The sequence below is a fragment of the Hemiscyllium ocellatum genome, chromosome 16 (assembly GCF_020745735.1).
Source record: "Hemiscyllium ocellatum isolate sHemOce1 chromosome 16, sHemOce1.pat.X.cur, whole genome shotgun sequence".
NCBI classification, from domain to species: Eukaryota; Metazoa; Chordata; class Chondrichthyes; order Orectolobiformes; family Hemiscylliidae; genus Hemiscyllium; species Hemiscyllium ocellatum.
This window is the reverse complement of record NC_083416.1, coordinates 29,292,608-29,364,696: the sequence shown is the minus strand read 5'-3', so window position 1 is coordinate 29,364,696 and position 72,089 is coordinate 29,292,608. Positions and strand designations below refer to the sequence as shown.

The following is a 72,089-nucleotide window of genomic DNA, read 5'->3' as shown; positions in this document are numbered from 1 at the left end:
CATCTTGGACATAGGGTTTGCTTCTGCGATGGTTGGTCTCTAGAGTTTTCACTCCCTGCATGCATATCCTTTTCCCATTTCTCTTTCGAGTCTGGAGTCTTTTTCCCATTGGCTCAGGCTCATCTGCTTATTGCATGTCTTTACCCTATTAGCTCTGAACCAGGGACCTAGGTAGTATTACCTCATTGCCCCTCATCCAAATAAGGCTTCTGCATTCACCTTTCTTGTTCTGCAGAATATCATTGGTACCATGCGGTACCTGGACTCTGGTCATTCTCAGTTCATGAGCAATTTTTTTTTCACTGAGCATTCCTAGCCTTTGTCAGCGACTGGCAACTCTGTCTCTCTGCAAACTCCTGGCTAGCATCTCCCCCCTCTAGACCCAAAGATACTTGGGATCATTCTCTGTCTCTTTCTGTGAACCACTTCTAGGACTGTCAGTGTTCCCAGTTGGGTGTATCGCATCTCCAGTGTTAAATTGATATAATAGAATATGCATTAAAACCTACATGTGAATAAAAAGTATATATAATATGTAAAAATATGTGTATATAAAAAGTGTATATCCAAAACACGTACACATCTAAATTTACACAGTGTTTCCTTAACATTCCTTCTGTTTCATTGCAGCTTCTCCTTCCAATCTGCGTACAATTTCATTTTTCCACCTTCTAAGGTGACACACATTGAGTGTGGAAATTAGTAATGTACATAAAAATCATTACCGCAGCAGCATGTCACAGAATTCTGACCCATGGATGTGTTTGAACATTGGTTCCCCAATTCCAAAACCTATCCCACAATCCGGGGTCCTGCAGCAACTCCTTTGCTTTGTTTACATGAGTTGTAATTATTTTAGTGTGTTTAGTCCAATGACAGATTATCTCTTTTACCTCTCCCACTATACTGTCAATCTGCTGTCAGGTGTGGAATGGGTGGTAATTCAGTGACAACATACTTCGGTACCTCTGGGTCGGTATTGGTATGTTGGAGTCTGATGTTTTCTATTACCACCATCCTGGTTACTGGCTGAGGCTGAATTTGCTCACTAATAACTAGATCAGAGGTTACATTGAATAATAGCTACATTATGTCCCTTCAGAAGGCACTGGCTCCATCCCTTGATGCAGTTCATAGCTGCCGTGGCTATGCAATGCATTTGCCCCCAAGGACATATTGCAGAAAAAGCTAGTTGTTAACAGGCAGACTGGGTAATGAACAGTTTTCTTTGGTACTGAAACCACAATCTGTATGTCTCTGCCTTGTAATCTCTTCAGGACAGGCCTTTGGTGGCATTTAGACAAATCTACCCCTTTCTCAGCATTATCCATTACAATAGCATGAGATAGCAGGTTGCTTAAAGATAGCCAAAAACCCTCATGATATTTGCCACATTATGGACTCTTTTTTTAAAGAATAGGTCAGATTGTTCTCATGGCAGGGAATATGAAGCACTGCCCCAACATAGTGTCTCCCTTTATCCTTGACACAGGTACCTAACACCCTATTAGTTACAATCAAATTTCTGAAGGTGACATAGGGGTTGCACTTCTTCTACCTCTTTTGCTAACTGTTCATCCGACACCCAGTCTGAAACTTGGTGTGCATGAAACTGTAACAAAATAATACCAATTACAGTCAACACCCAGCTGGAATATATAGCACACTCCTCGGTCTTATGGGCCTTTTCAGAAGTATTGGTCATAGGATCAATGATCAAATTTGTTGTATTCTGTAAAGGCTTTAGAAATTTTACTGTGTCCAGGGTCACTTGTGACGTATCCTGGCCTATCTGATTGGTCCGGATTTGATCTAAGCAGCCTTCCCCAGCAATAACCTGCATTTTCTGCTGGAGGGATCATAGCTGACTTTCTAACTTTGCAATGTCCAAGGTAGTGACAATTGCTATTCCTGATGCTTATCTTGCCCTTGCTAACTCTAATAGTCCTCTTTTCTTCCTACCTCTGTTGGACTTAAGCTCAACTGTTCTTCAACGAGGTGGACAAATAATTGTTTCATGGTGAGTGGACACCATTCTGAAGCAGCCATTTCAGTCAAATTAAAACTACCTGCATGTGCTGATATGCTGGTATCAAAGTGATAGATTCTTCTGCCTCTTCTAGCACCAAACCTATACCTTTTGTTTTGTACTGCGATTTGTTACATCTAGGTTCTGGTGTGTTTGTAATCACGGGGGAGCATGTGGTGTAGGCTTCCTCTGGGTCCTAATAATAAGGGTCCCCCGCTCCTGATAAAAAAAACTCCAGCTGCAATTCTCAAGGCCCTTTTTTTCTCTACCCCTTCCTGAGCCGTATCATCCTTTGTACAATTGATGATGATCCAACCAATTTTCCTGAATTGTCTTGAATAGCTGCCCCAGTCAATATATCTTTTGTATGTATTACTACCCCAGTCTACGTTCACATAGGTGTGGTCCCAGTGAACCATAATTTTACCTTCACTACCACTTCTTGATGGTTGCTCAATTAATGGACTCTTACATTTACTAGTGATTTGCCCCTCTGGGATTGCCACCAAGGTCACCTCCAGAATGCTTTTGCATGAAAATTGTAACCTGTTCCTTCTGGTATAACCAACGTCTTTCCTGCACATGCCAACCCATCCACTCCTGTATAACACAAATTCAAGTTCTCTTTATGTCCTTTGTTAGATTGTGTTATATTGAGCTGTTTGAGGTGCATTCATCTGTCATGGTGGTTCCAAAGCCGGTTCAACCACAATCCAAAACATGGCTAATCCAAAAGCAATAAAATGCATTAATCCTTTCATTCTAGGCTGGATCCATAACAGACAAGTGTAATTTCTGCTCTTATTTACTGTCTTATTCCTGTTTTACTTTAAGTTCAGATTCTCCTGAGCCAAATCATCTTTCCCCATTCCCAATTTGTTTCAGATTCTAATTGTCTGTTCTGTCTAGCCCATTTGCTTTCTTCACGCTTTTCCTTTTTCTTCCTTTGTTTTTGTTGGCTACATTCTATACGTGGATGGCCAATATCAGGTTGTATTTTAGTTATCTCCTTGGAAATCTATAGCTGTCCTGCTCATGATTCCCTTGTTAGCATTAAGTATCACATGCCAATGGTAGTTGCCCTGTTTCTCTCTGACTAACTTTAACTGATTAATTTGATACCAACCGCTCTTATCTGGTGCTGTCAATGCCTTGTATACAAATGGACTAGCTCTATCTGCTGTGTCATAGAGATCTGCAAACATTGGACTCAAGAATGAGGTGGGTTAGTATAGTTTGATCAGTACTCTTTGTCCAGAACTCAACTCTATCGGGCTGGCTCTTGCATCAAAATAGGCTTTGCTTTGCAGTTTCTTTTCCCACTGTTAGTAGGTTGCTACGTAATTTGCCTCCTTTACTGTTCCCACCAACTGTTGTATCCATTTTTCCAATATAATACTGACTATCTTGGGTTTAGGCAAGTCCAAACTTATCAACCCCTCCATTCCACTCATGTCCCTTCCTGTCTTGAACTTATAAGGGGTGGATGAATCAATGGTATTCTTAATTATCATCAGTTTCAACTCATTTAGGAAAGGTATCCACTATTACCAGAATGTACTTGTATCCTCCTGGAATGGGGTAAGGGTCCTACATAGTCCCTTCCTGTCTTGAACTTATAAGGGGTGGATGAATCAATGGTATTCTTAATTATCATCAGTTTCAACTCATTTAGGAAAGGTATCCACTATTACCAGAATGTACTTGTATCCTCCTGGAATGGGGTAAGGGTCCTACATAGTCCATTTGTAAATTAATCCAAGGCCCTTCTATTGGTCTAGTATGTTGGAGGGGCCCTCTTCATAGCATTGCCATTGGGGTGATGCTGTGAACAGATCAAACAATTCTTAACAGAGTGTTCCATGTTACCTTTCATTCTGGGCCACCAACACATATGTCATCCAGGGTATTCTCCACCCCAAAATTCCCAGTATCAGTAGATTGTTTGATTTCATCCTTTTTCTGGCACCGTGAATTTTCCTTCACATAAACCTGACCTATCCACATGAATTGAAAATGTGTTGCTGGAAAAGCGCAGTAGGTCAGGTAGCATCCAAAGAGCAGGAGATTGTAGAGGGATGCTGCCTTTGGATGCTGCCTGACCTGCTGCGCTTTTCCAGCAATACATTTTCAGCTCTGATCTCCAGCATCTGCAGTCCTCACTTTCTCCTGTCCACATAAATTCCTTTGTGTGGTTTATATATGTCTGATTCTGCTCCTTCTACTAGTTTTTTCAGTTCTCTGTCTTTCCTTTGCTCATCTGCTAAATCCATCACCTTGACTTATTTCTCTTTCTGAACGCCCCCCCCCCCCACTCCATTTCCTTAATTGGTGGCCACCATTCCTGCCCTTTTACAGCACCTTGTTTGGCTAGCTCATCAACCTTCTTGTTTCCTTCAGGAAACAGTTTTGAACGAGCTCTTATCTTTGTGACCCCATATCCTTTCCCCTGTGCTTCTTCAAAGATATATTGTTGCAGTGGAGCCAATGGAAGGGGCTTTCCATCTGCTGTGACAAAACCTCTTGCCTTCCATAGGGGTAAATAGACCATGAGGCTATTACAGACAGAGTATATAACTGATCCGGATAGAAAGAGTTCCAGGTGGCCAACCACATATGTGACGGCTGCCAGCTCTGCTGCTGCCTGTGCAGTCATGGTTATCGGTAACTTTAGAGCCACACTATATCTTTCCTGTCCATTCTCATCCTCCAGTTTTTCTATCTCATTCTTGTACTGGTGAGGAACCATCCAGAAAAATGTTCGCTTTGCCTCCCTGCTTTTGAGCCCCATCTTACCCTTTCCCATTTGTTTGATACAAATGGACAGTTGGCACCATTTCCTATAATCAATTGACATGCGTGTTTTACTCCCGGATATACAGTACTAAGTTGACTGCTGACATGGTGGTGGCTTTTACTCCCTTTACAGCGATATCCCTTCGCTGTAACAGTGTCCATTTAGCGATTCTATTTTGACTAACTGAGCCATTTTTAATCCTTCTGTGCAATAGGAGCTGTACGGGGGTATGTTCTGTTAATACTGGAAGTGAGTTCAATCCCAATATGTAGGTAAAGTGCTGCACTGCCCAAAAGACAACTAGCAGATGTTTTTTGCATACTGTGTACCCCTGCTCTACTGGTGAGAGCATGTGTAAAGTATATGCTACTGGTCTTAATTTCCCGTGCATCTCCTGTAACATAACTGTTGAGAGGGTTGTGTCTGTGGTGGCTATCTCCAATGAAAAGGGTTCAGTTGGATGTCAGATCTTCAGAGAAGGTGCAGCATCTAGTGATTGCTTTCGAACTTTCGAATTTTACTGTGTCCAGGGTCACTTGTGACGTATCCTGGCCTATCTGATTGGTCCGGATCTGATCTAAGCAGCCTTCCCCAGCAATAACCTGCATTTTCTGCTGGAGGGATCATAGCTGACTTTCTAACTTTGCAATGTCCAAGGTAGTGACAATTGCTATTCCTGATGCTTATCTTGCCCTTGCTAACTCTAATAGTCCTCTTTTCTTCCTACCTCTGTTGGACTTAAGCTCAACTGTTCTTCAACGAGGTGGACAAATAATTGTTTCATGGTGAGTGGACACCATTCTGAAGCAGCCATTTCAGTCAAATTAAAACTACCTGCATGTGCTGATATGCTGGTATCAAAGTGATAGATTCTTCTGCCTCTTCTAGCACCAAACCTATACCTTTTGTTTTGTACTGCGATTTGTTACATCTAGGTTCTGGTGTGTTTGTAATCACGGGGGAGCATGTGGTGTAGGCTTCCTCTGGGTCCTAATAATAAGGGTCCCCCGCTCCTGATAAAAAAAACTCCAGCTGCAATTCTCAAGGCCCTTTTTTTCTCTACCCCTTCCTGAGCCGTATCATCCTTTGTACAATTGATGATGATCCAACCAATTTTCCTGAATTGTCTTGAATAGCTGCCCCAGTCAATATATCTTTTGTATGTATTACTACCCCAGTCTACGTTCACATAGGTGTGGTCCCAGTGAACCATAATTTTACCTTCACTACCACTTCTTGATGGTTGCTCAATTAATGGACTCTTACATTTACTAGTGATTTGCCCCTCTGGGATTGCCACCAAGGTCACCTCCAGAATGCTTTTGCATGAAAATTGTAACCTGTTCCTTCTGGTATAACCAACGTCTTTCCTGCACATGCCAACCCATCCACTCCTGTATAACACAAATTCAAGTTCTCTTTATGTCCTTTGTTAGATTGTGTTATATTGAGCTGTTTGAGGTGCATTCATCTGTCATGGTGGTTCCAAAGCCGGTTCAACCACAATCCAAAACATGGCTAATCCAAAAGCAATAAAATGCATTAATCCTTTCATTCTAGGCTGGATCCATAACAGACAAGTGTAATTTCTGCTCTTATTTACTGTCTTATTCCTGTTTTACTTTAAGTTCAGATTCTCCTGAGCCAAATCATCTTTCCCCATTCCCAATTTGTTTCAGATTCTAATTGTCTGTTCTGTCTAGCCCATTTGCTTTCTTCACGCTTTTCCTTTTTCTTCCTTTGTTTTTGTTGGCTACATTCTATACGTGGATGGCCAATATCAGGTTGTATTTTAGTTATCTCCTTGGAAATCTATAGCTGTCCTGCTCATGATTCCCTTGTTAGCATTAAGTATCACATGCCAATGGTAGTTGCCCTGTTTCTCTCTGACTAACTTTAACTGATTAATTTGATACCAACCGCTCTTATCTGGTGCTGTCAATGCCTTGTATACAAATGGACTAGCTCTATCTGCTGTGTCATAGAGATCTGCAAACATTGGACTCAAGAATGAGGTGGGTTAGTATAGTTTGATCAGTACTCTTTGTCCAGAACTCAACTCTATCGGGCTGGCTCTTGCATCAAAATAGGCTTTGCTTTGCAGTTTCTTTTCCCACTGTTAGTAGGTTGCTACGTAATTTGCCTCCTTTACTGTTCCCACCAACTGTTGTATCCATTTTTCCAATATAATACTGACTATCTTGGGTTTAGGCAAGTCCAAACTTATCAACCCCTCCATTCCACTCATGTCCCTTCCTGTCTTGAACTTATAAGGGGTGGATGAATCAATGGTATTCTTAATTATCATCAGTTTCAACTCATTTAGGAAAGGTATCCACTATTACCAGAATGTACTTGTATCCTCCTGGAATGGGGTAAGGGTCCTACATAGTCCCTTCCTGTCTTGAACTTATAAGGGGTGGATGAATCAATGGTATTCTTAATTATCATCAGTTTCAACTCATTTAGGAAAGGTATCCACTATTACCAGAATGTACTTGTATCCTCCTGGAATGGGGTAAGGGTCCTACATAGTCCATTTGTAAATTAATCCAAGGCCCTTCTATTGGTCTAGTATGTTGGAGGGGCCCTCTTCATAGCGTTGCCATTGGGGTGATGCTGTGAACAGATCAAACAATTCTTAACAGAGTGTTCCATGTTACCTTTCATTCTGGGCCACCAACACCTATGTCATCCAGGGTATTCTCCACCCCCGAAATTCCCAGTATCAGTAGATTGTTTGATTTCATCCTTTTTCTGGCACCGTGAATTTTCCTTCACATAAACCTGACCTATCCACATGAATTGAAAATGTGTTGCTGGAAAAGCGCAGTAGGTCAGGTAGCATCCAAAGAGCAGGAGATTGTAGAGGGATGCTGCCTGACCTGCTGCGCTTTTCCAGCAATACATTTTCAGCTCTGATCTCCAGCATCTGCAGTCCTCACTTTCTCCTGTCCACATAAATTCCTTTGTGTGGTTTATATATGTCTGATTCTGCTCCTTCTACTAGTTTTTTCAGTTCTCTGTCTTTCCTTTGCTCATCTGCTAAATCCATCACCTTGACTTATTTCTCTTTCTGAACGCCCCCCACCCCCCACTCCATTTCCTTAATTGGTGGCCACCATTCCTGCCCTTTTACAGCACCTTGTTTGGCTAGCTCATCAACCTTCCTGTTTCCTTCAGGAAATAGTTTTGAACGAGCTCTTATCTTTGTGACCCCATATCCTTTCCCCTGTGCTTCTTTAAAGATATATTGTTGCAGTGGAGCCAATGGAAGGGGCTTTCCATCTGCTGTGACAAAACCTCTTGCCTTCCATAGGGGTAAATAGACCATGAGGCTATTACAGACAGAGTATATAACTGATCCGGATAGAAAGAGTTCCAGGTGGCCAACCACATATGTGACGGCTGCCAGCTCTGCTGCTGCCTGTGCAGTCATGGTTATCGGTAACTTTAGAGCCACACTATATCTTTCCTGTCCATTCTCATCCTCCAGTTTTTCTATCTCATTCTTGTACTGGTGAGGAACCATCCAGAAAAATGTTCGCTTTGCCTCCCTGCTTTTGAGCCCCATCTTACCCTTTCCCATTTGTTTGATACAAATGGACAGTTGGCACCATTTCCTATAATCAATTGACATGCGTGTTTTACTCCCGGATATACAGTACTAAGTTGACTGCTGACATGGTGGTGGCTTTTACTCCCTTTACAGCGATATCCCTTCGCTGTAACAGTGTCCATTTAGCGATTCTATTTTGACTAACTGAGCCATTTTTAATCCTTCTGTGCAATAGGAGCTGTACGGGGGTATGTTCTGTTAATACTGGAAGTGAGTTCAATCCCAATATGTAGGTAAAGTGCTGCACTGCCCAAAAGACAACTAGCAGATGTTTTTTGCATACTGTGTACCCCTGCTCTCCTGGTGAGAGCATGTGTAAAGTATATGCTACTGGTCTTAATTTCCCGTGCATCTCCTGTAACATAACTGTTGAGAGGGTTGTGTCTGTGGTGGCTATCTCCAATGAAAAGGGTTCAGTTGGATGTCAGATCTTCAGAGAAGGTGCAGCATCTAGTGATTGCTTTCGAACTGCTATGGCTTGTGTGTCTTCCATTTTCCCCTTCTCGGCTGCATTCTTTTCTCATTACTCCCATTATCGCGGCTGCTTTTGTAACAAATCCATCAACGTGGTCTCTGCAATATCCCAGGAAGGATCTTAATCTTTTGACATCCTGCGGATCAGGGAGTCTGCAGACTCTTCTTTGGCAATTTCTCTTTTCCTCGGTGACAGAATCATTCCCAGGGTTTACTTTCAGATCCAATTTGTGCAACAGCTAGAGCAACTCACTCAGCAGCTGACAATGCTCCTCTTTACTTTCAGTTTGTAGAAGCAGGTTGTCTACATATTGCATTAGATATTCAGGTTTTGAGAACCCTTTTAACCCTTCTCAGAGACATTGGTGAAATATGCATGGGGAATTATGAAATCCCTGAGGATTTACAATCCATGTATTGCTGGCCTTGCAAAGTAAATGCAAATTGAGACTGGTACTCTCTCCTGAGTGGGGTTGACAAAAATTCATTACTTATGTTCAAAGCTGTGAACCACTGCACATTCTCATTTTGCTTAACTACTGTCTCTGAGCTAGTTGCTATGGTAGGGGCTGTTATTGGGGTAGATTTGTTCAATGATGTGTGATGTATTGTTAGTTGCCAGCTACTGTCTGGTTTCTTCACTGGCCAAATAGGTGAATTGTTACTGGAAGCTACTGGTCTCAGTATTGCAGCAAACTCTGTATTACCTTCCCTACCTCTTCTCCTGCCTGTTTCAGAGAACCATACTGCTGATGTGGTTTGGGGTCTGGAGCCTGCATACACACTCCCAGCCATTTGTCTAAATATAGATGGATGCTGTATAATGATTTGTTGCACTTCAGGGTCATCACTCATCTCCCCTGGTTTTACCCATATTACCCTAATCCTGCAGAGCCAATCCTGTTACTCACCCACTGGGACTAGTGTTCCGTTTTCTCTACTTATGCCTACAGGCATTTGCTGAATCATGCAATTAACGGGGTCAAAACAGAGTCCTGCTTTTGTCATACAGTTACTCCCTAGGACATGGTTTTATTCTCTATGTAATTTAATAAAGAATGCTGTAAGTTCGCGGACACCTCCTCTTAGCGCCCCCTCGACCACGACCCCACATCCCACCACCAAACCATCATCTCCCAGACCATCCATAACCTCATCACCTCAGGGGATCTCCCATCCACCACCTCCAACCTCATAGTCCCACAACCCCACACCGCCCGTTTCTACCTCCTGCACAAAATCCACAAACCTGAATGCCCCGGCCGACCCATTGTCTCAGCCTGCTCCTGCCCCACCGAACTCATCTCCACATACCTTGACACGGTTCTGTCCCCTTTAGTCCAAGAACTCCCCACCTACGTTCGGGACACCACCCACGCCCTCCACCCCCTCCAGGATTTTCGCTTCCCCGGTCCCCAACGCCTTATTTTCACGATGGACATCCAGTCCCTGTACACCTCCATCCCCCATCACGAAGGACTCAAAGCCCTCCGCTTCTTCCTTTCCCGCCGCACCAACCAGTACCCTTCCACTGACACCCTCCTTCGACTGACTGAACTGGTCCTCACCCTGAATAACTTCTCTTTTCAATCCTCCCACTTCCTCCAAACTAAAGGAGTTGCCATGGGCACCCGCATGGGCCCCAGCTATGCCTGTCTCTTCGTAGTCCATCTTCCGCAACTACACTGGCACCACCCCCCACCTTTTCCTCCGCTACGTCGATGGCTGTATCGGCGCTGCCTCGTGCTCCCACAAGGAGGTTGAACAGTTCATCAACTTTACTAACACCTTCCATCCTGACCTCAAATTCACCTGGACTGTCTCAGACTCCTCCCTCCCCTTCCTAGACCTTTCCATTTCTATCTCAGGTGACCGACTCAACACAGACATCTACTATAAACCGACTGACTCCCACAGCTATCTGGACTACACCTCCTCCCACCCTGCCCCCTGTAAAAACTCCATCCCATATTCCCAATTCCTTCTTCTCCGCTGCATCTGCTCCCAGGAGGACCAGTTCCAACACCGTACAGCCCAGATGGCCTCCTTCTTCAAGGACCGCAGATTCCCCCCAAACGTGATCGACGATGCCCTCCACCGCATCTCCTCCACTTCCCGCTCCTCCGCCCTTGAGCCCCGCTCCTCCAACCGCTACCAAGACAGAACCCCACTGGTTCTCACCTACCACCCCACCAACCTCCGTATACAACGTATCATCCGCCGTCATTTCCGCCACCTCCAAACGGACCCCACCACCAGGGATATATTTCCCTCCCCTCCCCTATCAGCGTTCCGCAAAGACCACACCCTTCGTGACTCCCTCGTCAGGTCCACACCCCCCACCAACCCAACCTCCACTCCCGGCACCTTCCCCTGCAATCGCAGGAAATGTAAAACTTGCGCCCACACCTCCTCCCTCACTTCCCTCCAAGGCCCCAAGGGATCCTTCCATATCCGCCACAAGTTCACCTGTACTTCCACACACATCATCTATTGCATCCGCTGCACCCGATGTGGCCTCCTCTACATTGGGGAGATGGGCCGGTTACTTGCGGAACGCTTCAAAGAACACCTCAGGGACGCCCGGACCAACCAACCCAACCACCCCGTGGCTCAACACTTTAACTCTCCCTCCCACTCCACCGAGGACATGCAGGTCCTTGGACTCCTCCACCGGCAAAACATAACAACACGACGGTTGGAGGAAGAGCGCCTCATCTTCCGCCTGGGAACCCTCCAACCACAAGGGATGAACTCAGATTTCTCCAGTTTCCTCATTTCCCCTCCCCCCACCTTGTCTCAGTCGGTTCCCTCAACTCAGCACCGCCCTCCTAACCTGCAATCTTCTTCCTAACCTCTCCGCCCCCACCCCACTCCGGCCTATCACCCTCACCTTGATCTCCTTCCACCTATCACATCTCCATCGCCCCTCCCCCAAGTCCCTCCTCCCTACCTTTTATCTTAGCCTGCCTGGCACCCTCTCCTCATTCCTGATGAAGGGCTTATGCCCGAAACGTCGAATTTCCTATTCCTTGGATGCTGCCTGACCTGCTGTGCTTTAACCAGCAACACATTTTCAACTGTTTTAAAACCATGCCTCCCACACTGACCTCCAATGGTACACTTGTGAATGCCCCAAAAATCCACTTAAAATAATTTTACTTTGAATTTTCCAATTTGTGTCTTTGACAAGGGTAGTATTGACAGTGGTTTGGGGTCCTCCAGTGTTCCAAAGAAACATAACAGAATGTCTTGGATTTTAGCATTCTCTTGCAAAATGTCCCTCCTAGCCATGATTATAGCATTTGTACACCCTGCCCTGAGTTCTCTCTGTTCCTGAGACACTTCCTCTACCTCTGTCTTGACCTCTACCTGTCACTAATGTCAGGTAGGCTGGAGGAGGTGCCCTCTGAGATTGATCCCACCCCCACCCCAGTTCATTTCTCCACTTTACATCTAATATTTGATGGGCATCCTCCTTACCCCAGAGGCCCTGATTAATTTTGTTGATTCTTTTTCTCATATCCTAGTCATCTTCTAAATTACCCAGACCTATGCGTGCACATTATCAGTGGGATCAAACTGTTCTAATGCCCTCCATGACTCTTCAGTGCCATGTGACACCAGCATTCTCAGCCATTTGCCCTCAGCCCCTTCCTCAAAATTGTTCATGTCCAAGGCCATTTTTTTAGTGTAGCTCAGCTCCGGTCTTCCTCCTTTGAGGTCAGTTTACTGCCAATTGCTTTGTCTTATTCTGATTGACCATTATCTTTCTCACCATAATCCTAAACTTTATGATACAATGATTACTGTCTCCTATATGTTCCCCCAGTGATACTTGATCTACTTGCCCACCTCATTTCCAAAAAGCGGGTCCAATAATGCTTCCTTTCTTGTTGGACTGGACACACTGCTGTAGGAAACTCTCCTGAATGCAACCTAAGAATACTTGTCTTCCCCTTACACCATCAATAACCCAGTTTATACTTGAGTAATTTGCATCCCCCATTATAACTCTATAATGTTGGCACCTGACTGTAACCTCTCTGCAGATTTGTTCCAATCTTCTCACAGCTGGAAGACTATATACTACATTTGAGCATTGCAAATGCTCCCTTTTATTCCTTAGCTACAGCCAAATTTATTCTGCCCTTGAATCTTCTGAGATATCCTCTTTTTCCAGAACTGCAATGCTCTCCTTATTCAATAGTCCCACTCCTTATCCTTTCCTGCCTCTTCTATTTATTACGAACACCTTGCATCCAGAATTATTAACACCATTTAACACATTCTGCCTTTCCCTGAGTCAGGTCTGTTATTGCCACATCACATTTCCACATTGCAATCCGCACCTATTACTTCACAATACTTTTTACACTACTTTGTGCATTCACACATATGGGCAGAAACATTGATTTTGATTTTATCACTTTCTCCCTTCCTCCAAGTTCACCCAATAACTTACTATTTTCTATGCTTGTGCTATCTGTATCTTCAAGTATTTTGTGAAGTCTAGTATTCTCATTCAATATTCTCCCTTGGTTCCAACACCCTGCCAAAACTAAACTTAACAAATAGCACAAAATAATACACCATGCATGGAAATTAGTCCCAGCTCAGTGCAACCCATCTGGCTTATATGGGTGCCAGCACCCACCCCACCACCCCACACTCCCACCTCCCACCCTCCCCATCACACACACAATTCACATAATTAATTTGTCCCTCTTTGATTCACTAATTCTCAAGAGAATTATGTTATCACTTTGAATGGGAAACAAAGCTGAAATTCAAGACACTGTGTAAGAAAATTGGACAAATCATCACATCTTGGAAGATTGTTTTCAATATGAATTTGGATCAATCTGGAACTTATGTTACCCTATTTCAGATCAAAAATCATTCATGCAAGTAATTGCAATGGGGTGTTTTCTTTGTTTTTGATGCTGATCTACTAGGAAATTGCTATCACAACCACCTGACAAAGGAGCAGCGCTCCGGGAGCTCGTGCTTCCAAATAAACCTGTTGGACTATAAGCTGGTGTTGTGTGATTTTTAACTTACTAGGAAGGTGCATTTTCCAAAGCTTCTTTTAATCAGAAAGTTATTCAAAACAAGGGATCTTTGAAGTTCTACAACATTTTATTCATTCAGCGGATATGGACTTGGTTGGCTGGGCCATCATTTATTGGTTCATTTGTAATTGCCTTTGAGAAGATGACAGTGAGCTGCCTTCTTGAACTGATTTAGTACACTTGGCATAGACACACCACAACACTTAAGGAGGGAAGTTGACAATTTTGAGCCAGTGGTAATGAAAGAACAGGAACATTGTTCGAAGTCAGGATGGTAATAGTGGCTTGGAGAGGAGCTTCCAGGCAGTATATCGATGTACCTGCTGCCTTTATTCTTCCAGATGATTGTGGTTGAGAGTTTTGGAATGTGCAATCAAAGATGGTTTGGTGAATGCCTATGGTGCAACTTGTAGATGGCATGCAATACTGCTACTAGGCACTGGCGGTGAAGAGATTAGATGTTTGTGGAATGTGGTGCCAATCAAATAGAGTACACGTTTGTGGGGCTGCATTAATCCAGGCAAGTGGGGACTTTTTCACCAAACTCCAGATTTGTGTCGTGTCGTTGGTGGGCATTCTTTGGGGAGTTAGGTGAGTCACTTGCTGCAGGATTCCAAGCCTCTGATCTACTCTTTATTGCTACTATATTTGTATGGTTAGTCCAGTTCATTTTCTCGTCAATAAAAATCCCACAATGTTTATTCTGGGGCATTTGGCTAATATATCAACAATAATTGTCTCTCAGCGTGCTTGTGAACAATGTAAAATAGGGGATTGAACTCTAAAGAGGGTGTGGGAGCAGAGGGCTCTGGGAATATAATTACAATGATCATTGAAAGTGGCAGGACAGGTAGAAAGAGCAGGGAATAAAGCATAGTGTTCTCAGCTTGATTAAAAGGACAGAGTACAAGAGCAAGAAGGTGACGTTGAACTTGTAGCCCAGATTTAAAACAACACTTCTACAGCTCATCTGAGTTCAGTTGTCATCTAACAATTTATGTTAAAGGACAATGATTAAAAATGCCATTACAAGCTGCCTTCCCACAATTCGTGTCTTTGGACATCAAAAGGAATACATATTAACAAATAGAATAGAAAGAGCATTTTTATTGTCATCTCAGTTAATGGGGACAGGAAAAAAGGAGCAGAGAAGGATGGAAGTGAAACATACAGGATGTCAGAGTATGAGGATTATCAGGTGGGAGGAGGTTACAGAGATTGAGAGAAGGGGAACATGCAACAACATAAATGCAATGTTAACAAATGTGAATGAGGCTTAGGGGCTGGAGGTCAATGCGTGCCAGAAAGCACAGATGGATGGAATACAAGTTGCTGTGGGTTAGGATGGGGTATTTAATAAACTTGAAGTGATGGATGATTGGAGGCAGGCCAGGACAGCAATTGAGTAATTGACTTTGGAGTTGACAAAAACACAGATGAGGGTTTCAGTGGTAAATTCTTTCGGGCAGTTTTTTAATTGTCTTTGGACTCAATCTGAGTCCATGAAGAAAATATGGGATTTCCATGTCACTTGTCACACAGAACACCTTTATTATCTTGCAGCTCAGACAGCATTGGATAATATTGAAGCTCCTGATTATACTCCAGGGAATTACCTTCTGTTAGTGTTTATTATTACTTTACTAACTTTACTAGAAATCTTTGGCCCCAACAAATTTAAGATGTAATCAGCTAAGAAGTTAAATTATTCTAACTTTAGAGTATTTATTACCATGATGGATAGGTGGATGGTTAACCTTTGTTTAAACATCTTTAATGTTGGGACAGCATGGTGGCTCAGAGGATAGCACTGCCTCACAGCACCATGGTCCTAGGTTCAATTCCAGCCTTGGGTGACTTTCTCCCAGATTTTGCGTGGGTTTCCTTCCACAGTCCAAAGATGTGCAGGCCAGGTGAATTGGCTATGCTAAATTGACTAATGCACCTAGCACTATAGGCAGAGGGAAATGGGTCTGGGTGGGTTACTCTTTGGAGGGTGTGGATTGGTTGGGCCGAAGGGCCTGTTTCCACACTGTAGGGAATCTAATCTAAAAGAAAATCAGAGTGAAAATGGGAAGCTTATTGGCTGGAGATGCAGGTGATGAATGAGGTGTACAAATTTAAAAAAAATCACACCACCAGCTTATAGTCCAACAGGTTTATTTGGAAGCACTAGCTTTCGGAGTGCTGCCCCTTCATCAAGTGATTATGACAACCACCTGATGAAGAAGCAGCACTCGAAAGCTTGTGCTTTCAAATAAACCGGTTGAATTATAACCTGGTGTTGTGTGATTTTTTTTAACTGTCTTACGCATCTACTTAAGGTGAATTTTAACTCTGTGCTTGCCATCTCACCAATGAAGATGTTGTTTGCTATACATTTTCTCTTAAAGATTTTCATAGAGATCAGCACAGTATTCTCTTTCTTTTGCAAAATCTACTTTCAGTGACTACAATGGAGCATGTGTGTATCACTTCAATTGTGTTACTTTCTAGTACTCAAGCAAATACTTACAAAGGAAATTAACAATGTGAATTGGTTACTTAACAGCATTGAATTAAATTCTAAGCACAAACAGTTTTTGATGACAGGCAACAGCAGTAATTTAATTTCATGGAAAATAAATGACATACACCGTTTTACATATATCTTCAATTCAATACTTCCTTCTTTGTAAAAAGATGAAAGCTCTATTATTCTTTGAGTAAGGTTATATTTCAGTAATTACTAGAATATCCAAAATACAAAAAAAGCTTTCTTGAAATTTGACTTTATTTAGATGGTATTTTCCAGTTTCAAAATAATACACGTCCACTGATTGAAAGACTTGCAAGACAATACATCAATAGTTTCCTATTAAAACTGAATTCCTCTATTCATGACAAGTTCAAAAGTCCTAAAGGCATTAGATACCAAGGAATGCAAATTATTTTTAAGAATGTCATTACAGAGCAACATTGAAGTTTTATTGCACAATTGTCAAGGAGATATTAAATTTTAAAACCATAACATCTGATCACAGTTATCAATACTGTAATATTTCAAGTATTTCATAGCTCACATCCTCAATTTGTTAAGTTGTACTCTCAATCTGGAGTCTAAACATTATTCAGTTGCACAAGATATACAATTTACCTAACAGAATTACCTTCTGATGTTTTCACTCATTACTTCAACATATAATTTGAACTTAAACACAAAGCTGTCTAATAGAAATATGTTTATATGATACATAACACAGTCACAAAATTTATTTTCTGTTCTGTTCCATTCTAATCAGCAAATAACTAAACACAGTACAAAAAAATTAAGGTGGAATGTGGTAAACACATACTTGAATTGTAGTAATGGTTTGTGCTGCGTCAGTTAACTGACAAGGTTCACATTAGTACGGTATAAGTTATTTTAGAAACAGACTATATAACAGAACATAAGCTGTTGCCTTTTTATGCAACAAATGAAACTAATATCATTTAGAATTAGTTTAGATTAATATTTTTTAATCATTAAATATGCTGTTTGAAAAACTATGCAAAAATACAAATGAGTTAAGACAAAGTAAAACAGTTCTTTAATTTTGGCACACTGAACGCACTACAAATTAGATTGCTTGGTGTTTGTTTTCACTTGTTTTGTGCTTTCACAATCCTTTGTTAAAGTAAACATATTCCACACCAGGACTGGCCTCTCGAACTTTGGCCTGAATGTCATGCTCAAGACGGTTCACAGACATTGAACTGTAAAAAAAATCAAAATTCAAACATATAGTTATAACTTAGCCAAGTGTAGATGGAAGTCTAGATATACTAATAACTCAGGAAGCTCAACTGGAAAGGAACATCATTTATTTTGAACACAAAATAAAGCCACTATGCGTGGCCTGTGACACAGTTCTGGAGAACATCCCTGGATCTGCTTTACTTTTTTTCTTTATCTGGAAGAGTTATCTCACACAACCCAAATACCTTTCCCATCACTAAATTATTGTGACTTTTGTTTTTAAACTATTAACTGCCACCATTGAATCACCCATGTAACCAGAAATTTACATGCAAAACTCATTTTAAGCAATGCAAACCATTCAAGTGAGGGAGGGATAAAGGTGAGCAAGAAAGGACTGGGCCTGCTTTATTTATTTTTCTCTATTTTAATTTTTTGAAGCTGTTTTCAATTCAACCTGTTATCACACACACCTGATGACCTTCCCACCACTAAAACCACTGACTTCTTTGTTTTGCTTTTGAGGGCCCCTGGTAAGTCTGCTTTATTTCTTTCTTCCCTGCTCCCACCCCCTCCAGAGGTGTTATCACCCACAACTGAGTGACATTCCCACTCCCAAAATCACTGGCTTTTTCTTCGCTTTTCTTTTAGACCTACTGTCTACCACCTGTAAAAACCTGGGTCTTTTTCTTTTATTTTAACCCATTTTCCTAAACAACCTGTTCAAAGAGATTATTACACACCTCTGGAACAAGTGGGACTTGAACCATGGCTTCCTGGTCTGGGGTGGGGATATTACAGTACTACAACAGACCCCAATTCTGCTTTTTAAACTTTTTCATTCAACTTGTTTTCCTAATCAGCCTGTTCAGAGATGTTATTACACACCTCTGGAACAAGTGGGACTTGAACTCAGTCTCTGGGCCCAGGGATACAGGTACTACCACTGTGTGTCACAATAAATTCTCTGGGTCTGCTTTATTTTTTCTTTCCTACCCAGAAGTGCTATTACACACAACTGAGTGACCTTGCCAGCACCAAAATCATCATTTGTTTTTTTTAAAAAGAAAACTAGTAACTAGCATCAATAAAACATCTGTGCAGCCAATTAAATATATATAAGCAAAGCCCATTACAGGTAATGTGAACCATCAAAGGTGAGTTGGTGGGGGAGGGAGGGGGCGCTGTAGTTTAGGGAGAGCTGGACTGGGTTTCTTTTTTAAAAGTAAACTAATTTTCTAAATCAATCTGTTCAGAGGTGTTATCACATCCCTTTTCCTGAGTGTGAGGATTCCTCCTTGCTCCCATGATGATAAGGCCTCTTGCATTCCAATCCTATTGTTTTCTGAATCTGGTTGAGGTCATATAAATGAATGTCTCTTCAATGAAGAGAGCTGAAGCGCCAGTGTGAGGGGCTCATGCTCAGTAGCATGTCCGAAGCCATTACTTCGTGAAGGGTTACTGCTGGAGGTGGTCGATGTATTTTCTTCAATTTTGTGACCTCCTCCCTGGTCTTGACCATTTATGATACTGGTCTTGTTTTTTTTTAAATGGATAATTCTAGGGATTCCTGGAGAGCCATCCCTGAAGTTCTTTACGTGGACTGTATTTTCTCCTCGTAAAACTTCAACTCCATTGTGTTCCTTAAAGTTGGAGTCCTGTTTTATGACTTCCACTTTCTCTTTGACAAGGTGTAATCCATCCTTGGTGGTGGCTCTATACCCTAGACATGTTACCTTGTTTACTTGGAACATACATGTTTTTCTGAGGCTAGCATTCAGTTAAAAAGGGAAAAATGTAAGGCCTCCTCACAATTCTCCAGATGTTTCTTTGCAGTGGTTCCTGAGATTAAAATGTCATCCAGATAGACCATCACTCTGGGCACCACTTGGAGGATGTTCTCCATTTCCCATTGAAAGATGACACAAACTGAAGATATTCCAAAGAGCGAGTGAGTGTAATCAGAGTTCTATCAATATACCTTCTGGATGACCTCTCAAGCTCCAGGTGGAGATAGGCATAGCTCATATTCAATTAAGAAAATATACATGACACCCAGTCAGCCTTTAATACAAGTTTTCCATGCGTGGTCTAAACTCACTCAATTCCCAAACAGATGGACTGAGTTGTCAGGTTTTACAACTGGAACTACTGGCGCAGCCAAATCAGCAAATTGTAATGGGCGTGTGATGCAGAATTCCTCTCGATGTTTCAATTCAGCCTCTACTTTGCTACACAAGGCATAAGAGACCTGTGCTTTGAACTATTTTGGACGGGCCTTTGGGTCTAAATAGATCTTAGCTCTGGTGCCTTTCGTCTTCCCAAAGCCCTCTCACACAACAGGATACTTCTCTATGACTTCTTTGAAATTGCTAGTACCCGTTTTAATGATTTGTTGCTAAACCAGGTGGATTTTGTATAGCCAGTCCCTTTTCACGTGATTGGGATCTGGCCCTTGCACTACCATTCAGAGGAGTCAGAATGCCTCTTACCCATCCCTAACTGGGGTTACAGTAGTCCCATCATACATAAGGGCTCCCCAGTTCACATACCCAGATTGAGCACAGGTGTCTCGCAGATTTAAAGACAAAATAACCCATTGGAGTTTCTTAAAGGTTTGCTCCCTGTTAACAGATAGAGCAGTACCTGTGTCTACCTCCATATCTAGGGGATGGCCATTTATCTGGAGTTTTATTGGGGTAATTTTAGGGACAGGGATGCAATATAGCTGTATCAACTCTTAATTCTCTGGCTGAATTATATGCAAAGCCTTTTATCAAGATAGCCACACTATGTGGCGAACTCTCTGACCACATGAACACTATGGAAGTTCTTGGTCCTCACTGTTTTGGGCAGAAGGTTCCTGTCCAGTTCTGGAATGTTGTGGCCTCTGACTCCAATCGCCTTTCTTTGGACAACAAACAGGAGCGCAAATAGTATCCACTAGGGACTTGGCTCTATGGTATGGAAGTTGCCCAAGTTTGAGAACATTATGGTTTATGGACCCATAAAGCTCCTGAGACCCCTATCCTGCATTTTCACAGGAAAGGGCCAGATCTATGACTTTCTTGAGGTTCAGATCTGGTTTGGTCAGTGGCTTCTTTTGGGTTGCAATATTATTAAATCCACAAACTAAGCAATCCCATAATATTTCCTGAAGTGTTAACCGATACAATGTTCCACGAGCTTCTGCAGTCTCAACAAATTCAGTAACTGGTTCGCCAGGAAGTCTATTTGCCATGTTAAATCTGTAGTGCCGCAATTTTACAGATGGTTTTGGGTCATAATGATCCGTAACCATAAATATCAGTTTGTCAAAAGATTGTGACCCGGGAGCTGCCAGGTAGGTGAAAGAACAAAGAACAAGGAACAGCACAGTGCAGGAACACGCCCTTTGGCCCACCAGGCCTGCGTCAACACATGACACCTGTCTAAACTAAAAGCCTTTTGCCTCTTCGCAGTCCATATCACTCTATTCCCTGCCTATTCATGTATCTATCAAGATGCCTTTAAAACATTGCAATTGTATTTGCTTTGACCACCTCTTCAGGCCACACATCCCAGGCACTTATCACTCTGTAAAAAAAACTTGCTCTCACATCTCTTTTAAACTTTTCCTCTTTTACCTTAAACCTATGTCTGTGAACATTTTGGTAGAAGAAACACAGACAGACAATGCAAGCTTAATGATACAACTTTAAAGAGCTGAGGGACCTCAGGGGTTCAATTGCATAATTCTCTGAAGGTGGCCAAGCAAGTTAAAACAGTTGGTAAGATGGCTTGTAGGATCCTTAGGTTTATAAGGAGTGGCATAGAATACAAAGCAAGGAAGTGCATGATATACCTCATTGGTCAGATCCTATTTGGAGTACTGAATTCAGTTCTAGGCACCCTATTTAAGGAAGGATGGGAAAAAGACTCCAACTATCCATACCCCTCATAATTTTGTAAACTTCACCAGGTCACTCCTCAGCATGTAACATTCAAGTGAAAACAAACCAAGATTCTCCAATTTCTCCTCACAGCAACACAAGTAGATAAGGTGGTCAAGAAGGCATATAACATGCTTGCCTTCATCAGTTGGGGCATAGAGTATAAAAATTGGAAGTCATGTTGTAGCTGTATAGAACTTTAGTTAGGCCACATTTGCAATATTGTTTACAGTTCTGGTGGCCATATTAGCAGACAGACGTGGAGGCTTTCGAGAGGATACAAAAGCAGTTTACCAGGATGTTGCCTGGTTTCAAAGGTATTAGCTCTGAGGAGGGACTAGACAAACTTGGTTTGCTTTCACTTGAAGTTGAAGGATAAGGGGGTGACCTGATAGAAGTTTACAAAATAATAATTTACAAATTATTAGACTGGATAATCAGTCTTTTTTCCAGAATTAAAGTAAAACTGGGCAAATTTAAAGGAGAAGCGAGAGGTTTTTTCTCCACACACAGAATGTGCTAAGTGCCGGAACGTTCTGCCAGAGGGGATGGTGATGGAGGCAGATACAATAGCAACATTTAAGAGGCATCTTGACATATATGTGAATAGGCAGGGAATAGAGGAATGTGGAGGAGTGCAGAGGCAAAGATTTCTAGTTCTGAAAGGCACCATTCGTCAGTGCAGATTTGGTGGGTTGAGGGGCCTGTTCCGGTGCTGTTCAGTTCCTTGTTTTATTTGTTTCATATTTTTAGGAACTAAATCACAGTTGACAAGTCAGAGATTAATGATTCTCTAAAACGAAATAGATCAACATTGGCATTTTTGATGACATCTACTGGAATGTAGCAAAAAAAAATGCCCTAAGGTATTTCCAAGGTGCAGATTCTGTGATAAGACAATTTACTTTAAATTTCATGACCTGATGTTTGAGTTTTCTGATGGTTGCGTATTAAATTTTACAGTTCACCAGGTCAGTCTGTAGACTGTGATTTTTTCACGAAGTAGACAAGCATGGCATATACATCATAGGAAATAAGAGCCATTATCTTACAAAACCGGGCATCTTTCATTTAAGTGAATATATTAGATTTGTGCATAGTTTTCAATTCAACACAAAACAGGGAGTGATGCAAGCCTCACACCATGTGTTATGGATATTGGAACTGAAGTCTCTGTTGCTTGGTTGAAAACTGACTTCAATCTACCAGATAACACGGATTGCTTTATATTTTACTAAGCAGGAACAATATAAAATATGAACAGTCAAATCATGCCTGAATTGATTTCATACCTTTTCTGTGGAAACAATGCACAGCAAAGGGGTGTAGCAAATACCAAGCTGTAAAAAGAAAGATTACCAACAATAAAACTGTTCAAAATGCAATGTACTTCCCTTAAAATGTATTTGAAATAGTTCAACATTTATGAAACCATGTGGCATAAAAGTTCCATTAGGATTTTTGACAATATTTGTCCCAAACATTAAAGCCATATTTTGAACAAATATTGCTTGATTTATTAAAAAAAATTGAAAGTAACACTGTCTAAATTTTTAATATTATCCTCATAACTGCTTCATGCAGACTCAGCATGAGACACTTTCTGCAATGTTATGAGAGGCCAGTTTAGCTGTGGTGCAAGATAGCAAAGGTAAGCCAATAGCTATGCAATGTCATTGAGGCTGTGTCAGCAGTGGAGCAGGATAAAAGCCTTTGGGATAGGAAATGATGTAATGAGCAACTACAATAGAGGGTCCATTTAATAAAGTTTCTACTGGCTACAAGAACACAGGCTTGGCCTCTCCGAAGATAGCAGAAATGACCCCTCATCGAGTCTCCTGAGTCTTGTGAGAAAATTACTATCAGTTCTTTTTCGTTTGTGAGGATGTCATAAACCAACTTATCCTCAATCTGACATTTAAGGGCCTGGAGGCAATTTGGCAGAAATCATAATAGAGCCTGTCACTTTGGAATACTAGATGTAGGTTTGCTCGCTGAGCTAGAAGGTTCATTTACATACATTTTGTCACCCTACTAGGTAACATCTTCAGTGGGCCACTGGGCGAAGCACTGCTAATGGTTTCTGCTTTCTGTTTATATGTTTGGGTTTCTTTGGATTGGTGACGTTAGTTCCTGTTCTTTTTCTCAGGGGGTGGTAGATGGGGAACTTCGGTTGATGGAGAACCGGAACTCTACCAACAAACACATCGAGTTAGACCCATCTACGACTCCCTGAGAAAAATAACAGGAAATGACATCACCACAAAATGACATCACCAACCCAAAGAATATAAATAGAAAGCAGAAATCGTCAGCAGTGTTTCACCTGAAGGCCCACAGATGATGTTACCTAGTAGACTGATGAAACGTCTGGAAATAAACCTTTCATCTCAGCAAGCAAACCTACATCCAGAACCTCAATCTGAGCTATAAATCTTCTCAAAGCTCACTTTGGAAATGCTTCTTTCAAAAATGATATACCTTGGTGTATAACACCAACTATTTATCTTATGATTAATGCTTGCCTTTCTATAGACTATAATTCGACCCATGCAGAAATTTCTTCAAAATAGCTTTGCATTCCTCTTAAGAATTGGGCTGTTTGAAACTTCTTTTCTAGACAGAAGCCAAGAAAGAAAATGACAGTGACAATGTTGACCTAAAAACATACAATAAATATCTTTCTATAGGATTCCCAAAATATTGAAGGGCAAGGTTGCTACATGTCGTAACAATAGAAGGAAGGATGGATGATGGAGGAAAGACAGAGGAAAATGATAATGAGCCAAGTGATGTGGCTATATAGGACCAGGAAGAAAAAGTGATACAGAAAAGCATACATTGTGAAAAAGTAAATGCAAGATGATATTGAGAAAAAGCGAGGAAGCAGAGAAAGTTACATTGAGAGCCAAGGGATTTTTATTTTTTTGTTTGTAACATCTTTAGATCATAGGAGATTAGCTGTTTGAAGATTGACTATTTATAGTCGAGTTATAGAATCAAAATTGGACATATTTTGTAATAAAGTAGATTCAACATTCAAACAATTGTAAAAACATTGTAAAAATCAAAAAATGAAACATTTCCAAAGCAAAATGATTTGTTCTGTACTGTGTGGTGAAATTGGTAATTAGCCATTAAACTTTAAATGATAACGACATGTGCTTATGAACGCAGTTATATGAATAAATGCTGAGGGAGTTCTTTTCAGCGACAAACTGGAGTCGTGCAGACTTCCTCACATGTTGGACAGTTAGGCAAATAAAAGGAATCACTTATGGTAAATCTAATAACCTTTGTAAGAGCTACCTATTTTTCAAAAATAGCCTTTTTCCAACCCATTGATTTCTTCAAAATTGTATTAAATTTGAAAAAAAAAACCCATTTTTTATGAGCTTGGCAGGTTGTTGCTATTACTTTACATGCCCAGTTCATGAGCAGAAACCGGTGTTGGAGCATTCCATTGAGATCTTTTTCTCCATGATACCCTGATTCACTCCTCAATCACCCTCCAAAACTCCTCCCTTTTCCAGATGAAAGGGTTTTGCCCGAAACGTCGATTTTCCTGCTCCTCGGATGCTGCCTGAACTGCTGTGCTTTTCCAGGACCACTCTAATCTAGACTCTGGTTTCCAGCATCCTTAGTCCTTGTTTTTAACCTCCTCCCTTTTCCATGCAAAGCTATGAGATACATTACCTTCCCACTTTAGCAATTTATTCTCAATATCCAAGGGATCAAACATTCCTTGAAGGTAAAGTAGTGGTTTAATAGTAACACTTTCATTTTAGTGTAATGTTTTTGAGTGCATAATATGCAGGCAGTCAATCCATCCATGTAATATTTTCTAAATTCCTACTTTAGAAATAGAACCAGTCTGACTCAAGATTAGACTCGAAAGTCAAAATCTTAATGCATTGTCAGAGCCGAGATGTCCCTTTTTAACAATAACTAAGTTATCTCAAGAATGAGAGTTAAAATATGTTTTGGCTTTTACATATTAATGAACCAAAACCTGCAAACCATCCTAAAAAAGGAAAGACTTAACAGCAATCTAGGTTTGTTCAATATATAATTTCAGTTGCATGACACTGTCATCTTTTGCTATAAATTCTGTGTCTCATGATCCTGTTCCACAGTTACCTGATGAAGGAACAATGCTCCGAAAGCTAGTGCTTCCAAATAAACCTATCGGACTGTAACCTGTTCTTGTGCAATTTTAAATTTGTCCACCCCAGTCCAATACTAGCTCTTCCACATTTGTCTAGAATGTGAGACCACACGGCATGGGCAGAAAGGTCAAAGTGGAAGTGGATTAATATAATCAAATGACATGCAACCAGAGCTGTTTGTTTACTTACCCCATTCCTCTCCAGTTTTTGCTTTGCAACATCATGCTTTGTAATTTTGACTTGCAGATTCTTTTCCCTGTTTTCCATCTTCATTTGTGCACAAATACATTTCTAAATACTCTCAGTTCTCAAATGTGAACTTTGTTTCTACCTCCACAGATGCTTGCCTGACCGGAGTATTTTCAGCGTTATTGTTTACATTTTAGGTAGTCAATACTGATGTTCTCTTCACCTCATTTTCATTTCCTCCCCATCCGAAAACAGTGGCCTATATGCCAAAATTAGAGACAACTCTCTCGTAAAAGTCCAAACAGCAAGAATATCTAGGTATGAACATTCACTTCAATCAAAGCTTACTGGCTAAGAATGTGATGTGGAGGTGCACGTGTTGGATTTGGGTGGACAAAGTCAGAAAACACCAGGTTATAGTCCAACAGGTTTATTTGAAATCACAAGCTTTCAGAGTGAAGAAACAATGCTTCGAAAGCTTATGATTTCAAATAAATCTATTGGACTTTAACCTGGTGTCATCTGACTTCTGACTTAGGCTAAGAATGTGAAGTTTTCTACAGATTTTCACCTAAACAAGCAATACAAAGTAGCTTGTGCTATTACTATTCTACTGAAAAATAACTAGGTAAGCATCAAAACTTAGTTTGTGTACCACAGTCACTTTGTAAGGCATTTGTAGCCTCCATCATTTAGAGGTGTGTGTAAAGTTTTTTTTTCTTAGAGTGAATTTACAAATTAGAACTTTATTGACATGAAGCAGCTTCTGATCTGTTGGTTTTGTAAAGCTGTATCTAATGAGAATGAGTGAATCAATTCTCCTTTTCCTAAGTGCCTCAGCTGGGTGTAACGAAGAGTTTTAATTCTTTTTAGCAACAAACTCATACCACATTTCAATTAAAATACTCAATTTGCTAGTTCAAAAATGAAGGAGCCAATTACAAGGTTATCTTATTTTTGAGCGTAGGAAAGAGGAATATTATTGTTTACTACCCTTTGGTGAGGGGCCGTGGAATAGTAAAATAAAAACATAGAAAATAAGAGCAGGCATAGGCCCTTTGAGGCTACTTCATCATACAATATGATCGTGGCTGATCTTCCAACTCAGTGTCTTGTTACTGCTTTCTCCCCATACCTTTGATTCCTTTACCTCTGCGAACAATATCAATTCTTTCTTGAAAACATTCAATGTTTTGGCCACTTTCTGGGTGAAGAAATTTCTCATCAGCCCTAAATGGCTTACTCTGTATGCTGAAACTGTGACCAGGTTCTGGACACTGGTCATCGGGAACATCCTTCCTCCATTTATCTTATCTAGTTCTGTTTTAGAATTTTACAGGTTTCTGGGTGACCCTTATATTCTTTTAAACCAGAGTAAATAAGGTCCTAACTGATTCCATTTCTATTCATGCATTAGTCCAGCCATTTTCAGGAATTAGTTTGGTAAAGCTTTGTTACAATCCTTCCATAGTCAGAACATCCTTTCCCAGATAAGGAGACCAAAACTTCATACAATACTCCAGTTGTGGTCTCACCAAGGTCCTTTACGGTTGCAGCAAAATATCTCTGCTCTCCTCTCATGATGAATGCCACATGATGAATGTAACATCAAACACACACAAACACAGGTATGAGTACACCTTGAGTAGTGTGTGGAGTTTTGGTCTCCTTACTTGAGAATGGATGTAGTGGCACTGGAGGGAGTGCTGAGGAAGTTCACTAGGTTGATTCGGGAGTTGAGGGGATTGAGACTTATAAGTAGACAGGGATTATATTCATCAGTATTTAGAAGAATTGGGGGGTAGGATCTTATAGGAACACAAAATTATGAAGGGATTGTTAAGATAGAAGCAGAGAGGATGTTTCCACTGATGGGGGAAACTAGAACAAGAGGGCATAGTCTCAAAGTTAGGGTGAGCAGATTTTGGACTGAATTGAGGAGGAACATCTTCATCCAGAGGGTTGTGAATTTGTGGAATTCCTGCCTAGTGAAGCAGTTGAGTCTTCCTCTTTAAAGTTTTTAAGGCTAAGATAGATAATTTTTTGAGTAAAGGAATTAAGGGTTATGGTGAGAGGCTGGGTAAGTGGAGATGAGGCCATGAAAAGATCAGCCATGATCTTGTTTAATGGCGGAGGGGGCTCAAAGAGCCAATGGCCTACTCCTGCTCCTTATCAAGTTTAAATAGGGCGAGTGTCTCGTCTGAAAAGAATTACCCAGAATACACAGTTTAAAAAGTCCTTAGAATCTTTGAGGTGTGTGATTTAATCTCAGGTTGGTTAGTTAATTACTTGTATTCTCCACAGTAGCAAAGTTCGGAGGTATCCTTGGGTTCTCACTGAATAGAAAATTCTGATTTGCTTTTCAACAGAGAAGTAGAGTAAAAAAATAAAATTGGGGTGGTGGTGGAAGTGGAGTGGACAACTTTGCAGTTCTGCTGCTATAAATCCATCATTCTCTCTTCTGCTCAAAAGCTGTTGCCTGAAATACATGAGGGCTGCTGGAGTCAGACACCTGCTTAGCCCCAGGCAGACAAGCTCATTTCTGGCCTTCAATGACTTGGCCAAACTGTAGAAATATACACTAGAACATCAGGCAGTTTTGGCAGAAATTAGTCAAAGGATGGAGGAGTCCACTAATGTCGTCATCACTGTTCCAGCCCCAGCAATGAGTGCACCTGGCTGACTCTGAGGTCAGTTTTGTTAATCCTTTGATGAACCACATCCAGCAGACTGTTCTAGACATGCACAGCCTCTTCACACTTGAAGTATACAGAGGCTGGCATCTTTAACTAAGTGCAAAGTGAGTGAGCATTAAGAAAGCAAGCTAATAGTCATTAGGTGCATTTTGTACAGATGCAGGAGATCCATGTGACGCTGAATCCAAACAACTTGGCAGAAATATGCAAGCCACAGGTGTCCCTGAGCTCCACAATGTTGAAGGGCTCAAGTGATGAGAGACTTATATCTGAGATGAAGCATGATGTTCTGTGGTTGTTAGTTTGGTGATGGTAATATTATTACAAAGAAGCATTTGCATGATGGTTGGATTGACCGTTCGGCAAGTTGTGCCTACCAGGTACCTACTCTGGGGTTTACATGTTGGGCATCCAGTTTCTCAGCGGAGGAAAAGAAATGTGGAGGAAACATATAAAAAGATGCACAGAAATAAGATTGTTGCTGCTCCATGGCAAGCCAAGCATTTGTTTTTTTTTCATTCCTACCATGTTGTCCCTCTCTTCTCACCACACATTACTTATATCACACCTGGGAGGGGGAAATTCCACTTATTTGATTTCTTAAAACATGTTCGAAAATAGTTTTAATCAAAGTTATTGCACTTTTTCAAAATGTTCATTGTGTAAATTTATTGTGATCTAGCACGCATGGCCTGAAAAGGTGATGAAAGCATATTCATAACTGATTTTTAAAAATATAATTGGATAAATATTTGAAAGGCAAAAACTTCTGAGCTACAGGGAAAGAAGATGGGAGTAGGATTAATTGGATAGCTTTACCAAGTCAAATAGAATTATTCTGTGTTGGATCATTCTCAGATTCTATCCTACAAATTCATGTTGTTCTTCATGAAAAATGACTTCAATACCAAACATTTGTGCAGGGTATTTTACTTTTTGGACGAGTGATAAATATAGAGAATTTCTAATAAGTAGAAATGTTAAAATAGGGCTGCTTCCAATTTACAATTACTGTAGCCAATGATGTGACAGTAGAGAGATTTCAAAACATCTACTTACCAGACTCCTACCAAACCCACTTGAATAGGTGCACTCATCCATGGGAATCGCTATAATAATGCAAAAATCATCAAACTTAATAAATTTTGATATGCTGTAGCAATTCTGTCATTTCTGTCACAAGCTCCACCAAGTCATCAGCAAGCTTGATAAATTTTATCTTGACAAGTTATATTGATAAGTTTTACATATCAAACAAATTGAACCTTAAGGAATTTTGGCAAGTTTTATTAGAGTTGGTTAGTTAAACATGCTTTCAAAACACACTCAGTGCAGTCAACCTGAGCAGTTTGTTTTTCGAAAGGTCATTCTTTTCGTTGATAATGTTCTCCACTCCTGAAGATCGTAACCTTCTGAAATAGGATTCCTTGCATTATAGCACAACATGTGATTGGATCCTTACGTCAGGAAGGATCACCCTCGGACAGTTTCCAGTGTGAGGAACAGAAATGTTAGTTAGGGAATGGAGTTCATTGGTACAGACCAATACTGTCTGTAACACCATTCTCTAACGTCATTCCATTAGGGAATGGTATTACAGACAGCATTGGTGACAATCAATGTCATGACAATGAATATCTGTTGTGATGATACTCTGGCTTTAAGAACTGTAATTTGCCCTTTTTTTGTTGAAAGGAAAAAAGGTTGAGACAGAGATGAATAGCAGTCTGCTCAAAACCAATAAAGTAAACAGCTTGTAAGGCCTTTAGATTTTGCTTTTTGGAAATTTGGAAATATAAGCACCCTGAATGGGTGAGGTCAAGCTCCCACAGGATTTTTAGTTGTAGCTTTCAGCAGTTGCTAGTGTCTTGAAGCTGGAAGTGGAAGCTCTTATTCCCCTCTCTGTAATAGCTGACAGATGGGGTTCTCCTCCTGCTGCTGGAATTGCATGTGAGACTATCTATTTTACCGAATTTGCCATTGCCAAGGGTGAGTTTATGGAATGTTACTATATTGGAACAGTTAGATTAGATTCCCTGCAGTGTGGAAATAGGCCCTATGGGCGAACCAGTCCACACCGACCCTCCGAAGAGTAACCCAGCCAGACCCATTTCCCTCTGACTAATGCACCTAAGACTATGGGGCAACTTAGCATGGCCAATTCACCTGACTTGCACATCTTTGAACTGTGGGAGGAAATCGGAGCACTCGGAGGAAACCCACCCAGACATGGGAAGAATGTGTGAAGTTTGCACAGAGTCACCCAAAGCTGGAATCGTACCTGGGAAACCGATGCAGTGAGGCAGGAATGCCAACCACTGAGCCACCGTGCCGCCCTTAACTTTTATATAAATACATATATATAAAATCTTGTTTAGCACTTCGATAGTTACAGTTCAGCGAATTCTTTTCTTTTGATTTTGTCTGTATTTTAAACTGTAGCATAAAAATAAAGCATGTTTTGTTTAAAAGTCGAGTAATTTGGCTGATCGAATTGCATCTGGATTACAACACCTTAACTTACCCTTAAAACAAGAAAACGCTAGGTCTAGGCTATCGTTTTAATATAGTTTGAGGGGTTTGGTCTGGTCCATAGCATTGTACTTAAACCCCTTCAGCGTCATGCTGCTCCCATAAAATATTTTTGCTATTTTTCTGTTAGAGAATTGAGTAGCATGTCTTCACATGCATTAGGCCCAAGAACGTCTCATGATTGTAAGTACATGGCTTTTGAATCAGTTAAAATGCTGTATCTCAATTTATTTGCCGCCAGAATTGGTTTACTTTGCTTGTCTGCAGCATTTTGAATAAATTGTGAAGTATTCATGCACAGCTTTTGTTTCTCTTTAGTTCGGAACATTTTATACATTTTAAGATTAAAGCATTAGTTGTATTGAATTAATAATTTTTTTATATATGGAAGAAAAGTGCATATATTTGGATCTTAGCACCAGTTTGGTTCCACAAAAAGAAATATTAAAAATTCAAAAGATAAATATCAAAAGATTACCTTCAAGAAGGCTTTCCTTTCCAAGGTATTCATTATAAATGGAGGGATAGCTAAAAATAAACATCATTTAATAATTGGCAATATAATCAGTTAAAACATACAACAAAAAATGTATTAGGCATATTTAATAACATAGCAGTTTTAGTGTTTTGATTTCTAGTCCAATGTGATGACTATCTAAATATTTAGAATTCCAATCAAAATAGCACTCGAATTTTCTAGCGTTCTGTAATCTTTTAAGTAAAAGTTGACAAAATTATTAGAAATTCCATCAAGGTAAAATTTCTGGTTTTCTAATTTTCACTTGTCACTAAGAGATATTGCCAATATTAATACCTGAAACTTACAGGACAAGTAAGAGCCATGAGATCTAACGAGACTGTACTCGAACAGAAATTTGAATGATCGAGTACTTCAAGATTATTTGGGGGAAATATAAAACCATTTCACACTGAGCAACTGTAATGTAGCAAGTTACACTAAAATCATTTGCTTCTCCACTGTTCACATCAAATTTCCCCAATAAGTTTTGTGATCTTGAATAAGAAAGATAATAGAAGTCACTGGACTCAAAACGATAACTCTGTTTTCTCTGCACAGATACTGTCAGACTTGCTCCAGCAGTTTCTGTTTTTGTCTCTGATTTCCAGATTTAAAAAAGTTGTAATTAACGTGATTCTTAACTGAATTGAATTTTTATCTATTTTATTTTTCAGTAAACTATAAAACTGGTTTCCCTCGTCTTTTGTGCACAGCTGGTGGCAAATGTGCTCTAATTTTGAATATAATCTTGTAAGTACATCCTAAACTCAGCAATGCTACACCTGCCAGGTTTTAGGAAGAACATTCCCATTTTCATCTTTATTTGCTAATTCTCAAAAGTATGAATCTACATATCTGCATATAATTCCAACATCTCCCTCCACTTCTTTACAATTCTAATTCCAGATAGTATTCCTTTTGGCTGTGGAGCTATAAATGTCTCAGTGGTCCTTGCTAAAACTAGTCCATATTATTCGGAAATCTGTTTTTTTCAATCAATGATGGACACCACAGTTTTGCTATTCCATTCAAGGTAATGTATTTCTAGATCAAACTTTCTCCCAAATCAGGCCAAGAAATATTTGCATCCACTCTAAGATAATACAGTTTGAATGACAAGCAAAAGATGGACCTCCTAAGTTCCAGTATTATATCCACTAGCAAATCTCAACTCTGCTAATGAATGCTAAGTCCAGCACATTGTATCTGAACTTTGTATTCAATAAAGTTGAATATGACAGGAAAATAACCGGTTAAAAATATCTGCTTTAACCAAACTGAAAATGAATTTGTTTGTAAACCAAAACTGGAATGCAAATATATCATGATATATTATGAAAAAATACCTTCAGTAAATTTGGAATGGATGTGTTTCCAACAACAAAGGGTAATACTAAGAACACTACACATTGGAACCCTATTAACAGTAAAACAGATTCAGTATCCACCTGGCAACACTGCATTGTATAAATAATAGTAATGAGACAGAAGTTTGCTTAACTGGAGTAACTCAGGAAGTCAGGCTGTTAAAAGTATTCACATTTAGAGCTACAAACCCATGCCAGGAGCAGCCATGAGAATCCGAGAGATGACCACTTGTACAATGGCCTGTTGAGCAGCTTTTGTTGATTCTCCTAGTCGGTTGCCATTCTCATCTGTTACTGGTATTCCATGTTTCAATTCTCTGAAGAACAAAAGCAAACCACAGATTTCTGGAATGGTTAAACAATGTTACCTGGGACCCTGGTGCTGTGAAGCAGCAGTGCTAACCACTGAGCCAACATGCTGCCCTATTAAGTTGATCACAAGGTTTCAGAAATTTCAGATACGTTGTATTGAGAAACAAATTATTCAAGCTTAGAAAATGGAATCTAAAAATAGATCTACATCACAGTTACTTAAAAAGAAATATTTCAAATAGTATTTAAAGTTTTGGTGCTCCTTTTCTTGGTCAACAATGAGACATGAAAGGGAAAATATTAGTTCAAACATTTTCCCAGTCAAGTGGTCTTTTGCAAAACTCAGTGTCTAACCATAAATACTAAGTAACATGAGGTTACATGCTAATCTTACTAGGATTTTGCAGCGCTTTACTTAATTGGCACTAAGAGAGAGTTTTATGAATTTAAGTTTATCTCGACACTTACAGAAAGCAGAGGTGAATCGTACTTCTTCCAATATTCAGCTAACCTACAATAATTCAATTTTATAACCATGAGTCTTACAGAGATAGTTCATGGTGACTGGCATTTGATGTTGTGAAATAATTGAATTGTACTTGAAATCTCCCAGTGCAGAAAAGTTGCAATTGGATAGCTACTCTATAATGCATCATGCAATGCCATCTCTAGCATTATTTCATTTTGAAATGTGTTTTTTACTGGAATCGAGACTGTAAAGGAAATCCTACCTCTGTCGCATTAAAGGGATATTTATACAATTGGCAGCAGCTACTGCAGCAAATGGAACAAAACGTCCTATTAGAGGTGTCACACGCTGTAAAGAAGAAATAGATCATTAATTACTTCCTTTACAAGAATAGCTAAATGAGTCAGTCCAAACTTCATTATTACATTCATATAAATGTCTAAACAGTACTAATTTTTCCCTTAACGACATACTGCTAACAGGCTGTTACTAATAGAGCTTATTATATTTTCTCTTATCAAATGGAGAAGACAAAGTAATAAATAATTCAAAACCTGAATCCTTAGGAACTTAGACGGAACATGCCTTGTCTTATTCTCAAAGAGTAAGAATCAAGACAGACTGATTTGATTTCTTTCATTCAACTTTGATTTTCCTTTTAACTAAATGTTACCTGGCGTGCAAATTCTCATTGTACTTCAGAATTTTCCAGGTTATTTCAAATTGTAAATCCACAATAGGTTTGTGTCATGCATCACAAATTGCAATAAATCCAGATTAGAGAAAACACTTAAATTAAGGAAAAACAGAGTTATAAAAAAATTTAATATCTGAAAAAACTGAAGAATATTCATAAAATAATTAAACCCCATATTTTGTGCTTAATGTCTACATGTGTTTTGATGTGTGAAATACAGAATGTAGAATCTTTATGCTCAATCACAGATAGTCTCTGCGAGAAACAATATGGGAGTCCAACAATTAGTTTCAGTATTCCTGCACCGGGGATGAGTAATGTTGTCCAGGGTTCTGTTCTGGCACAAAGGAGCAGAAATTAGGCCGTTTGACCCAGCAATTCAATTATGGCTGATAAGTTTCGCAACCTCATTCTCCCATTTTCTCCCTGAAACCTTTGATCCCCTTGACATCAAGAAACGATCTTGGTCTTAACGGTACTCAATGACCTGGTCTCTACAGCCTTCTGCGGAAGTGAATTCCATAGGCACACCACTCTCTGTGGCAGAAGAAGTTACACCTCATCTCTGTTCTAGAGTGTCTTTCCTTTATTCTAAGACTGTGCCCTCACGTACTAGTCTCTCCTGATAATGGAAACATCTTTCCAATATCCACTCTGTCGAGGCCATTCAATATTCTATTGGTTTCAATTAGATACCTCTCCACCTCCAATCTTTCTAAGTATAGACCCACAATCCTCAAACATTCCTCATATGTTAAGCCTTTCATTCCTGGGATACTCATGACCTCCTCTGGAAGCATTCCAGGGCCAGTACATCCTTTCTGAGATATCAGTCCCAAAATTGCTCACAATATTCTACATGTGTCTGACCAGAGCCTGAAGAGTCTTAGAAGTTCATCCCTACTTTTATATTCTAGTCCTCTCAGAATAAATGCCAACATTGTATTTGCCTTCCTAACTACTAACTCAACTTGCAAGTTTACTTTAAGAGAATCCTGGACTAAAACTCCAAAGTCCCTTTGTACTTCAGGTTTGATTTTCTCCCCATTTAGAAAACACAGTCTATGCCTCTATTCTTCCTATCAAAGTGCATGACCTCACACTTTTCCACATTGTACTCCATATACCATTTCTTTGCTAATTCTCCTAACCTGTCTAAATCCTTCTGCAGCCTCCCCATCTCTTCAATACTATCTATTTCTCCATCTATCTTTGTATCATCTGCAAACTTAGCTAGAATGTCCTCAGTTCCTTCATCTAGATCATTAATGTATGTACTGAAAAATTGTGGTCCCAACACTGACCCTTGTGGACCACTAGTCACTAGCTGCCACCCTGAGATGGACTGTTTTATTCCCATTCTGCTTTCTGCCAGACAGCCAATCTTCTATCCATGCTAGTACCTTGCCTCTAACATCATGGGCTGTTATTTTACTCAGCAGCCTCTTGTGCATTAACCTTGTCAAAAGTCTTCTGAAAGTCCAGGTAGACAACATCCAATGGGTCTCCTTGATCTAGCCTGCTTGTTACTTCCTCAAAGAATTCCAGATTTGTCAGGCATGACCTCCCCTTGATTAAACCATGCTGACTTTGCCATATTTTACCATGCACTTTCAAATACTCAGAAATCCCATCCTTCACGAAGCACAATCAATCCAAAATCGTACGAGCACAATCTGACAAGTTTAGAATCAAATTAGTTCTGAACCACCTGCTAACAGGTATTCTGAATCTTAAACCAGTGGATTTCTTTGTGATTTAACCTTTTAAACCTTGCTATAAGTTTAAATGTTTCTATGCAATCTTTCTACTTTCTCTGCTCCTTGAATACTGAACTACTTTTTCTAAAGTACTTTCTGTTCATCCCTGGTAGATTCTTCAAATCAACAATACACCTTTGTATTGTTCATCCATGGTCAAAACATGCACATTTCAAAAGCTAATGATACCTTGGTTAGTGAATTAAGGCCAAGAGCTGTTGCTACTGCACCTGTTGTGGCAGAAATGTAAGCTGTACCAAGCTGGCTGCAATTTAAAAAGAAAATGAAATATGAAATCATCATAGTGAATATTTACTTGAGACTTCTGGAACAAAATTTAAACATTGTGTTAACTATGAAGTGAACACTACGAAGTTATAATGATGATGATAAATAAATAAGAAGTTAATGCATATAAAATAAACATATGGAAGTTTTGTTCTCTTTACATTCATTTATTTTGAAGAACAAGAGTCAATTATTTGTCAGTATATGAAATATAATTCAAAATAAGTGTATAACACTGCCTTACATCAATATTAGAAGCACAACTTACCCTACTGTTATTGGAGCATCTCCACTTCTGTTAGTATAGTTCACAATAGCATTGAAGGACTGATTAATCCATTGCCAGAAAACCACAGCTGGAGTAGTTCTAAAATTAGATCAATCGGACACATTACATTTACTGTATACAGCCAGAAAACAACACTTTGGGAAATTAATAGGAAAATTGTTCAAAGTCCACATTGGATCATAATGGTCTCTAAACCTGTAGTTTTCCCTTTATTTTATCTGCATTAAGGTAAGTAGAGAATTTTTTTTTAAAAAAAGAAAAAGTCAAGGCTCATGGAGATGGGAATCAGTAAGGCTGAAGATAGAACCCATCAGGAACTAGTGATTAAGAAATTTTCAAGTCAAAAGACTTTTTAACAAAAACAAGATTGAGGATGGCAGGATGCTTGTTTGGGCAAGAAATGCTTTCTCACGTTCTAAGGTGGTTGGGAAAGAATGTAATGGATTAGGAAATACATTTGGACTTTCACATAGTAAAGATATGGGAATTTGTTAGAGTATAGGATACTGGAATTCTAATCTGGAAAGAAAAGCAGAGCAAATATAAGAGAAACACTGAGCAATTTGGTACAATGAATATGGCCCAGGTAAGAGTCAGTTATTTTGTAATATCAATAATCCATGCCTTGGTTTGTAGTAACATGATAGAAACAAGTTTTTTCAAACACATTCAAGATTAAGAATTGAATAATCTCCAACAAACCACGGAGACATTGATCACATTATTAGTGTCAAATATCATTAACACCACAGGAACAGGCTATTTGATGTCATGAAAAGTATTTATCAAGTTATTTTTCCTAAATAGCCTTGTTCCATTAGTACGTTAGCACAAAAATTTGGGTAATACTGAAATACTCCAATGGCAAGTTGACATTTACTTTCCTTCAAAACTACACAACAACAGCATTTATATAGCCGTTTTGATGCAAATGTCCCAATGCAATGCACAGAAGTGTTTTAATGATATTGAGCCAATAAGCAGATGACCAAAGGTGGCAAGCAAGGCGTACTTTAAATCTCTAGATACAGGGAGTGGGGTGAAGAGATTTAGGGAGGAAATTCTCTGGTTGACAAAGTTATTGGAGGATGTAATGAGCAGGGTGGATAACAAGGATAAAAATGAACCAGAAGATGTTGTGTATTTGCCTGCTACTTCAACACAGCAATGTTCCCATGCCAATATTTCTGTCTAAGGCCTGCTGCAGTACTTCAGGGAGTCTCAACACACCTTGAAAAATAGCATCTTCTCTTTCACTTGGGAACCCTAACCTCTAGGATTCAATTTGAGTTGACTAACTTTTGAGCTAAATACATCTTTCCATGTTTTTAACCACCTCGCACCCTTGTCCTGTTGTAAATTGCTTTCAGCACAACCACCCCATTTCCTTTAACAATTTTTCCAAATGAATAACAATTTCTGTGTCCTTAATAAATGTCTCTTGCCTTAACCAGAACGTCAAATGTGAATCTCCTGCTCTTATTGCGACCTCGATAAGCTCGTTATTTTCTTCTTCTGCTAGATTATGTCACCGTAGGCTTCTAAATTGCTATGTAATTTCTAATTGTGGCATTATAACATTCCTGGTGCTGTGGCTTTGGTTTAAATTACTTCTATGGCGCTCATTTTTCTTACTGCAGCATTGCCTAATGGTGTCTGCACTCTAACAGTAACGTTTGCTCTGAATTGTATGTATTTTCTTACTTCTAGCCAGGCCTGTCTGGAAATATACAGTGTTTAGAATCATAGAATCATACAACACAGAAATAGACCACTTGGCCCAATTAGGTGCTGGAAGAGCACAGCAGTTCAGGCAGCATCCAAAGTGCAGCGAAATCGACGTTTCGGGCAAAAGCCCTTCATCAGGAATGCCCAATTTGTCCATGCCAACCAGATTTCCTAAACCACATTTTAACTTGCTCATCAGGAATTTCAACTTAACTCATCGAGCCCCCCATATAAGATTAGACTAGATTACTTACAGTGTGGAAACAGGCCCTTCAGCCCAGCAAGTCCACACCAACCCGCCGAAGTGCAACCCACCCATTCCCCTACATTTACCCCTTTACCTAACGCTACGGGCAGTTTAGCATGGCCAATTCACCTGACCTGCACATCTTTGGACTGTGGGAGGAAACCGGAGCACCCGGAGGAAACCCACGCTGACACAGGGAGAATGTGCAAACTCCACACAGTCAATCGCCTGAGTTGGGAATTGAACCCGGGTCTCTGGCGCTGTGAGGCAGCAGTGCTAACCACTGTGCCACCGTGCTGCCCACAAATGTGTTCACTCTGTGACTGAATCTCTAATTGGGGCTTCTCCAACTGTTGCAACCTATAACTGCCAGGCATGACTAATGTGTCAGTTCCACATAACATCCAGGTCACACTTGCTTCTGTGCTTCTCATGTTTAAACTCCTTTTAACATTGACTGCAAATCCTTCTTTATTGAATCTTGGCATGAGTTTGTCTATTGTAACTTGCTTGACTGTCTGCCTCAGTCACTTGCAACTGTATTGGAAATTTCTTCTGGGATCATGAGAATTTGCTCTATACAGCTACATTGAATTTCAATCAGCACTGGTGCCTACTATGTTAAAAAGGTGTGAATATATTAAATCCTCAGACAATATCACTGGTAACATGTTGTAGGAGCTGGCTAAATTCTTGTTTACCATAAGTTACATTTGCTGCTATCATTCTGCTTTTAGATACATAGTCTCCCTTGTCCATTATGGCAGAAGAAAACTAAAAGTAATCTAACAAGAGGAGGTTCTTGTCTTGAAGAAGGTGGAGTTTACTGCATGATAAAAATCAGGTACAGGCTACATGGAGATGCTTCAAAACTATTTGCTTCAAAAACTATGAACAGACTTTGAGATAGTAGGGCTTCAAGATTAAACAGAAAGCTGTTTAGTCTTTCCCAATTCAAGTTCTGTGACATCATCAGATTGGGTCAAGCTTAATGCAGTCTTTCAGAACCATTACTATATACACCATGACTCATTAAAGTTTGGTGTCTATCTTGTGGAGAAGACTCGAGATCCTCCTGGTGCAAGTCACCAATCTCTCTTAAGTCCTCCACAGTTGTGGTTTGTAACATATAACTTCTGACAGTGTAGCTTCTGCAATAGCCACCCTTCCCAAGAGTCTGGACAGTACAGCAAGACCTGAGACATCTATTCTACCTTCTCCTCCCCTCAGTTGCCTCTGCCCTGCTGAGTTTCAGATGTTCTTCAGCTTTTAAATTAAGAAATGGATAATTTTCATAATTGAAGAAGAAAAGATTTTATGTTAAAATCATACAGCTATATCACAGATTCAGAAACTATTCATTAATTTATAATATACAAAGGCTCAGCAAAATTCAGTAACTACTATAAAATGTTCTGACAAAGAACACTGACTTGAATTGCTAACTTTGTTCCTTTCTCCATACATGCCACTTGATAATTTTCAATTTTTTAAAATATTAAACACATACATTGTTATTGCTAGATGATTTCCTAATTTTATTCCTGTTTCATATATTGTCAGTTAAATCTCAAACAAGAACTATTGCTGCACTCTCCTGATATCTTTAAAGATGACAAAAACAAATGTCTAATGTAGTCTAAAAAAAATCTTTGTTCATTATCCTATATAGACAACAATGTTTAATTTACTTAAGTGAAAGCAAGTGAGAATGTTGATAGCTAGGTTTCACTAAAGTGTTGTCTAAAACAAGGCATTAAAAAGAATAAATCTAGAGTATAATACAAAAAAATATATAAAGTCATTCATAGCCTCATCATCCACTGATTCCATTTACCATTCTCTTCTTTTTTTTCTCCCAAGTTAGTTATTCTTCATCAATGTTCACCAATTTTCACTAGTCTTTCTTTTCCCAAGGTATTGACTTCAATTTTTATTCTTTTAGCTCCATGGTACCATTCCACACTAAATTCTGCAGGCTCATATTTCAACTCACTTGTTTACTTCTCTGACCTTGGACTTTTGAGCATCTTCACCACTGCTGAGAGAGATTCAGTTATCTTATGCTTAGGAACTCTCACTCTAATCTTGCCATATCTCTTATGGATTTCAATGTATCCTCAGAATTTACTTAAAGCAAAGCCATCCACACTAATGCTTCCACTGAAGCGTTGCTCAGTTGCTTGAAACTTGCTTTGTACCAACTCGGGACATTTCATTACAAGTAAGACATTATAAAGGTTTCTGAGACAAGAATAGTGAGATACCTGAGCCATTAAAATAACTAATATTTTGTTTTAAGATATTATACTGCCTCAACATCCTTCAGAGGAATCTATTTTATATTTTAAAAATCTTGTACCTGTATGACTTGCTGTTGTGCAACACGTATTTTCTGTCCAGATCACACCTGTATCATGCTATTTGTCATGCTATCTCCATGGCACCTGGATGTCATGCTACCTCTTTCACACCTGTGAATTAGTTTTAAACTGTTAAGTTATGTATAAAGGTATTTACAGTCAGTTATCTTTCAGTCCTGGCCAACACAATAGAAATAGAATTTTGTAGAAATTCAACATGGTAAAAAGTTGTTTAGTCAACAACCGTTTTATGCTGGTGTTGATCCCCGAAATCAGTATTAATCCAATTCCATTTGCTTGCCTTTATTATCTTTTATTTCAACCTTCTATATAATCTGTTCTTGGACACTGATAACACTAGGTAGTGCTAATGCTCCTCCAAATTATATCCTCAATACATTCCTATAGGTAGTGGTAGAGGCAGTGTGCAAAATTCTACACCTGTTCCCCTTACTTTTGTGTAAGCTTTACCTTACATTTATTTATGTTTTACTTAATAATTATTTGCAACCTTCTGGCTTAACTTTCATTCTGTCAGTTCTTCATCCATGCTTACTGAGGTGAGATTACATTGTCATTGGCCTCTGATCCATCTAGTCCTATTCAGCCTCTTCCTTGCCCATCTTTACTGCTGTAGAATTCCCTCAATTATACATTATCAGCATTGCTATCTTAATTATGTAGGATTCCTTTAATGTCATATATATTGTCCCATCTTTCCTGCCACGAACACAAGATCTGCTTTGTCGTGTTAGCAGAGGAAAATAAAGATCCAGGGTGAGGTTTGTGAGGCTGAAGAGGGATGTAAGATTCATGGGAAAAGCTTTGTGGGGAAAAATGGAGAACAATGAACAAAAATGTTTGAGCTGGCAAGTGGGACAGGCAGAGGCAAAGGAAGAGAGTTGGAAAAATGGATAACAGGAGACAGGGCAATGGGCAGCTGGGAAACAATGCCAAAGTTAGTAGGGGGTGGGGGGTTGGGGGGGAAGATAGAAGAGAAGATGTAGAAGAGCTGGTTAGGGGCAGGACGCAAAATAATGGGACAAAGAAACAAGAAGAAAGCAAAGATAGAGGAAGAAAGTAAAATAAAATGTCACTAGATAGAATATAATTGGCAAAGCAGCATAACGAATGGACTAGAAGAGGTAGTACACAATAGACAGAGGGGAAACAAGAACACAAGGGGTGCAGGACAGTATTTGACTATATATAGCTAATTGGGTGAAAAACAAAATAATAAAACCAGCTAGGGAATAACAGACATTAAGGAAGGCAGTTAGAACACCAACACCTTCATGTTGCTTGCTGTTTTCACCTTTCTCCGTGATCACATCTCCTCGTCGCTGATGGAACTCAAAAGAGGAAAAATGAAAAAGAAAACAAACAGAGACAGAAGAGAAGCTGAGAGACATCCAGAAACAATGTTAAAATAAAAGAACCACATGCAGATATTGTTGTAATATACATGGATTATTAACCTTTAGAAGTCTCATTGACTTAAAAGCCACAGATTTTGAGGCTGAGAATAAAAGCTAAAAGCAAGATGGGATACTTCTTTAATCACTGCCAAAGAGACCTGATCTAAAAGTAATAAAAATCTTAGGAATATATAATGGTTGGTGCTGACTACCAAACTCAGAAAAGGCTATCTGAGGGGATAATTACTTGACGTTATAATTCATTTTCCAAGTCTATATAGCTCACAATGTAATAATGAACTATATCTGTATGGAAGTGAAACTTTGTACAGATATTGCTGCAATAAAGATTTGACTCAAAAGCTCATTACAAAAAGAGTAGGACTAAAATCCTCCCTAATTATAGATAAGTGTAAGAATAACAAGGGATCCTTGACAATGGACTACTGAAACTCTTTGCAAAAATGGATTGTTGCCATGAGAATCAACAGCTAGGTTTTCAGCCATCAAAAGCTAATATGATCTCAGGAAGACAGTAACAAATGCAAGGTAATGGATATGGACACAATTGCTAATACAGGCACAGCCACCTCAAGAACCTCTTGGAAATACACACAAGAAACTGTATTTGAAAAGGAGGTTGCAAGATAACTTTGGGGATAATTGGAAAGAAATTCCCCAAGGACGCTGGCACCCAGTTCTCATAGAAACAACTGGAGGAAAATTGAGGAACTGATAATTTTGCAAGTTTCTCGATAACTGACTGCATTCAAGAAGCCAACTAATTAACATCAGCTTTAGATTAAAATCTTATGTCCCAAAGATGACCAACGAACTAAATCATATAGTCTTTTGTCTGTTCGTGCATGTGTGTCAGATCTTATTATTTACCTCTGGTTTAACAGTGAATAAATGTGCTTTTTTTGGCTCAAGAAAACAGTGATGAATGGCTCACAGCAGAAATAGTTACAATTTTAATTGGAGAAAGGTATAGCATGATGCAAAAAGAACATTAACCTTGGTTGTGACCAAACCAGTGGTTGAACAGAGGGAGCCAGTTCATGTGGTTGAAACAAAATAGTTATACCATGAGAAACACAACAACTGACCGATAACACATAACCTAAATTGAGCAACTACTTGAGAGCTCCATTAGTATTTTTAAAAAACCCTATACTGTCTGGAAAGCTCAGCATCCACTGTTTATCAGGAAAGAATGGGGATTTACTTTAAAACTCCCAAGACCATATGCAGCCCATTTTATCTTTGACACTTCAAAATTAATATCATGCTCAAGAAATATTAAATACATATACAAAGATCAACCTTACACATTGTGCTATGCAAGTATTTTTTGCTATGATTTACACTTTTAACAAGATATACTTCTGGTTCACTGGGACTTTGTAGCCCCTAATTGTTTCCCAAACAATGCAACAAAGGTTTCTAAATGGGATCCAGAGTTTGGGGACGTGAATAGTAGTTTTAATTGCATGACTATTTAACACATTGGTGTTTAAAAATGTAAACACTAAATTGATGTTCCTAATAAGGACTTATTTTTGAAGAAATACAAAATTAGAAAATGAATTTCTTATTCAGACAGTCCTTCTGTCTTCCAGTATTTCTTGATCAGATAAATTTATGAATAATGCAGAGTTTAATGCTTCTCCAGAAATGTAGTTATGTAGCAAGTAGATAGAACGTGCAGCTGTACAAATTGGTGACCTTCTATTAACATTGATGTCCTGTCACCTCAATATGCTTTCTACAGTTGAGAAAAATCATTCAGAAAACTCCAACATTTAAAATGTATTTACTCACTTATAGAAGGTCATCATACATCCAGTAATTGTCATGTTCATTGGCACCTGAGCTGACATTCGACCAATAAGAATCATTTTTTCTCCCGTATCTGGGTGAAATGCAGAATCATAGACATACTTTGCCTTCCAAAGTTCATCTTCTGTAAGCTCAGGAGCTACGATACCTTGCCTAAGATATAAAAACTTAATGTAATTCTCCTCCAATAGGATAAGCAACAGAAACTAAGAAACCTCCCACATTAAAAGAAATACACAGGTTAAAATCATATTAAAGATGCAGATGGTGAACTGATCAAGTTCTTTTCTGTATCCTCCAGTCTTAAATATTTTACATATTAGTCTTCATACGTTAAATACTAATCATTTATTCCAAAGGAGCCAGGGTACATCACCACCCCTAGAAATGGGGTGTTGATAATATGATTACTTTTTACTTTAAAAATAAAGAAAGCTAGCATTGTAATTTCTAATACATGGTTAACAATTTATTGATTGTTAAATACTGCTAATAAATCTCTACTGCAGGAAGATTAATAATTACAAGCATGGAACCACATTTCTTCAGATATTAATTCCTGTTGGAGATTTAAAGTGTCAAAGTAAAAAAAAAACTTGCCCTATCTGTTTCTAAATCAAATTGTCTTTTCCCTTTTATCTTTCTTCAATTCACCTATTCTAATTTGTGTTTCCATTTCAGCCCTTGAGTTGTTTCAAGTCTGGAAATCCAATCTTGCATATTCTATTACAATCAATTAACTAAAACTTAGGGGACCCGCTCAGAGTGGAGAGATATTGGCCTGAATCTTACGTCTTTGGGGCAATGTCAAAGTTGCACCAAGTTTTCTGAAGGGATCTGAACCTGAGGCCTTGTGGATTTTCTTGCTGTATGTTTCTGAACTTGCCTCATTCACTACTTACCTATGGCATCCCTCACTTCCAATTCCAGTCCCATCTAACCATGTATCGTTCCCCCAAAAAATTTACCTTTCATTGAATGTCTTGGAATTCATTGGCATCTCTTGTATCTGCTTCATCTTTAAAAGCTTGATGTGCACTGAAAAAAGTACCGTCAGCCTGGAGGTGTCCTGCATAGTTCCTGACATTTACCTTGGGACATCATAAACAGGGGAAAAATCAGCACTCCTCTCTGCATGAAGGACCTCAAAGTGCTGCTCGACAGTGTGGTGCACAAGTAGCATGACTTCTTCCCAAAGGACCAGCAGTAAAGAGGACATCACCAGAAAATGGCAGTTTGATCAGTGCTTGCTACCTAGATTAAAGCAGTCTCACCATTTAGAGAAATGCACAGCAATATAGGAAGAAGGTTAATTTTCTTAACCACTTCACCAGTGTAAGTGTCCCAATGCCTCATTCACAATGTCTGCTCCCAACAAGGCATTTGCTCCACCACTCATTAACATCTGCAACACGTTCCTTCACTCACTGTCACCAATACCAGCCTCCGACACCACTTGCGTTCAACACCATCTAATCACTCGCTCAGGCCACCTCTCCACCTGCACCATAAGTAACTACTATGCCACCCATTTTCATTTCCCTTAATACCTATTCTTTCTGAATTCAGGAGGAAAATAACCACCACCAGGCAGAAAAAGACATGATGGATGCCTGGCAATCAGCTCCTCACCCCTTATGTGGACATTATCCCAACACTGAAACCAAGTTACTGTGTCAGGAAATCTGAGCAAAGGCTATTCCCTTTGACTTGTTGGAGGCCTGCTGACAACCCTGGCAATCTTCCTTACTTTGTCAGTACTAAATGGCAAGGCAAAGTTCAGAGTGAGTGTACATCAAGTGTACAGACTGGAGGTGCAGCCTGACCAGCCCATGAGCGAGGTGTCCTTGCTGCAGCATCACAATGGTAGCTGCGGGGTAAATGTTGAAATTTTAAAATGTCCTCTAAGCTTAGGGGCTGGCACACGTTAGATACCAACATCCATAGTGTCCAGTGTGCGTGGGGCATACCAAAATGTTGGTGCCTGGAGTTCAATATGGAGGTCCTTTGGAGCAAGAGACAAGTTGAATTTGCCAGGTACCCACGACACTGGTTTCCATAACATTTTTAGCTCGTAAGATAGAAAGCTAAATATTAATGGGTAAGTTGTGCTGTTAAGAAGGCACTTAAACAATAATCCGAATGAATTAGAAAATCATTGTTGCCTAATGAGAAGCTCACCATGCTATTTGTAGAAAGCATAAAAGAAGAAGCATTGTGCTCCTGACATAAAGGTGGGCCTTGCTGGATCTCATCCATTTATGCCACAAATCTAACCATAGCCCATGTTGGTCAGATGCCAAACATATTATGCCCATTATAATTCTTCTAAACAACCAGTGTAATAAAAGCAAATAGATTATATTTTCCTTTTAGTAGATATTTGACACTTTTTTGAAGGCTCAATATCTTAGAGGGGCTTTTTTTGCTCAAGTTAAAATTGACATGAGCTTGTTGGAATGAAAACGTTGAATATTAGCATTCTGTAGCTAATGCGTGCAGATTTAAAACGGTGTTTTAAAATTAATTCATTTTCTTGTATTTATTTATTTGTCTTAATTACCTATATTTAAGATTAAATTCTTCTTTTGATTTCTATGAGCATGGGTGGGGAGACGACTTGCTATAACGATAACAGACATGAGGGAATTTAGTTCTGTGGAAAGACTATAAGAATAAAGGAAGTGAGCAGGAGGAGACCAAATGGCCTACTGAACCTGTTTTGTCATTGAACTGTCAGGGGAGATCTTATACTTCCATTCTTCCTGTTCTGCCTGCTCCACATGTCCCTTAACTCCTTGAAGATTAAATATCTGTATATCTCAGCCTTAAATATAAATTTCAAAATCACAAAACACCAGGTTTATTTGAAAGTACAGCTTTTGGACCAATATTCCTTCATCAGGTAGCTAGTGGGGCAGGATCATAGGACACAGAATTTATAGTATAAGATTAAAGTGTCATAGTCAATACATGGCATCAATTGTATGACACTTTGATCTGGGTGGCTTTGTGAATGAATCACAAAAAGTTAGTATGTATGCATAATAACTAATGAGGAAAACTAATAGAATTGTAGCATTTATCATGAGGGCAATTGAATACAAAAGGAGGTTATGTTTCAGTTAAATGGTGAGACCATATGTAAAATAGCACGCACATTACTGGTCACCTTATTTAAGGAACTACGTAAATATGTTGCATGCAGTTCAGAAAAGGTTTATCAAACTAATCCCAAAATGAGTGAGTTGTCTAATGGGGAAAGATTGGGCAAGCCAGGGTTGCTACCATGGAGTTTAGAAGAGTAAGAGGGACTTGTTTGAAACATACAATGATCCTGACGGATCTTTGGGATATTTGGATGCTTCCTTCAAACTAGAAGGATGTACAACTAGGGGATTATCATTTAAAAACCAGGGGTTATCCATTTAAAACAGATATTCGGCAAAATATTTTCTTTCAAATTATTATGAGCCTTTGGGCGTCCATTCCTCATAAGATGGTGGAAGCAGAGTCCTTGAATATTTTTACGACAAAAATAATGAATTTTTGTTCAGCAAACAGATGCAATATTATCTGGATAGGTGGATTTGAGTTTATAATCAAATCAGCCATGATCTTATAGAATGGTGGAGCAAGCTCGTGGGATTAAATGACTTATTTCTACTCTTAATTCTTATGATCATAACAAAAGTTTAATCTTATCTCAATTCCAAATGACTGACCTCTTATCCTGAGGCTGTTCACAAGTGTTCCCAAGCTTGAAGTTTTGAAAAGCCAGAGCATTTAAATTGCTATCCTATGATTGACTTACTGCAAACTCACTTTTTATGGATTTTACCCAAGCTGTATTTTATACTGAAGCTGAACTGAGATCAAGCTAGTGACATTTTCCAACTTTGAATGAAATATACAAAATCAGGACAGAACTTGGCATACACACTTAATTTATAGGCATGTTGTGACCAGATACCAGACAGTAAATTTTACATCAGTACGAAGTTAAGGGGTAACATACTATAAACTTACAGCCTGCCCAGGAGAATAAAAAAGGTGGCTCTGGCATTTATTCACACTGAATTTGATTTTAAAAAATTATGATTTATATATATTTTAAACAACTGATTTATTAAATCCCATGAATTAGAAGAAGCTTTTCATAGAATCATAGAATAACTAGAGTGTGGAGGAAGGTCATTCAGCCCATCAAGTCCATACTGACTCTCAAAAAAGCATTCCACACAGACCCAGCCCCCTACTCTATCCCCATAACCCCCCATTAATCATGGCTAATCCACTAATTTCAAAAATCAGATCTTAAGAAGAACTTCAAAGTCAGGTTATCGATCAAGTTTTTGCTGATATAACAGTTAAGAAACCAACAATCAAACATTTCCAATTGAGGGATCTTTTTCCTCAATCTTGTTCCTAATAAATTATTTAACCATTTGTAAAAAACAATGTGAATTCATATGTTATAAACAGATTATAGTGGAGGACTGCCTAAGTAGGACTAGTATAATCTTTCCAGCCTCTAGTCTTGCTTAGACTTGTTAATTTCATAAACGTTTCATTCTGTTGAATACTTGTTTTCTGAAGGGGTTTTGTTGCTACTATTCTACTTATTCACAAAACCTCTCTTTTTCTTGAAAAGAAAGGAGTTCAATATACAAACGTGTGCATTCTCTTTTCTTGTCCACATTGCTTGATTTAAATAAAACGTGAAATCAGATAGTGTCAAGATTGAAGGGCTTCAGATACAAAATATCAAATAAGATTGGTTACAATATCATAAAAGCTCTGACATACTGTACCTATAGTCATGTATTATCTTTCTAGCATTCTCCAACTGTGAATTTGATAGAAGAATGTTCCTCGGGTCAGTAACTGTGAAGAAGTGTTTTGCTCTCCCAATAAAAGTACCCTGGTCCCATCGAGGTTCTTTGGTGTTGATGTCCAATGACACATCTGCAGTCATTTTATACTCTCTATAACAAACATAAAACATGGGCATTAGAATGTAATAGAAGAAATCAGAATAGTAAATGACCATGCGGTCCATCGAGCTCTCTCTGCCATTCAGTATATTCTTGAATAATCTTTGGCTTCAACTCTACTTCCATGCATGTTCCCCATACCCATCAATCCTCTGTCTAGTTTACCTTTAAATATATTAAACTATGGTGTATCCACAACCCTCTAACTTTCCTAAAGTAAAGACATTTCTCATCTTTTTCCTAAATGGTTAGTACCTTATCCCAAAACTCTGCATGTGTTCTCAATTCTCCTGGGAGAAACCTGACGAAGGGCTCATGCCTGAAACATCGATTCTCCTGCTCCTTGGATGCTGCCTGACCTGCTGCACTTTTCCAGCAACACATTTTCAGTTCTCAATTCTCCTGCCAGGGGAAATAACCTATCACTACTTATTCGATCAAGCCTCTTCATAATCTTGAATGTTAGACATGATGTGGAGATGCTGGTGTTGGACTGGGTGGACAAAGTCAGAATTCATGATATCAGGTTATAGTCCAACAGGCTTACTTGAAATCACAAGTTTTCAGAGTGCAGCTCCTTTGTCAGGTCATCCAGCCTCTGTAATATCCAGGTTGAATTAAGAGCTTCCTTTTGTAATGGCTAATTGCTATGTACATGCTGCAGATTTTAAAATGATTATCTTTAAAGGCATTGTGGTCAAATTGGGTGTGTGCCACAATTTGCAAATTCATCCCTCTCCACCAGCAGATTGCTAGCTAGAGAATTGTGGCATATTAGGACAGTTGTCAGTTATTATCAAGGTTAAGTAAATTCCTCTCTTCTCACACTTGAATTTGGTAATAATAGAGTTTTGAACTTTTAAAAATGTGTCTTTTTCCCCCAATGAAATGTGCACCAAACATTGTTAGGATTATAGCTAACGTTAATACCAGACAATTCAGATCTTAGAATGAAACCTGACTTGATATATCACAAGTTTAATTCATGCCTTTGCTTACCCTGATGGTTAATCAATGGAACATAAGGGGTTGCAAAAATTTTTGGAAAAATGAAAATGAGTTTATTCCAGAAAAGGATAAAAAATAAAGCTTTAACATAATATACATAACATATAGTTTGGAAAGATCTCAAACTGCAAATCAAGGTTTTCACCTTTGTCACAGCACCTGCATTTACTCATTCCTGGAAGAATATCAATGCTATGATAACTCTTTAATCTCTTACTTAATTAACACTTCTCAGTTTACCTCTTTGGACTCTGGAGGTGGAAATTGGTCATAAAATTTAATTTGCTGGAGTGAATTGTTTTTCCAATTCTGATAGCAGAAATGTTTTCAGTTCTAACAACTTGAGCATTTCTATATAAACATGCCTGCTGGTAAGCTTCAGAACTAAAATTACTGTCGCTGGGGTGATCTGTCCCTTCAACTGAACACTTGATTCTCCTACCAGGATGAAACAGTTCTTCCTTCTGAACTGAGCTAAACTAAATGACTTCTGATGTGTCATGAATTCAGCAGTAACAATATTTCATCAGTGAACACTACAGCATTCATGACACACATGCCTTCTTGGAAATTATCTTAGAAGCCCTACAGTATGGAAAGCCAACCATTTGGCCCATTACACCCATACTGACCCTCTGAAGACCATCCCACCCAGATTCAAACCCGCCAATCCTATCCCTGTAACCCTACATTTTCCATGGCTAATCCGCTTAGTCTGCACATTCCTGGATACTATGAGCAATTTATCATTGCCAGTTGCACATCTTTGAACTGATAGGAAACCGACGCAGACACAGGGGAAATATGCAAACTTCACAGTCACCCAAAAGGGGAAGTGGCCCTGGGTCCCTGGCGCTCTGTGGCAGCAGTGCTAATCAATGAGCCGCCGTATATATGTGTTTAGTTCCAAATGACCATTCTACAGACCATCCCCCACCCGGTGAGAACCAGGAGATATCCACCGCCCCACAGCTCCAGGTAACTAGGAGTAGCGATCCTCTGACAACCTCGCTGTCAGACACAGAACTGGACTGCACGAACCCTCGCCCTGGCCCGATGACACCAGAGCGGGGAAATGGCCCCAGCATGGAGATGGATAGCTACATCAGCCCTGCGAGGGTCCAGCAATTTGCTTACATCACAGAGATGCAGACAGTTACCCCAGAGAGGCAGGACCAGCGGCAAATGGACACTGGTAACCTCAAACTGTTAAATGGTGATTAAAAACTGCCAGTATTAATATGTGTAGCATTAAATCTGTTATGCGATGTGTTTCTACGTTGGTCTTCCTGACCAACGTTAAAGTCGATGTCCTGTTTCTGCAGGAGTGTGGGATACCGCACCTCAGCAACTACAGGAGATGGTTGAGCTTGTGAGCCCTTGTGCCATCAGTTTGGTCGGGGGGCAATGATAACCATGCCTGACAGTAAACTGCCAGATCCACCGACGTCAATCAGTGTTCTTCTCTGACCACTGCCTCCTGCTGGCTGACTGTCACCTACAGGACAAGCAGCGGGCTGGTAACGGAACGTGGAAGCTGAACACAAAGCTGTTGATCCCAGGAAACATTGAGGAGCTCAAGAGGGACTACGCAGGTTGGAGAACCATGAAGCCCCTCTTTGGAGTCTCCAGACGACTGGTGGGAAACAGTAAAAGGGATCAAGAGGTTCTTCATCCTCAAAAGGTGTTCAGGAGGCGAGAGAGAGGCGGGGAAAACTGTCCCAACTCTACGAAAGTATGCAGAATCTGCTCCTCCTGCAGACAATGGGGGTTGGTGTCACGGAGAACCTCCAGGTGGTGAAGGACAGCAAACCTCACTTTTTGCTTCGAAGGCCTCCAAGATAATCTTCCAGTCCAGGGTCCGTTCCGTAGAGCAGGACGAGGCGTGCTCACGTTTCTTCTTCCAGAAGGTGCACAAAGAGAACTCCATGCTCAGCAGCCTGAAGGAAGAAGATGGCTCGATAACGTCATCTCAGGCTGACGTCATGAGGATCAGCAAATCCTTTTATGCCAGTCTGTATGACTCAAAGCCAACTGACAGCACGGCCTCCGAGTCATTCCTGTCCTCTATCACGAATGTCTTAGATGACAGAGCACGGGAGAGGCTGGACCAGCCACTATCTCTGGATGAGCTGACCAAAGCCCTTGAATCCTTCGAAAAGAAAAAAACTCCCAGAAGTGATGGCTTACCGGTTGAGCTCTATTCTGCTCTTTGGGACTTGATTGGCCAGGACCTGCTGGAGAGGTATGTCAGTATGCTTCTGGCAGGTACCATGAGTGAATCCATGAGGAAAGGCATCATCACCCTCATCTACAAGTGGAAGGGGGAAAGAGGGAGGAAATCAGAAATTGGAGACCAATCTCACTGTTGAATGCGGATTACAAAACTTCTCAAAGGTCATCACCAACCGGGTCAGGTCTGCTCTGGGATCGGTGATTCACTCTGACCAAACCTGTGCTGTACTGGGCAGGAAGATCGCCAAGAGTCTTGCACTCCTCAGGGATACGATCGCCTACATGCAGGACAGGGAGTTGGACACCTGCCTCATCAGCCTGGACCAGGAGAAAGCCTTTGACAGGATATCGCATATGTATAGGAGGGATGTTCTCTCCAAAATGGGCTTTGGGGAGGGAATCTGCAATTGGATCAGACTGCTCTATACCAACATTGTCAGTGCAATCTCAATCGAGTCAGATCTGGGGTCAGGCAGGGCTGGCCTCTCTTTCCTGCCTTGTTTGTGTGCTGCATAGAGCCATTTGGCGAGTCCATCAGGAAGGCTGCGAGCCTGAGGGGTGACTATTCCTGGCAGCGGGGGCCTACAGGTTAAGGCCTCCCTGTACATGGACGACATTGCTGTTTTCTGCTTGTATCCGCTGTCCAAGCAGAGACTTATGTGCATATATGACCAGTTTGAACAGGCCTCAGGGGCCAAGGTAAACCGATGCAAGAGCGAGGCCATGCTCTTCGGGAACTGGGCCGATCAATTCTCCATCCCCTTCACCTGAAGGTGCTGGGTATTTGTTTCAGAGGGGCTGGGGCGTGCGCCAAGTCTTGGGAGGATAGTATCAGGAAAGTGAGGCAGAAACTGGACAGATGGAAGCAACGGTCACTCTCCATTGCTGGTAAAAACCTGGTCATCAGGTGAGGGGCACTGTCATTGCTGTTATATGTGGCACAGGTCTGGCCTATTCCCAGAACCTGTGTCACTGCAGTCACCTGGGCCATCTTCCACTTTATGTGAATATCAAAGATTGACTCCCTTTGGAGCCGGTCTATGTATAAAGTCCTGGGCAACGGGGGAAAAAACACACCCAATCCACCCTCACCCTGACGGCCACCTTTGTGTGTGGTTGCATCAAGCTGTGCGTGGATCCCTGGTACGCAAACACCAAGTTCTACCTGGGCCTGGGAAGGATGGGCCTGGCCTTGCTGCCGCGGAACGCTCCAAGTAGTTGGACTGTTCCATATCACCTGTCCTTCGTGGAGAAATTTATGAAGAAAAACACCTTTGACCACAAGCCCATCAGGAAGTGGTCAGCACGTAGTGTCCTTGAGACCCTTCGGGAAAAGGAGAGGGCGGATCCTGTTGAACGGTTCCCTGAGCAGACTGTCATTTGGCAGAATGCCTCATCGCCAGAACTTTCCAACAAGCACCAAGACATGGCTTGGCTGGTGGTGAGAAGGGTTCTGCCTGTGAGATTCTTTATGCATGCCTGGACTCTATGCCGCACCGCACGCTGCCCTCGAAGCAGCTGTGGAGGGGACAAGACTGTCACACACATCCTTCTGGAATGTGCGTTTGCAAAGCAAGTCAGGAGAGGAATGCAGTGGTGTTTGTTGAGGTTTGCCCCGAGCAGCTCTGTGATGTGGGACTCCATGCTTTACGGTCTGTGCCCCGGGATGCACACTGAGATGAACATCAACTGTGCCTGGAGGATCATCAACTTGGTCAAAGACGCTCCTTGGTCTGTCCGAAACCTGTTGATCTTCCAGCCGAAAGAGATGACCCCGACCGAGTGTTGCAGACTGGCACATTCCAAAGTCCAGGACTACGTGTTGAGGGACACGCTGAAGCTTGGGGCAGCTGCTGCCAAGCCACTGTGGGGAAAGACCACCGTGTAAGGTCTGCCTGCCTAAGAAGAACGGCACGGTGGCACAGTGGTTAGCACTGCTGCCTCACAGCGCCAGGGACCTGGGTTCAATTCCCGCCTCAGGTGACTGACTGTGTGGAGTTTGCACGTTCTCCCCGTGTCTGCGTGGGTTTCCTCCGGGTGCTCCGGTTTCCTCCCACAGTCCGAAGATGTGCGGGTCAGGTGAATTGGCCAAGCTAAATTGCCCGTAGTGTTAGGTAAGGGGTATATGTAGGGGTATGGGTGGATTGCGCTTCGGCGGGTCGGTGTGGACTTGTTGGGCCGAAGGGCCTGTTTCCACACTGTAAGTAATCTAATCTAATCAAAGAACAGGGGGCCCACTCAGAAATTGAGCCCCGCTGATGCCATAGCAAAATATCTGGATGGTCAATGTACAGACTTGTGTATACAAATGATTGCATTTCTTTACATTGATCAGAAGTAATGTGTGCATAAAAATGGCACGACCAATTATATAGATATCAAAATAATTTTATGGATAAAGTATATTTTTGAAATAAAACTTTTTTTAAAAAATGACCATTTCTACAGAACTAAAAACACACAACTGCATCTATTTCAAAATCCCCAGTTATAATAATAATGTATAATAAACCTTTTAACACATGCATTAAAACTATGAAGAATTCACCAGATGTATTTTAATTAGAACTAAGGAGTAAATTTATTGAAAGTCACTCAAGCGAAGTATCAAATGAATTTAAAAGGGTACATTTAATTTCTTCTTCTTATGTCTTCAAAATCCTAAACACACTGCTATTTGTTAGCTACTGAATACCAGAAAATGAAAGGCTCAATATTATCACAAAAGCAAATTATTGAAGATATAGGCAATTTGCAATAAAAAAGGCAACATTTAAAAAACTTAATAGACAAATCCACAGGACATAATGGCCCACATCCTATCATTCTAAAAGAGGCAAACACAAACAGGATTCGCAGTAGGGTTAAAACTTCAAGGCATGCATCTTTGCAAGATCCTCTTGCAACGATGCCTGTCTTGAAGAAGTTTTCCTCCTCTCTCTACAAGAATCTCAGGGAGTCCCTCTCCCACTGCAACTCCCAGGTCATTTCCTCTGCTCTGAAGCTCTTACTCCATGCTACTTTCTCCCCACCCCCACCCTCCTCTAGCTTACCTCTCCACGCTTCAGGCTCTCTGCCTTTATTCCTGATGAAGGGCTTTTGCCCGAAACATCAATTTTGCTGCTCCTCAGATGCTGCCTGAACTGCTGTGCTCTTCCAGCACCACAGCCTGGGCGGCACGGTGGCACAGTGGTTAGCACTGCTGCTTCACAGTGCCTGTAGACCCGGGTTCAATTCCCGACTCAGGCGACTGACTGTGTGGAGTTTGCACGTTCTCCCCGTGTCTGCGTGGGTTTCCTCCGGGTGCTCCGGTTTCCTCCCACAGTCCAAAGATGTGCGGGTCAGGTGAATTGGCCAAGCTAAATTGCCCGTAGTGTTAGGTAAGGGGTAAATGTAGGGGTATGGGTGGGTTGCGCTTCGGCGGGTCGGTGTGGACTTGTTGGGCCGAAGGGCCTGTTTCCACACTGTAAGTCTAATCTAATCTAATCTAATCTAATCCAAAATCTGGTTTCCAGCATCTGGAGTCATTGTTTTTACCTACGATCACATGGAGTCTATGTCGTGAGTAAATAATCTAAACATAGTCTCAGGATAAGAGCTCAGCTTTAAGGACAGAGATTGGAAGAAATTTCTTCACTGAAAGAGTTGTATACCTTTGAATATTCTTCCACAGAGGATTGTAAATGCTGCACATTGCATATAGTTGAGGATGAGAATCAGATTTTAATTCTTCAGGGAATCAAGGGATATGGGGTGTAGACATGAAAAGGGAATTGAAGTCAAAGACTGCACTGAATGGCAGTCCAGATGCAGTCTATTCCTACTCATATTTCAAATGTACTATAACTTGTCTGTATGTGTTTTAGGAGAATTCAGTAGAAACGTCTTTAGACAGTGAATGAGGAACTCAGAAGATGCTGAAGCAAACAGTCAAGGTTGCATCCAAAGCATTGATATTCACTACAAATGTTGTATTACTACGCTGTGGCCCTTCATGTTAATACTTCCCGTTTTTGTGTATTACACTATAATGAATTGACTGCCTCAGCCAAGGTTCCCCAAGTTGTGGGTCATGAGCTCACAAGCAATCAAGGTTACAGCTCTCTCCTTCTATGAGACAGCAATACCAAATATGTAGTACAGACAGTGGTGGGTCAGATTGGCTCAAAGGTTCCATGACATATGCATGCATATTTTGTTTCTTGCCATGGTACAGAGGGCATGCCCTATGGAAATGAGCTCCAAGACTGCCTCAGAGACCACCAGGTTTTTGGAAAAAAAATTGCGCCTCACTCTCACATCTTCCCAGTCATTTTTTTCCAAGATCACAAATGGTCCTCACTATTTTTCTGGAAATTACCAATAATTTAATGGGAGACCAGTTAAGTTTAAGACAACAAATGGAATTAAGAGTATGTGACAGAGTTAGATAAGTGAAGACAAGAGAAGACTTGAGTGGAGTGTAAACAGTATTGTAGAGTAGTCAGGCACAACAGCCTGCTTGTTTGCAGTATATCCTTTATAACCTTATGTAGTTAATATGAATGCTAGAGTTCAGATTTTAAAAATTGATGTGAGAGCCAGGTAATCAATTTTTAAGTCAATTTTTGTAATTGGTGTGACTATAAAAGGGTGACAGAAGAAACACGCTTGGATTTATTAGGAGACAAATTAAAACACAACAATAATTCTGTCTTACTAATCACCAGGTGACTGTATTTGAAGCATGTACCTACATCTTAGTAACAAAAGATTCCTGTTAATCAGTTTGTACTTTGAACTGTAAAAGGATAAGAATGGACAAAGTCTGAAAATGTAGCTGAATATGATGTCAAAGTGGAAAATTACAGAAAAACAGGTTAGTATTGCTTAACAGTTTGATAAGGTAGTCTACAGAATGCTAATCTTCCAGTGATTTCACAGTGGCACCTGCGTCCTGTGATTCAAAAAATACATCTTTTCAGGAATTTATCATTAGAGCTGTGTAACAAAGATTAACAATTACCCTATTTGCAGTGATTATATTCAATCCAGGAAAACAATATGTCACATATGTACATTCTCTTTAGGTGGACTACAAAAGATAAAGCAAAGGTTTTACACATTAACAATAACAAAAACTATAGTAAATATGTCAGAGTGAAAAATCGGCCTATTTTTCCCAGCTTTTCATTCTCAAGTGGAACTAAACTGTGATTTACATAATAGCAGGTCACATTATGAAGTATTGCTATGACCAAAACTCATATCTCAATAAACTGCTAAATGTTAAATCAGCCCTGGAAAGTTTCAACTTATCTATAAAAGCAATGAACAATGTTTGCTATCAGATTAGAATACAGAATTATTTTTCCACCTTTAGATAAATTCCTGGAGGGGAAATTAGATAGGGCTTAACATTATCAGACCTCAGGAGTGCAAATACCGTCAAACAATATTTGGAGAATCAAAGTATCCACAGAAGCTAAGATAATTTTGTCTGCATTGTTCAAAGTCAAAGTGGTCTAGTGGTAGAGTGGTAGCTTCTCCTCTTTGACCTCCTGCTTCCCTTGCTCTGAAGATTTGTCATATACAGTCTTGCTCTCAAGGTCCATTTCTTTGCAGAGGAACATGTACAAGGAGTGCAAGAGACCACATAATATTGCACAATTGAATTGCAGAACTCCATTTGATTGATAGAGGCACCAGAATATCACCTTCAGAAGCCTGTATGCCAGCTTCATAGCCTTCATGTGTGAATGGTTGTCATGCCACTGTGCTCTCTGTGGGTGTTGTAAATGGATAAGTAGTTAACTTTTCAAGTGATAAATCTCATCATGTTTTGGATTTGGCTTGGGGGGGGGGGGGGGGGGGGGGGGCGGGAGGAGGAGGAGGGCTGGATTTAAGAGCTGTGGCAGCCTTGAATACCAAAAGATGAAGGAATCACTGTAGATGGGAGGAAAATGAAATAAAATTTGTAGGAAGCCTGTTTTCTGGGTGCAGACCTGCTGAATATTGAAGGAGTGGAAGTCCTTCCTACTGATGAATCTAACAGGGCAGTCACTCAATTTCTTGATTACCAAATAGATATAACTGTTAATGCCTCGTATCAAGGGGAAATTCAGTGTTGGAGGCACACCTTTTTTGCCTGTGAGAACCTAATCTGTGTGGATTAAATATATTGTGCAGTTCTCACCAAAAGGGCATCAGATGTCCACGAGATGCAATTGTGAGCAGTATTTTTTGAGAAAAGCAGGAAGGGCCATTTCTACTCCTTGGAAGCAGCTAAAATAGTTCAAGGTCAGACTGATATTGATGGCTACTAGCAGGCATGGTTAGCAATGTTGAGAGTTATGAAACTTTCCGCAATAAAGTCAAAAACCTCAATGATCAGGCATAGTCTCCTGCAACACTACTGCTTTGACAAGTCCACGTACTTTTCCTTTGACTGTATATCCATTAGTAAGGTTTCGCTTCCTATGCTCGCTCTTCTCCACTGGCCTCTATATTTCTGCTGAGGATTTGTTCTGTCTTTCTGCCACGAGATACTATACCAGAGAGTTCCAGTCCCATTGCCAGCTTATTGCCTTCATTTTGCTCAGCTGGACTCTCTATTACATGTGGATATGTTACTCCTTTCTCTTCTGCTCATGATTCCAGAAGGATGAATGACACCCTACATTCCAGAGTACTCAAAGAATGCTCTCCCCATGACATGCCTGCATTCAGTGTTTCCTATGACGAGTCCACTGAAGGTAATGGCATGGCACTAACTGTCTGTTCAGGGATCTGGTTTGCCCCAGAAGTAGTGTGCAATCCAGGTGCCTCCATCAATACTTTCAAGCTGTCCCTTAACAAACTCTCAATGAGTCATTTAACTGCCTAATTTAACCCATTGCACAACAGGGCAATTGCAGTGTTTGTCTTACTCCATTCTGATCAAACTTGTAAGTGGCAGGAACCGTGACAGGAAACCAATTGCCATGAAAGTGGCACAAATATTCTTGGTAGATTCTCTCTTCAGTTCCTTCTTCCACTGAAAACGAAAAGTACTGCCACCTTATTTCCACAGTAGTTTTTTGGAGCGTATAAGTTTAACAAAAATATCTAAAAAATATACTTACACAGGAGTTTAAAATCACAGATTCTATTAAAAAAAGGAATTTTAAAATAATTTTACCTAGCTTTATGTAGCAGTAATTCAAATTACTTTATAAACATATTAGTTTTATGTCAACCAAACTTCAAGTGACAAAACATTACTGCACTCTTGATGCTTAGTCACAGCAAACGCATAATGTCAACGTGCTTCACTCAAAATAGCTGCATGATAGTTGAAGGAAACGTATTGGTTGCAGGTTGCATTAATAATTTAATCAATAGTACTTAAATTCTAAAACTTCCCTTCATTGATTTCTAAAGAATATATTTAATATTTCCAGAGTTATCTGCACAAATGTTGTACTTAAAATTGTGCACATATTGATTGAATAAACAGTTGCCTCTTGTCAAGTTGCAATGTATTTTTAAAACAGCAAGCAATTTCTCACATTGTAACCAAACTATTACATAAATAAAAAAGGTCACTACTGGCAAAACAAATCCAAGTCAATCTGTTAAAAAAGGACAAACTAGAAGAACCAGAAACTTAAACCAATGTTTAAAACGATACAATAGACTTGGAGAGGTTAACATACTTCCTTCATTCAGAAAAAGCATTGAAGGAGCAGTTGACAAATATTTTATTTGCTCAATGACAACTATGGCAAATTAAAAAACTAGTATCAAAATTTGCAGTTTTGAGTTAATTAACTTTTAATAAGATATAAGAAATTACTTACTAGGAGCAATTCTTAATTAGTTTATCACAGAGTAAGAGGGAATTTTGACTCTGTAAACTTACATGTTGAATTTTCATTGTAGAATATAGCAATTTTTATTCCCATTTTAACTTCAAATTACGAAACAATATATTATAAATTGTACAAATTTTAGGTTTAAAACGTCTCTTTCTTACTTCTTACTATAGCCTCTGACATAGTAAGATGCTGTGAAGAGAAGATGTTGTTCCTACAGTCAAAAATGGAAACATTGAATAAATCAAGCTAGTCTCACTTTAGATCTGCCACAAAGGAGTGGAAAACTAATTGGCGAAACTCAAAAATTTTGTTGAAGAAAGATGGATATGGACTTTGAAAGGTGACTGTACAATTACCTTGTTGAGGAATGGGAGCTTAAAGATAGGGTCACAGCTTGAAGGTAAAGTTTAATTGTTTAACTGGGAATGTACCTCATGGGAAGAATACCCAAGGACAGAAGACCATTTAGAATATGTATCAGTTTGAATATTTAACAGTTTTAAGATAAGTGGGAGAATGACATGAAAAATCAATATATAACACTAATACTCCTGATTAGAGTCCACTGGACATTTGGAAACATATGTCTACCTTTTTAAAAATAGAATTCACAGATAATTTTATTTTATTGTCTTGTTGTTTTACTGTTGGACAGCTAGGCATTTGAAGTAAAAGTATTAATCAAGATCTCCTGCAAATTACTGACTAGAATTTTCCCATAAATCCTGGAGAGGTTTTGGTGTTACAGTCCAAAGGTGATCTGTAGCAAATAACAAACTAAAAAGAAAATGCATTTAAATGATCACACTCCAGACAAAAATAACTTGGAAGAAAGAATAGAAAAATAGCATGATAAGAACTAAAAATACAAAATATACATTAAAAATAAGCAAAAGAGAAAGTGATTATTTAGATAGCTAACTATGTACTGTTTCAGCAATCCAAATGTTAATAGTTAGACTTAAAAATTTAACATTCGTTACATATGGGTTTCTTGTTTCCTTGTTCCCCAAAACAATATTGCTACCACCCATAATGTATACAGCAAACTATTTGTACTTCACACAGATCAACAAACACTAGATTACAGTGTCTGTTCACAACAAATAACAGGAAATCAAGAGCCTCAAGCAAATACTTTAAAGCATTCAATTAGTTATGCTAATAAATTCAAACTAAACAAATGCTTAACTGTCAAAACATTTCTGAAATACTCAAAATTTCTAGTGGGATTTTGAACTTTTCAATACTTGCTCGCAGGAAGACTAAATAAGGCTTAGGAAAGGAAACAGTCAAGGTGATACTCACCTAGGATCTGAGATGATGAATAAAGGAGCAGATTTTATAATTTAATGAAGACTGCACTTTTAATAACTGCAAAGTCTAGATATCAAACTTGCAGTCTGCCTTATTTACATCACCCATCAGATTCCTAGTGTTCAAACAAGTTGAACAGGTGTGAAAATGTTATCGCCCAAGTTGTTATCTCAAAGTTGCAGTTCTTAATTTTGATTGATTTGTAGAATGTGGACAGCATTTATTATCCATCTCTAATTCTAACTTGTAAATGTTCATTAGTGAATAAGCTAAAGAATTAGGTACAGCATTAAACATTTGCAGGCATGGTGCTGTTTTCAGTAATAACTTTCCACAAGTCATTCAGAACTGAATGTTGTCTCCCAAATGGAGGATGAGTGCTAAAAGGATCTGGGGCAATTGTCTTTGGAAATAGTAGGAAACAGAGGTTGTCAAGTGTGGAGGGGGGGCTAGTTAAAGGGTTTGCCTCAGAGATCTGGGATTTTGTGCTGGTATAATAAACACAAAAGTCATCTATTTCTTGACCTGTCACACACCTCATGTCATCTCCTCGATTAACCTGTCCTCCATTGTCCCTTATATCCTGTATTCTAAACTGCATCTACCACATCCCCTAACCCCTATGCCAATGCACAACACCCCACTTATCCCCTTGGCCTTTTCTAGCTCTGATATCAACTACGTTAACATACATCTCTCCAACCATAGCCCTTTGCCCTCACCTTCTCTGCCAACTCACCCAACATTCATCATAGGCAGACCTAAAGGGCCAAGGTGAAATATAGATTAATAACTTTGAAATTTGAGACTGACATTATGAGACAATAAACATTAATTGCTATGACTTTGGATCTTTAGCTGAAATGCCAAAAGACTGTCGCTATATAGGAGTAGTAGAACTCCAATAACTTTGAAATGCAAGCTAAATAAATATTTTTCCCTTCCTGAGTTTTAACGTTCCTTCTTTTAAAGGAATAAGGAGGCTGCATTTTATTCTAGGTGCATCTCACAACATTAGAGTCACAGAGTCATGAAGATGTACAACATGGAAACAGACCTTTCATTCCAACTCATCCATGCCGACCAGATATCCCAACCTAATCTAGTCCCACTTGCCAGCATCCGGCCATATCCCTCCAAATCCAGCCCATATTTTTCCTATTCATATACCAATTCAGATGCCTTTTAAATCTTGCAATTGTACCAGTGTCCACCACTTCCTCTGGCAGCTCATTCCATGCATATATCACCCTCTGCATGAAGAAGTTGCCCCTTAGGTTCTTTTTTTATATCTTTCCCCTCTCAATTAGAGCTGCTTTATTGGCTAAACCACAGAGTTTTAGTTTTCTACTGTGAAAAATAATTATTTGCTTTGTCTGTTTTAATACTCAGTGAATTTCTACTACATAGCATTGTTACATGCAATGAAACTTTAAAATCGTTCAATGATATTTCTCTACCCCTGCCAAACTCCGATTTCCCTATTTTAGAATACATAGTTTACATTTACAGTGGCTCCAGCAAAGAAAGGTTGTTAACTTCATCAGAAAATCGCCTCTATTATTATAATATAAAAACAATTTCAATTTAGACTTCTTATTTAGCAGCCAACTTTTTAAAAAATATAAAAACTTACATATTATAAAATATCAGATTCCAAAGAATCTCAGTAGAATAAATATAATTGGAGAATTTAAAAGATTTTGAATCCAAAAGTTAGCTTTGATTCAGTGCTATTATTTCTGGATCCTAAGACTTGGATTCAAATCCCATCTGCTCCAGAAGTGTGTCACAACATTTCTGAACAGATTGATTATTTAAAAAACAAAATTGGATCAAATCTTCATTCTAGCAGAGCAGAATTTATATCTTCAAAGCACTCATAAACAGAGTCAAGTTTGTTCTTAGTTATCTTAAATATTTTCATTTCACTGGTTATACTTCAGATTATTTTGTTGCTTGTGCGGGCTTTGAAAAATTTCCAGGACATGTAATTAGGCACTATATGACGTGCAGTTATTTTACTTAATCTTCAGCTTCAAGCTGCAAATTCTAAACATACAATTTTAAAAAGCAGCGAATTTATATACTCAGAATAAAAAGTTGAGTAAAGGCTGACAGTTGACAATATATTGATATTTAATATATCACATCAATTTATCAAAGACCAGGATCTGCACAGAATTGACTCAAAGAATATCTACATTACATAATGCTATTCAATGCAGCAGCATGAGAATATTAAGCTAAATGCACAGGTCCATTGGTTGACTCAGCCTTCCTCTATATTCAACAAAACATACAAATATATAGCAGCTTTATGACCTATTTGACTATCCAAGATGAAGCTATAATGTCACACATTATCCCTTAAGCTTGTGGTAGAATGTCATGAATAAAAACTAAATTCATTTGTGACTATCACGTGACACCATCTGGATTAGAGGTCATTCAAGATGAAAGCTCTCATTCACATAAGCCTTCATTACAAGCTAAATAAAACTAATAGAGAAGGTTGTTTGAGGGTGTTTATTACGTAGGAAGCCACAAATCCCTAAACTCTGTCATAGGTATTTTCATTATTTTATTTATTTTGATCCCTATTGATTGTTTTCCCATTTTCACCATGTTATCAACTATCTGATAGCTTGATATAGAGAAGCTTGCAACTGTTATTTGAGAGATGATAACAGGATAGCGCAGGGGTTGCATCATGGCTAGCACTGCTGCCTCACAGCTCCAGAGACCCAGGTTTGATTCTAACTTTGGGCAACAGTCTCTGTGGAGATTGCAAGTGCTCCCCATTGATGCGTGGGTTTCCTTTGGGTGCTCCCGTTTCCTCCCACAGTCCAAAGATGTGCAGGTTAGACGGATTTGCCTTACTAAATTGCCCCCCAGTGTCCAGGATTGTGCAGGTTAGGTGGATTTGCCATGAGAAATGCAAGGCTCCAGGGATAGGGTAAGTGGGTGGGTTGAGGTGGGATATTCTTCAGAGAGGCAGTGTGGACTCAACAGACCGAATGGCCTGCTTCCACATTGTAAGGATTCTATGATTCTAAGGATAGAAATCCTAAAATCTGGGAAGTGATTAGGTAGCTGAACTGAAATGTTTGCATGAGGCCAGTGTTCCGGCTGAAACAGATGCTCACAATCTAGGTATCCTACCTGAGCTAAATTCTAATCCTAAATGTTTTGAATTTCAAAGACTGTATTTCAATTTCTCCCAATACCTGTCTCCATCCGAGACATAGTCCATCTGTTACTAAAACTGTACCCATGTTGCCTCCATAGTCAACTATTCCAGTGCTGTCCTGGCCAGCGTTCCACCTTCCATTTTTTAAACTGAGACCGAGTGGACCAGATAGAGGGGGTAAATGAAATGGCAAGCAAATAGAAGGTTTGAATCATTTGCCATTTCAACAAACCATCTTGTTCCCATGTCAACACTTCAGTACTAGGACCTGCTGCAGTGTTTCAGTAAATCTCAATGCAAGCTGGAAGAACAATACACTCTCCTCCTTTCCCACCTTGTAGCTACATGTTCATAAGTACTGCTCTTCAAAACACCACAACCCCTTGTAACCCTGATTTTGCTCACCCCAACAGCTATCTTTGTTTGTTCAATATCAATTTAAGTCAAATTAAATGATTATAAAAACAAAGCCAATATATTTAGATTCTACCAAAAATAATAGAATATCCTTATGCTTCTAATGTCTAAAAGTCAATGTTTTTCTTAAATATATTCAGTGACTTGGCCACTACCTTATGTGATGGATCCAGAATTAATTTTCTTAATTAAAACAGAAAATGCTTAATACCTGTGGAGAAAGAAATGGAATTAATGTTTCAGGTTATGACCTTTCATCATACACCACAGAATGGTTACAACAGACGAAGATTGTTTGGTCTACTGTACATGCTGGTCTTCTTGAAGGGAAATTCACTTAGAATCACTTCCTCAGCTATTCCCTGTAACATTCTTCCTTTTCAGATAATCCAATCCCCTCTTGAAAACTACTACAGAATGTGCCTCCATCCTATTCTCAGGTAGTGCATTCCAAATCCAATTACAGCATGATCAAGTCTTTCCTCTCATTGCCATTGCTTCTATGAATTGCTATATTTCTGTGCCTGTGTATTGATTCTTCTATCAATTGCAACAGTTTATTCCTACTTATTGTGTCCAAACCCCTTAATATTGAATACTTCTATCAAATCTCTTCTTAACCTATTCTTCAAGGAAAACGTGCTAATGGCTCCAATCTTACCATAAAACCGAACTCTTCATTCCCAAAACTATTCTGGTGAATCATTTCTGTATCCTCTCTAATATGTTTATATCTTTTCTAAAGTGTGGAGCTGAGAACTGAGTCCAGTTCTCCAAGTGAGTAGAATAGAACAAGGAACTTTCCATATACTGCCCAGATGGGTTGACATAGCTAGGATTCACGTGGGTACACACAGCATCACCTTTGATTTCAATTAAGTGAGATGACTTAAGCAAAATTGTTCAATGGAAGAACAAGTTCAGCATGATGGAAGAAAGTGGTAATGAATGAAAAGTGATTGGATCTCCATTCAAGAAGAAGAAGTGGAAATACTTCAGGCAATCTTGGTGGTGGATGGAGCATGAGAAATTGGATGTTCATGGTGAAGAGGGAACTTTTAGAGCACCAGAAGAGTCACAGAGTTAAGTGGGGATGAGACTGGACAAGGAAAGGAGATGAAGTCATGATAGGAAGAACACAAGTAAAGTAGGAGCACACTGAAAAAAAAATTAGTCTTACAAGCAGTCTTGGGAGGTTAAAGCAGACTGCTCAGAGTTGAAGGATTATCAGTTTGGATGCTTGATGGGAAGAGATGAAATCAGTAGTAGTTCTGGAAAAAACAATTTTATTTTATCCACACTAACGTATCTGGTTTTATTATCTCCAATCCAAAGTTTAATGAGCGGCGAGGGAACAAAGTTTGTGGTGGAAATTAGGCTAATGAAAGTGGCTTTGGTCCTCCCAACAATTAATTGGAATTAATTGGAAATAGTTGCAGTTCATTCAGGACTAGAACTTTGACAAGCAGGTTGACAATGAAAGACAGCAGAGGAGCCAAGAAGTAAGGTGGAGTTGAGCGCCTTCAATGCATATGTGATGTTGTGTCTTCACATAATGCAGCTGAGAAACAGCTTATAGACTAGAAATAGGGGGATCATAAAAACCCTTGAAAAATTCTGGAGATAATAATTTTGGAGAAGAGAAGCTAGGAGATTAACTGATTAAAGTTGATGAATAAAAATAGAACCAAACAAAGCAGACCAATGTACTAGATAACAGAGGAATGGCATTTAATGATGATGTGATTGACTTTGTCAAAGGCTGTCTCAGAGGTCAGAAAAATGAGGCATTACCTTGTGCCACAATTATGCTCTTGATTCGAGTCTCTGTGCTAAGTTATGGATGGAACAAGTTCAGGCATTGAATCAAAGTAAAGAGAGACAACACCATCTTTCAGAATTAGCACAAGGAAGAAAAGGTTGGAAACTGAATTGTGGTTTGCACAGATGGAAAATAGTAAGAAAGTGAAAGTTGCTGCCCACATGTCTGGTTGAAATAGATAGTGTTTCAGCGGCAGGTTGATTCAGATTTGAGGGAGGAGGGTGCACAAGAGTGAGGTAGGAAATAGATCATAAGAATGGGAGGATATTTATAGGCAGTAGAAATAGTGTATTCATACCAGTTGAACCAACATTCTGAATGTTACTTTTTGTAGATTTATATAATTGTATGCAATTAGTAAACCCATCAACTAAACCCATTTATTTTGATGCAGAATCAGATGGCTGTAGATTTAGACTGCAAACTTAGCACATGTACAGACTGGAAATAAAATTTGTAATAAAAATGCATTAAAGTATCATACATTTAAGATTATAGACAAGCACTCACATTGAACTTTTATTACAGATCTTGATAAGACACCAGGTGTGTCATTTAAATTTGGTCTGCAAATAGAAAGTGAGCTGATACAGATAATTATCCAATAGGTAAAAATACTGTTAACCAAACTTTGTGACTTAATAATACTATTTTAGGCTTTCTAGCTTCATGGTCAGTTTCACTTTCATGTATTGAAAAATTATTGATCGGAGTAAAGAACTGCCTCAGGATGATAGCTACAATATGAACCATGATCATGTAACAGATTTATTCAAACCCAAACAAGCAGACAAAATGCAACCAAAAACTATAGCTACATTACCTTACATCAAAGACATATCAGAAATGACTTCCAGACTATTCAAACCCCTTGGCGTCATAGTAGCCCACAAACCTACGAACACACTTAAACAACGACTAAGGAACCTAAAGGATCCATTAGATACTACCAGCAAAATTAATGCCATTTACAAGACACATGCAAGAACTGTAAAAAAACATTACATTGGACAAGCTAGCAGGAAGCTTGCCACCAGGATACATGAACACCAACTGGCCATCAAAAGACACAACCCACTATCACTAGTTTCTATACATGCAGACAAAGGACACCACCTTGGAACAACACACACATCCTAGAATAGACAAAACAAAGACACGCACAAGAATTCCTAGAGGTTCAGCACTCTAACCAGAACTCCATCAATAAACACATTGACTTAGATCCTATCTACCTCCCCTTGAAAAAAAGAACCGGAAATGACATCACCCACCTGAAGAAACCAAGACTCATAAATAGAGAAGTAAGACAAAGCACCAGCGCTTCACTGGACACTCTCACTGATGATGTTACCTAGTATGGTGACGAAATGTCTAAAAACAAACCTTCAAGCTCAGCGAGCTAACTTACATATTCATTCAAATGTTCAGTACCATTCATGACTGCTCAGATACTGAAGCAGTTTACGTTCAAAGGCAACAGTATCTTGAAAATATCCAGGCTTGAGTTGGCAAGTGGCAAGTAACATTTTTTTCATCTCACAAATGTCAGGCAATGACCATCTTCAAAAAAAAGACAATTTAACTTCTGCCCTTGACATCCAACGGTATTACCATCACTGAATCCTCTACGATCAACATCCAATGGGGTTACCATTAACTAGAAACTCAACAGGACTCACCACATAAACATAGGTTACAACATGTCAGGCACTAGGAATACTGCAACGAGTAACTCACCTTGACTCCCCAAAATCTGCCCTCCATTTACAAGGTACAATCATGAGTGTGATGGAATACTCTTCACTTGCCTGGATTGGTACAGCGCCAACAGCACTCAGGAAGGTTGACACCATTCGGACAAAACAACCTGTTTGATTTGTACCACATGCACAAACATCCACTCCCTCACTAGCAGCAGTGTCTACCATCTCGAAGATGCACTGCAGAAATTCACAAAGACTCTTTAGACAGCACCTTCCAAACTCGATTTCCATCTAGAAGAAGGGCAGCAGGTATATGGTCAGCAAGTTGCCCTCCAAGCCAGTCACCATCCTGACTTGGAAATATATGCTTGTTCCTTCTCTGGTGTTGGATCAAAATCCTGGAACTCACCCAACCCTCTTAAGGGCATTGTGGGGCAACATACAACACAGGGACTGTAGCAGTTAAAGAAGGGAACTCACCATCACTTTCTCAAGGACAACTAAAGATGGGCAATAAATGCTGGCCAGTCAGCAATGCCTACATCCGAGTGAATTAAAAAAAGGCAGATTTGAAGCAACATATTATAATCACATTTATGCAAATCCCTTCAGCATGGATATTAGCTTGTCACAGTGAAATACAGAAGCTACATCTTAAAATTGGGGAATATTTAGAAAGTGAAAATTATATATTGTGGAGAGAACATACATGATCGGCTAGAAACTGCCTTTCCCCACTCATTTGTATTCTTGATTCAATATAATTAGACATTTTTCTTAATTTAAATTACTGTTCAAACACCATATTTCAATTTTACACCGTTGATTTGCTTACTTGATTTAATGTATTGGATTTTTTCAGTGTATTTCACAGTGTATTTCTGTTAAACACGGCATACAGGAGTACTGCAGACCGTAATTCACGAGCTCCTGGTTAATGTTTAATTTAACACTGACTATAGGAGAGCCAAACTTGAACAGTCAACAATTTGCTCCTCAGTACACTATAAGTAGCATAATAGTGCTAGAGGTGTTCACAGCTATCGGATAAGTCCCTCACTTTTAAACAGAAACTGCGTGAGAATTTAATTTGAAACGCAAACGCAGTGCTGCCTCCAGGAATACAGATTGAAAATAAATATATCAAAATGACACCAACTGCTGCAAACATAAAGCCCGCGCCAATTGTGCCTTTAAAATTGTAATTGTATTGGGAAGGTTTCAAACTTCAAGGATTAATGTTCCCCTCAAATGCAACCATCTTTGGTGCAAGTCAAGGAATCTTCTCACCAGAGGTACTCAAAATAAACGATGTGCACCTCTACTCGTTTGCCGGAACGCCGGGGAAATTCTATAGTCAGCAAGTATTTCTGCGACACGTATGCAACCTCCATGCGAATCCTGGTGACACGCGTTAAAGTTAAATTGCTTGAACGGTTTCTGTCAGTCACACGTTTTATCACAAGTGCCAATGCCGAGGCTATCAGATGATGCCTTTCCCAGCTTTGAACTTGCAAATCAAACCCCGAAGCCATGCAGTTAATCTTTACCGCACAGACATAGAGAGAAAGCTGCATTAACTCTGCAACCAGGGAAATCAAAGCTGCGGGAAACCCTGGGGAAATGGCTTGTTTGATTTATTGACTGCACCGTTAGAGATCGGCTTCAGTGACAATCAATCCCCAACTCAGATCCCCTTCAGACCCGGACAGAGACCGGGTCCACACTCGGGGTTGGGGAGGGAAGAAAGAGACATCCTGAAGGAACCGGTTCACCAGGAGACGCTGAGCTTTCATCTCTCCCCCCGCACCCCAATCCATCCATCCATCAATCAATCATCCACCAAGCGAGAGCGAACTCCCCTCCCTTTTCTTCTACCACTTCCCCTTCCCCGAATCCTCCTCGGGAACATTTGCTCATCCTACCCTCATCGACTCCTTCTCTCCGCGGCCAGGGGAAACCCCACTCTCTCTCTCTCTCTCTCATTCACTTACTCCGTCCGTCCGTCACCCTGCTCCAGCTCGAGAACGCGCTTCACCCGGAAGTGTTGCAGCTGACAGCGCGCGATCCCGAACGCTGCAGGAGCGCGCGGCGCCCCATCCCCCTCAAACGCACGTGACACCAACGGCTGCTGCCGCCTTCCCCCGGGCCCCAATCCCTGATGATGAAAGCTCTGATAGTGGCAGAGGGGGCTGGGGCTGCACGGCCGAATGATCATTTTCCAGGTTTGACGAACAGCAGTGGGGGAATCTGAGGGAATTAGTGTTTGGGAAGGAGGATGCAATTTTGTCATCTGCTGCAAAGAGGAATAGAGTTTTAAAGTCGGGATGTTTTTGCTGTATCTTAGACCACGTTGGATTTTCCACATCAGAAATATTCTTGTACACTATATCTTGTGTGGGATCAATCACTGCTAATTAAGGAGTGAGCCACCAGTACAGCTTTTTAAAAAATGCGCAAACCAGTTCAAGCATGTTAGAACACTCCCCTGGAATAGATGGGAGTTGAGCCCATGTTGTATGCCTTGTGAGTTAAACCACACACAGCCAATATTTCGGTAGAGTACCGTCGCCAACTCTCCTTTCCAGCTTTAGTTAAAAAAAACGTGAATCCGTTCGAACTTGTTATAGCATTTCTCTGGAATCGGTGGGACTTGAACCTGGGCCTCTACGAAGAAGGTTACCTCACAGTACAACATGATCTTGATCAGATGGGCCAGTGGGCTGAGGAGTGGAAGGTGGACTTTAATTTAGATAAATGTGACGTGTTGCATTTTGGAAAGACAAATTAGAGTAGGACTTATACACTTAATGGTAAGGTCCTGGAGAGAGTTGCTGAACAAAGAGACCTTGGAGTGCAGGTTCATAGCTCCTCGAAAGTGGAGTCGCAGGTAGATAGGATACTGAAGAAAGCGTTTGGTATGCTTTCCTTTATTTGTGAGAGCATCGAGTACAGGAGTTGGGAGGTCATGTTGCAGCTGTACAGGACATTGGTTAGACCACTATTGGAATATTGCATGCAGG

The 72,089-nt window shown here is 39.8% G+C and overlaps 1 protein-coding gene across 2 annotated transcripts; it reads right to left on the bottom strand.

The window, feature by feature from the left end:
* Positions 1-16,812: 16,812 nt before the first annotated feature.
* LOC132823177 (sideroflexin-1) lies at positions 16,813-71,133 on the bottom strand. 2 transcript variants are annotated; one of them, XM_060836762.1, is made up of 11 exons: positions 71,061-71,133; positions 49,348-49,521; positions 44,516-44,686; positions 36,915-37,013; positions 36,548-36,623; positions 34,164-34,249; positions 33,310-33,437; positions 31,712-31,761; positions 29,761-29,810; positions 22,940-22,987; positions 16,813-17,732 (listed from the first exon to the last, which is right to left on the bottom strand). In XM_060836762.1, exons 2-11 carry the CDS (start codon positions 49,509-49,511, stop codon positions 17,636-17,638), a joined length of 969 nt encoding a protein of 322 aa, XP_060692745.1. In that variant the 5' UTR covers positions 49,512-49,521; positions 71,061-71,133; the 3' UTR covers positions 16,813-17,635. The 2 variants fall into 2 exon arrangements, with proteins under 2 accessions (XP_060692745.1, XP_060692746.1); XM_060836763.1 differs by having other exon boundaries at positions 70,992-71,078.
* Between the last annotated feature and the right edge of the window lie 956 nt (positions 71,134-72,089).

What these genes read in the sequence shown, in the direction of transcription:
- LOC132823177 (XM_060836762.1), bottom strand. Translation starts at nt 49,511, where the DNA reads ATGACTGCAGATGTGTCATTGGACATCAACACCAAAGAACCTCGATGG. An exon ending in AAGATAATACATGACTATAG is followed by an intron (nt 44,687 to 49,347) that starts GTACAGTATGTC and finishes TTTATATCTTAG; the next exon opens with GCAAGGTATCGTAGCTCCTG. An exon ending in GTGGGTTTGGTAGGAGTCTG is followed by an intron (nt 22,988 to 29,760) that starts GTAAGTAGATGT and finishes TTCTTTTTACAG; the next exon opens with CTTGGTATTTGCTACACCCC.